At 39.8% G+C, this 72089-nt stretch overlaps 1 protein-coding gene and 1 long non-coding RNA gene across 4 annotated transcripts; both read right to left on the bottom strand.

The window, feature by feature from the left end:
* Positions 1-35343: 35343 nt before the first annotated feature.
* On the bottom strand, positions 35344-39240 carry LOC133874058 (uncharacterized). Its single transcript, XR_009901195.1, has 3 exons — positions 38705-39240; positions 37785-37951; positions 35344-35750 (listed from the first exon to the last, which is right to left on the bottom strand). It is a non-coding gene; the product is annotated as an uncharacterized LOC133874058 (long non-coding RNA).
* A 16737-nt stretch (positions 39241-55977) lies between these two features.
* Positions 55978-64656, bottom strand: LOC133872535 (uncharacterized). Of its 3 annotated transcripts, none has more exons than XM_062310064.1 (12): positions 64525-64656; positions 63314-63427; positions 62798-63224; positions 61817-61994; positions 61483-61711; positions 60835-60974; positions 60344-60633; positions 59899-60111; positions 59274-59765; positions 57815-58480; positions 56672-57202; positions 55978-56374 (listed from the first exon to the last, which is right to left on the bottom strand). In XM_062310064.1, the coding sequence occupies exons 3-12, from the start codon at positions 63071-63073 to the stop codon at positions 56150-56152; spliced, it is 3240 nt and encodes a 1079-aa protein (XP_062166048.1). In that variant the 5' UTR covers positions 63074-63224; positions 63314-63427; positions 64525-64656; the 3' UTR covers positions 55978-56149. The 3 variants fall into 3 exon arrangements, with proteins under 3 accessions (XP_062166048.1, XP_062166049.1, XP_062166047.1); XM_062310065.1 differs by having other exon boundaries at positions 64520-64643; XM_062310063.1 differs by having other exon boundaries at positions 62798-63427.
* Positions 64657-72089: the final 7433 nt, after the last annotated feature.

Raw genomic sequence — 72089 nt, 5'->3', positions numbered from 1 at the left:
TCATACTATACATGATATAGGGCTTGTCTCACTCAAATAATCAACAAATTACCTCTAAAGAATAAGTATAATCCATCGTCGGTTGGCACAGACCATCCACATAACCACTAAGATGCGGTACGACCCATCTTCCCTAGGTATGGATTAGCTACGTCTTTAATAGGATATACACAATCAATGGAATAGTATAACCTGAAAATAAATATTGACTTCTAATTTAAACCAAGTGTGTGTGTTTGTGTGCAAAAAAATATCTTAAATGCGGAATTTAAATGAGACAAGATATTTGTTACGAAGTGGAAACTCTATGAAGAGAAAAAACCACTCCTGGGCAGCCAAACCTAGGAAATCCACTATCCAAAAACAAAGCTAGTTACAAGACATTCGTACTCACATAACCCTATGCAGTAGTCATACCTTTAACTCTGACGTGTAACCCAACAAGAACGCTTCCCAACCAGATCTTCCACATGAAGGGGTTTTTTATGGATTCATTTACCTTAGGGCCGACCCCTAAGATAGACTTTACATGAACACTTGAGCACACACCGGCAACGGCTTGAGAGCTAACGGATCTTCGATTCTCCCTAAACACCCTCTAAAAGCACTATTGAATTCACCACCGAATTCTATATAAAACACTAGCCTAGAGCCCCATATTTATAGGCTTCAAGAGACCTCAAAAATTGCTGAGATTCGGACTCTGGCTGGCGAGCGTCCAAACGGAAGTTAGCCACGTCTGGACGGTTTTCTGCGATATCCTTTCAGAAACAGCGCCCTTCTATCTTTATCAGGTTCACGTTCGGACGGCTTGACCGAGTGTCCGAATGGTCTTCGTTAAATCCTTTCCATGTTCGAATGGAACTCTGGAATATTCTGAACTACTAGACATCGTCTGGACGTGTTACCATGTCGTCCGGACTGCTTGCAGAGACTTCCCAAACAGTGTCGACTTCTAAAAACAGACTCCTTGTTGAATACTGATTGACCTAGCGTCCGGACGGTGTTGCTCTGACGTCCGGACATCTTCAATGTTTATCTATGAGACACTGCGGGGGGTCCGGACGGAATGTCCACGTCGTCCGGACGGATGTTGCTAGCTAATGAGCGTCCGGACGGGAACACCACATCGTTCGGACGGTTGCTTGGGATCCAACTTCTCTGAGTTGGAATCTGCACAAAATCTCCCTTGATCTTTGAAATAGCCTTCATGAAACTTGTGACACTTGAAACTTGTCATAATACGGCTCTTTCCACATCAGAGAAATAAACTCTGAATATCTGAAGACTCTGAAATATACGGCATCCCTGTAAAAGCAGCAACATTACATAATAGTGATTTTGTCAACAGAATGCTACCAATCAAAAACTAACAAACTCCCCCTTTGGCCATTCTAGGAAAAAAATCACTAGATCGGTTAAAAATACATTCCCGGTCCAAAATCTAACATATACTCCCCCTTTTTGTCTCAAAAGGACAAAGGGTAAACAGAGTATAGAAATACCACAGTATTAAAATACTCCCCCTTGATGTCTCAATAGAACAAGGGTAAACAGAGTATATAAAATCCACAGACAAAAATGTTCTAAAATCCAAAACAATAGGAAACTAGAGAGGAGTCTGCAAGTGTCCCAAAAGAGAGGAACAAAATCCTCCCAAGTACCAAATCTTGTTGATCCACTGAAATCAAGTAACAGAGAGAAAACCATATAAAAAGTTGGATTTGAACTACTTCGGCTTCTAGCTCCTGAAGCCGGGAAACCATAGACTGAAAAGTTTCAGTCACTTGAGTCTTTTTGCCCGAAACTGATCATCCGCAGAAAGAAATCCTCTAGACAAATGGTCTTCATGATGATAAAGAAGATTCACCCCTGAATCTCTAACTGGTGCAGATCTAGAGGAAAAGGTTACGAAAGACTCTGTATGAGCGGAGGGAATGAGCTCATCTAAAATTTGAGATCTCTGGAACATATGATTTCAACACTGGTCTATTTTCCAAAGAGCCCTTTGTTTGAAACTATGCTGGAAACCACCGGATAACATATTCCTAAAAATATTTAAACAGAAATCTATCCAAAAATAACACCAGAAGGAAATATTAGATCCTGTTAGTTTCAAAAAGAATGTGGTATTATGATGGCTATCAATTGGATGCATAAAGAAATACAAAAGTAGATATAGCAATCCAAAAGGCACAGATTAGTAATATCCAGATAGAAAATACACACAACACAACATGATAGAATAGGCAAAAAGTAGTGTGTGTGTTTGGCAGAGAAAGCCAAAAGCTCTCGTCCGGACGTGGTACATACTCATCCGAACGGCAGGCTGTCAGAAAAGAGATCGACAAAGCCGAGCACATCCGGACGCAAGAAAATGTCCGTCCGGACGCTTCACACTAGAAGCTGAAAAACAGAGGGAAATATGCATAAATTTTTTTTTCCTAACGTTAGGTTCAAAACACGCATGTATAAATAACTGATAAAATAGTCAAATAGCATTTCAAAAATATACCAAGATACAATTGAGAGTTAATAGTCAATAAGCACAAAAATTTCCCTGCAGATAGAAATTTTTAAATAATAAACTTAACTCATGCAATGCGTGTGTGTGTGTGTGTGTGTGTGAAAGCTTTCTCAATAAGGTATGAAGTTTACTGATATGACTTAAAGCAACCGAATTTTCTAAATAAGAGAGAAAATCAATGTTAGATCAGTCAAAAGTCAAACCTTATTTTACTAGGGCATAGCCACCCTCATCTGATACACTCCCCCTAAGCTGCAGTACTTTTCTTTTAATTCGTCCTTTAGTGACCGTCTATTTCCGCAATGATTTGGTCACTGACTGTTTCTATAGGGAAAAGTTCAAGAACAGGTTTATAGCACAAAAGCAGTGGATCTTTTTATTTATCCATATTTATACAGTTTTGAAATTTTTTATCACTTGGTGCTGCAACCTAGAAAGAATGCCAGAATTTATGGATTCTAGGTTCAATTAGCGAGTTGGTCAATTTGACCATCTTAGCAAAAAAATAAATCTCTCTCATTAGAATTTCCAGAAGCTAAAAGTCAGAGAGAGAAAAATGTACCTTAGGGGAGTTTTGGATAGTGCACAATTTTTCATCGCATGAGAAAAGCAACTATCTAGTATTAAGATGCACAGGAAAACTTAACAGATATCAGACATAAACTCTCAATCATATATAAGAATACTCAATTAATGCACAATGAATTGAGATATCAGGTAAAAACACATACAATATCTGAAAATCAACTCTCAAAAAAATAAAAATTCTGCATCTTTCCCCTAATTTTTTTTTTGTTGAAAATAATAAAATAGAAAAACAATAAAAACATGCTTACACAGAGAAGAAGACAGTTTAGTCGAAGCATGTAAGATAAAAGCAAACCTGACCTCAGGGAGAGAGGTTTGACTATATCAAGACAGAAAAACAGTGACATGCTTTCTCTGTCATCCCTAGAATGTACCTGTAGAAAATTCTCAAAGCAACTAAGAGAAAATCTAGGGATAGAAAAGGTGGTCCCTCAAACAAAATGCAAGGCAAAAATAGGATATATAAGATACGACAATCAATGCAATGTAAACATACATGGTATGCACTAGGATTTAGGAACCAAAATCCTAGGCATGGTGAGATTGCACCTATACTAGGTGAGTTCACTCCCCCTCAAGGGGTGAATGGTCTCATCATTCCTGACCCATGCATGCTTGACCCGTGGTTGTGGTTTGCAGGTCTTGTTCATGTTGTCCATACATTGCATTAGGCTCAGCAACCCTTCATAGCCATGGTTGCTAATGGGCTTCTGCGGCTTTCTCTTGTTGCACCTTGATGTGTTCTTTGGAACAGACCACTGCTGTTGCCACTGATGCCATGGAACCTGATGTCCCGCTGAAGGCAGAGTACCTGATGTGGTCTTAGTAGGCAACTTCCTCTGTGCTTTCTTCTTCTGAGCTAGAAGCTGTGTACATTTTGGTTGGATGTGACCGGTGATGCCGCAGTGATAACAGGTGGGCAAGCTTCTTTTATTGGAATGCTGCTTGACTTTCTCTGCAGAAATATGGTTAGCATTCTAACAAACAATATTTCCCTTACCTTTTATATGTCTCCTATGTGGAGGGACATATTTTGATGAGGAAGAATCTTCAACTTCACTTCTCCTCAGAGCATCCTGCTTAATCCAAAGCTTGTGGGATTTCAACAAATAACAATTTGGCCTAATATGACCAATCTTCCCACAATTATGACACTTAGGAATAACCTTACCTTGTATTCTTAATTCCTTGGAGTTAGGCATCACATGATTAGTTAAGCAAGAATTATCTAAACAAGTTGTATCTTCTATCATAGGCTTAATATTAATTGAATCTAATTCAGAATCAGAAGCATGTGAAGTAGAAGTACTTCATTAACAATTAAATCAGGCTTGTTAGAAATATCTGTATGAATACAAAGCATGCTTTTAAAATTATTACTAGAGAATTTTTCCAAGAGATCCTCTGATTCTTTTAATTTATTCTCTAGTGCATCAACAATATCAAAAAGCATGGTATTCTCAGATTTCAAAGAGTCAATCAAAACATGTGATTCAAATAATTGTAAAATCAAAGACTCTTTTTATTGCTTAATCTTCTTGAGTTATTTTTTGGATTTCTTAAAGAGTTTACCTATCAAAAGGGTATCTTTAGAGAAATCATAAAAATCATCTTCAGATAACTCAGAAAGATTTATGTTAGAAAAAGTCATGAATCACACTCAAGAAATAAATCTAAAACACAAGTGTAACCTGCTCTGATACCAATTGAAAATAATTTATTGACTTCTAATTTAAACTAAGTGTGTGTGTGTTTGTGTGCAAACAAATATCTTAAATGAGGAATTTAAATGAGACAAGATATTTGTTACGAAGGAGAAACTCTATGAAGAGAAAAAACCACTCCTGGGCAGCCAAACCCAGGAAATTCACTATCCAAAAACAAAGTTAGTTACAAGACACTCGTACTCACATAACCCTATGCAGTAGTCATACCTTTAACTTTGACGTGTAACCCAACACGAACGTTTCCTAACCAGATCTTCCACGTGAAAGGGTTTATGATGGATTCCTTTACCTTAGGGCTGACCCCTAAGATAGACTTCACACGTACACTTGAGCACACACCTGCAACGGCTTGAGAGCTAACGGATCTTCGATTCTCCCTAAACACCCTCTCAAAGCACTATGGAATTCACCACCGAATTCTATATAAAACACTAGCTTAGAGCCCCCTATTTATAGGCTTCAAGAGACCTCAAAAATTGTTGAGATTTGGACTCTGGCTGGCGAGCGTCCAGACGGAAGTTAGCCACGTCCGGACGATTTTCTGCGATATCCTTTCAGAAATAGCGCCCTTCTATCTTTATTAGGTTCACGTCCGGACGGCTTGACTGAGCGTCTGGACGGTCTTCGCTAAATCATTTCCGCATTCGAACGGAACTCTGGAATATTCTGAACTACTGGACATCGTCCGGACAGCTTGCAGAGACTTCCCAAACAGTGTCGACTTCTGAAAACAGACTCCTTGTTGAATACTGATTGACCTAGCATCCGAACGGTGTTGCTCTGACGTCCGGACGTCTTCAATGTTTATCTGTGAGACACTGCGGGGCGTCCGGACAGAATGTTCACGTCGTCCGAACGGATGTTGCTAACTGATGAGCATCTGGACGGGAACACCACATTGCCCGGACGGTTGCTTGGGATCCGACTTCTCTGAGTTGGAATCTACACAGAATCTTCCTTGAACACTGAAATAGCCTTCATGAATCTTATGACACTCTCAACTTGTCATAATACGGCTCTTTCCACATCAGAGAAATAAACTCTGAATATCTGAAGACTCTGAAATATACGGCATCCCTATGAAAGCAGCAACATTACATAATAGTGATTTTGTCAACAGAATGCTGCCAATCAAAAACTAACATAACCCATCTTCGGTTGGTATGAACTGTCTACCTAAATTACACTAAAAAATATGAAGGATTGAGTTCAATCAATATAAAAGACTTTCTAAGACAAGATAAGAAATTTATAATGATTGAATATAAATATTAAGATCAATTCTCACAGTTATACAACCATCATGCATATAGAAACTACCAAATTAAAATACAATTAAACCATTGTTACTTGTAAAGGGCTACATCAACACCCTTGTAAGAATTTAGCTGCTCATCGTGGTACTGGGATGGCCTCCTGCCATGTTCTTCTCCTCTTCAACTTGTCAAGCTTCCAAGAAGATTTTTCTATCTAAAACTAAGCACAAGCACCAACACCCCTTCTCTTGAAGCTTAGGGGTTTATTTGTAGAGACTGGGAGAGGCCTAGAAGCTCTTAGAATTCTAGAAAAATCGTCTCTTGAGTCTTCTTGTCCAAGTAAGAGATTGAAACTTCAATCCAAGTAGGAAAATGATTCCAAATTCGTCTAGAATTGAGGTCTTTTATTGCGGGGCGATTTTGGCATAGTAAATTTCCGAATTGGAAAAAAGCTATTTCTGATATTTTTGTTTCATTTTTTATTATCATTCCAACGCCATAAATTTCATTATAATCTGAGATTTGAGACAAAAGTTATGATCAAAACACAGATACATGTGCAGAATCCGATTTTGACTTTTATTGGATAAATTCTAATTTAATCCTTCTCTTGATTTGATTAAACTTAACCACGTCATATAGGTCTTCTATTATGATTGGTTAAGCTTACCAATATCTTCTAGGTCTTCTCAAAGTGTGCTTTAAGCCCAAAATCAATGGAATTAATTGTATCTTTATTTAAAACCTGAAAAATATTAAAACAACACAAAATCAAACAAATAACAATGCTAAGGAATTAACATATGCAAGTTAAGGGGCTTGAATATACAACATTCGACGCTTATCAATGCCGAATCTTAGTGTTGTGCAAATATCTACCTAAATAAATAGGCAAATACTTGTACGTTTTACTCGCAAGTGCACAAGATCAAAACAATAGTATAGCAGGCAAATACGAGATCATTCCCAGGAGGATTGGTATAAATTGTCTTTAAAGAGAAATTCCTAAAAGCGATATGATGAATAAGACAGGATAAAAGATTGAATTAAAAATACTATGAAGAAAAGGTAGGGCTTCGATATCCACCGCTAATCATACTCAAATAAGATTCGCAATATGCACAATACTACAATCATAGCATGATGCTTAATGCTTACCAGCCACAAGGGAATGGTATCTTCTCCTAAAGCTATCGATTTCCCTAAACAACGAGTTAGGCATGGTATCTACTCTAACTCTTTTCTTCCTTAAAGGATTTAGCATGGTATCTACTAAGTTGTTCTTCAAGAAAGCATAAATCTATGGAAATCGGTAAACAGACTCAGATTGGAATATGGTATCTATTCCAGTTGTCTTTATGTTGATTAATCCAAGAACCTGTGTCGGGGTTCTTCCGTTACTCTATTATGCCCAGGACTCGGTCATCCAAATTGACATAAATAACAAATCCATACCACAAGAATATGCTAGCTAAACATAAACATGCGAGGAATTCAAGAAACTAGAATTAATCAAGTTAAGCATCAATATATAAATTGTAGCAAGGCAAATTGAAAAACTTAAAAAGACATGATTAGGGCTTCAATCGAGCCCTAACTAAAGTATTAGTTACACATAATTTGGATGGTAATTATCCTCATAAGAAATTAATAAAGGAAAAGAAAGAAAATAAAAACCATAAAAAACCTCCTTCTTAATGTAGCCTTTGATTCTTCCTCCAAGTTTGTGTGTCTTTCTTCAAAGGCTAGAGGCCTATTTATAGGGATTAGAGAAGCTTTAGAAGCTCTAGAATTCCTATTACAATTCTAAGTAGGTTTTCTAGTCCAAAAAAAATAATTACAAGTCTTCTCCTTTTTCTGAAATTTCTATCCAAGTAGGAAAAGGATTCCAAAATTCGTACAGATTTGCGGTCTTTTATTGCGGGGCAATTTTGGCATGGAAAACGTCCGAATTAGGAAAAACCTATTTCTGACATATTTGTTGCATTTGGTTCTAGGCTTTTTCAGATGTGCCTGCGAACAATCCACATGGGGTTTATCCTCAAGATGTCAAAGTTCCCCTGTCTCCTCCCGACCTTGAAGAGTCTTCGGAAGATGAAGCTGCTCCTGTGGCTTAAATTCTTGTGCTTTGTTGTTTTTCATTTTAGCTTTGATTTTAGTTGTTTTTGTTGTGTATTGGACTGGATTTGAATGATTCAATGTTTAAGTTTATTGTTTGGATTTTCAAAACATTAAGTTTATTGTTGGAATTTGAATAATGTTTTGAATTAGTTCATTTGGGTGTAGGGGGTAAGCCATTCGTACCTACCCCACCCCCCCCAACCACCCCCCCCCCCCCCCCCCCACCCCCCGATGGCCCTCCTTCGAGACTTGGGTTTTTGAGAAAAAAACATAAGTTTAATAGAGATCCAGACCGGGAGCCCTGTTGGAAAGGTGAAATCCCTGCCCTCCTTAACTTGGGTTTTTGAGAAAAAAACACAAGTTTAATAAAGATCCTGACCGAGAGCCCTGTTGAAAGGGTGAAATCCCGACCTTCCTTCAAGACTTGGGTTTTTGACATGATTCTCTCCAACCTATCTGAACATGCATTCGATAAGTTACCGTGTCTGATTTTTTAACAAGGTTTAACAGGGTTGTCTCCTTGTCCGGTTTTTTAACAAGGTTCTCTCCTTGTCCGATTTTTTTAACAAGGTTGTCTCCTTGTCCGGTTTTTTAACAAGGTTGTCTCCTTGTCCGGTTTGCCAAATTTTGATCTATGAAAGATGCCCGGTAGATTTATGGCAATAGTAACAAGCGTCCGGGAATAATACACAATTGCAAAACGTTTGAGAATAAGGCGTGATTTCAAAAGTTGGAATACATGGCTGAAAAACAACAAAAGCAAAAATCCCAATATTCACTTATAGTAGCGCTTTAAATGCTCAGCGTTCCAGGGTCGTGGCAGTGGTCTTCCGTTTGCGGTCCGGAGGTAGTAAGCACCCTGTCCCTGAGTTTTGACAACTTGATATGGGCCTTCCCATTTTGGCCCGAGCTTGCCATTCATTGGGTTCTAGGTGGCGAGAGTCACTTTCCGCAAGACCCAATCCCCTACCCCGAACCTCCGTTGCCATACCGTCTTATTGTAATAAAGTTCAGTTTTCCGCTGATAAGCTACCATTGCGAGTTCAGCCTGATCCTGTCGCTCTTCGAGGAGGTCCAAATGTAACTTTAAACCCTCACTATTGAGGCCGGGATTATAATGTGATACCCGATAACTCAATGAGCCAACTTCAACTGGAATCACGGCTTTGGCACCAAAGGTGAAGGAGAACGAAGTGGCCCCTGTGGGGGTCCGTGTTGTTGTTCGGTATGACCACAATACTTCCGGGAAGTAGTCGACCCAAGCATCCTTCTGGTCTTCCAGTTTTTTCTTTAAAATTGTGAGCAAGGTCTTGTTAGTTGCTTCAACCTGCCCATTCGCTTTGGGACAAAAGGGAGTAGAAAAGTTATGCCGGATCCTTAACTCAGCACACCACTTCAAAAGGAGTTGTAATCGAATTGCGTGCCGTTATCGGTAACAAAGGTGTGCGGGATGACATGTCGGCACACGATCGATTTCCACAAGAAACTCCAAACATTCCCTGCCGTTATTTTTGCTAAGGCCTCTGCCTCTTCCCACTTGGTGAAGTAATCTACGGCTACTACAATGAATTGGCATCCCCCCTTTCCTTTTGGTAAAGGTCCCACAAGATCGACTCCCCACTGAGCAAAAGGCCAGGGAGAGGATATGGAACTCAATTCCTGTGGAGGATTCTTCATTATCCGGGCGAACCGCTGACACTTGTCACAATTTCGAACAAGATTGGCTGAATCTTCATTCATGTGTGACCAGCAAAAGCCAGATTTGACTACCTTATGTGCTAGCATCCAGCTGCCCGAGTGGCTACCGCACACCCCTTCATGTATCTCTTGAAGTACGAAATCTGCATCAGCTCGCGAGATGCATTTGAGGAGCGGAGATGTGTGCCCCCTTCGATAGAGTGTGTTTCCGATCATTGTATAACGGGAAGCACGCATCCATACTTGTAGGGCCTGTTACTTATCCTTGGGAAGCTCCCCTTCCTTTAGGTATAATACTACTTCCGCCTCCCATTCAGGAAATTTCGAGGATTCAAAAATCTGCACCAACATTATATAATTGGGTGGAACGATAGAAGGGTGAAGCAAGGTGTGTACTTGTAAGTCCGAGGCTTCAATGTCATCATCAATGCTAGACCCAAGATGGGCAAGTGAGTCAGCTCGGGTGTTGTTTTCCCGAGGCACCCTCATAATCAGCATTCTTTCGAAGGATCCTTCCAACTCCCGTACCTTTGCTAAATACATTTTCATCTTTTTGCCCCTGGTCGCATATTCGCCATAGATGTGTCCAGAAACGACCTCGGAATCGCTCCTGAATTCTAAGACCTGCACGCCTAACTCCTGTGCTATTGCCATGCCAGCTACAACCACTTCATATTCAGCCTCGTTGTTTGTTGTGGGGAAGGCCAACTTTAATGCCAACTCCAATTGTTCTCCTTCCAGGCTGATGAGCATGACCCCAGCAACGCTTCTCTTCCGATTGGAGGACCCATCCACACATGCGACCCAAGTCTCTTCGGTCAGGAGCTTGGTATCCTCCAGGAAACTGTTGAATTTTGCTAGAAAGTTAGCCATAACTTGACCTTTGATTGCTGTTCTGGGGAGGAATTCTATGTCAAATTCTCCAATCTCTATCGCCCAATTCACCAGTCTTCACGAAACGTCCGGCCTATGGAGTATTTTCTTTAGCGTATGGTCAGTAAGAACTCGGATTGAGTGTGCTTGAAAGTTGGGTCTTAACCTCCTAGCCGAAACTATGAGTGCCAACGCCAATTTCTCGACTTTGGGATATCATTCTTTTGCCCCTTGGAGAGCTTTGCTTTTGAAATAAACTGGTCTCTGAGTCCCCCTATCCTCTCTTAGTCTAACCAAACTTACTGCCGAATAAGACATGGCCAGGTAAAGATAGAGTGGCTCCCCATCTTCCAGCCTGCTAAGCAGCGGAGGATTCCTGTTGTGAGTTTTAAATGTACTCACAAGTACACGAATCATTTGTAATAAAGGGTTTTGCATCTTTTACCTTCTCATTTAATTGTGTTCCAATCCTCGCGATCCTTCCCAAACTATCAAGGGGAATGTCTTCTAGTTCATCAACCGGTTCCCCAAACTGTAATTGCTATTTGCTAAAACGACATCCGACTCTTTGGTCCGCCTTCCCTGATATTTCCTTCAAGGTTATGTTATAGCGATTTCGGGCCGCCCACTGATCGCCTCTGACCTCACCGACTCCATCTTCAATAGGGAACTTCATCTTAAGGTGAGGTGTGGAAGTTATGGCTCCAAATGATTGAGAACAGTCCTTCCAATAATGGCGCTGTATGTTGATGCTCGGTCTACCAGTAGGAATTTCACCATTATAATTCAATGGTTCCTAATCAATCTGACTGTCAGGGGTATCTCAATCGATCCTACTGAATCCACATGTTCCCCAGCGAAACCCATTAGTGGAAAGTCGACCGGCCAATCTTTAATTTTTCAAATGCCGACCAATATAACAGATCTGTTGAGCTTCCTGTATCCACCAAGATCTGGTAAACCTTATGATTCGCTATTGTAAATGTCACCACTATGGCGTCACTGTGGGGCCAGATGATTCCTTCATAACCCTGTTTTGAGAAACCTATCGTTTGGGACCGCTTTCTCCGGATCTTTAGAGGCCGCTCTATATTGTATACTTCCGGAACCTTCATTTGACGGGCATAGGCCTTCCTTGATGTGTGGGATTCGCCTCCTCCCACAAATCCTCCAGCGATAATTCGGATTTCAGCGATCACTCCCTGGTTCTCTAGCTCCCACGGACGTTGGCTTCGGCTCCTAGGCCGTACATTCCTTGGCGGGAAATCCCAAGTTACATATCGCCGAGGATCTCGCTGCTGTTCTCTGGATTGTCCGCTTGTATACTGGGCTTTCTGTTCCCCCACAAAACGGACCACTTTTTCGTTTGCAATGAATTTTTCTATTAGTGTCCTCAGGGTGATACACCCTTCAGTAGTATGTCATGCTGCTACATGGTATTCACAATATTTATCTTGGTTATGGTGGGGGGGGGGAGTTCTTGTTATTTTTGGAGGCTGACGGAACTCCGGATCATTCTTTATTACAGCAAGAACCTCGGTCGCTCTGACATTGATGGGAGTGCAAGTTAAAATCTGAGAACTTCTTGACCGGTTTTGGCTCCGGCACTCCAATTTTCTTTAACTCCTTTTTCTTCACCAGGGTTGATTCTTGAGGCCTCTGTGTGCTAACCATAGCTTTAAGGGTTTCTTCTTAGTTGATAAATTCGTCCACTCTATTCATCAATCCTGCAGGGTATCGGGCTGCTTTCTGGCCAACTTCTTCATCAATGGCTCCTCGGGGAACAACCCTTAATAGAGCGCTGCATAAACCATGTCGTCAATTGGATCTTCTATGGTCATTTTTCTTGGTTGAAGCAAGCCACAAAATCTTTAAAGGTTTCCCCATTCCTTTGTTGTAACGTAAGTAAGTACCCCGAGGGCTTCTTGCGTGTCTGGCCCATCATAAACTGCCTCAAGAATTCTCTTCCCAACTCCTCGAACGAGTCGATCGATCCCGGGGGAAGCCTTCGAAACCAACCCCGAGCATTTCCTGCTAAAGTTAACAGAAAGGCCCGGCAAGCAACCTTCCCCAACCAGCACCCTATTTGAGTCTTCAAGGCCCCTCTTTCCATTGGCCCTGGAGTCTTATAATTCAGGGGGCCTGTTATTCTGGCGGCGATCATCGTGAAGGTTGGTGTTAGTATTTTGGCCTCATTCTGTGTTTTGGACAAAATCACTTGTATGTGAAAAGATGTTGTAAACAGGGATTTCACTATTCAGAGCTCTCTCAGAAGACTTTGCACTGCGAAGATTTCGGTTCCCTGTTAGCCATCCGGACGATCGAGCCATCCCGTCTGGACGCTCATCTGACCACTGTTCCATCCGTCCGGACGACGTGCCATAACATCCGAATGCCAGTCAAACCAAGCATCATCCGTCCGGACGACGTGTACTTCCGTCCGGACCCTCCACTGTGTCGAGAAGGTTCTATCCAGCTTGCATCCGTCTGGATGTTTCAGCAGGACGTTTGGACGCCTATCGGTACTCGAACAGTCTCAGATACTTTCCAAGTTTTGATAAAGAAAAGATCGTCCAACCATCCGGACGCGCGTCTCCTTAAGGCAAGAATCGCAATTCAAATATCCCAGCCCGGACGTCTGTCAGCCTTGGTCCGGACGCGCGTACAACTAATATGGAAATTGCCGATTCGACTTCAACCGTCCGGACGACTACCTCTCATGGTCCGGACGCGCGCATAGCAGATATGGAAATTGCGTGTTGAAGTTCAGCCGTTCGGACGCTCATTCCCCATGGTCCGGACGCGCGAAGCCTTACAAGGAAATTACTTGCAGCGGACGTGAGACCGTCCAGACGATGTACCATCCCGTCTGGACGCGGCTCTTAAATAGGAAAGATTTCTCAGCGAAATTTTTGTAAAATCCTGTCGCACAGTTGTCCGTCCAGACGGCCCATGTCCACCGTCCGGACGGCGCCCAGCTATATTTTGCCTGACGCTCATTTAAGCCCCCAGCCTATAAATAGAGGCCCCTGGGTATTGAGAATTGCAAGAATTCGATATTGAATTCCACAACTGCTCAGAGAAGTGATATTTCCTCTAAACCTATTTTAAGTGTGCTGTTGCTGCACTACATCTGAAGTCTATCTTAAGGGTTGGCCCTAAGGTAAAGGATTCCATTGAAGACCCCTTCAGGTAGGAGACCTGGTTGGGAAGCGTTCGTGTTGGGTTACATGTCAGAAAGCAAGGTACGACCACTGCATCGGGTATATGTGAGTGTTACTATCTTGTATCTAGCTATGTCTTCTGAATAGTGGAATTCCTGGGTATGGCTACCCCGGAGTGGTTTTTCTCTTGATTGAGTTTCCACTTCGTTAACAAAAATCTCTGTGTCATTTACTTTCCGCTGTGTTTATTTTTGTTGACACTTTGCACACACACTTGCGTTTTATTTAGAAGTCAAATTTCAATTTTCAATTGGTATTAGAGCTTGGTACACTCTGTGTAGATTTAAGTCTTGAGTGTTATTTCTCTTTGACTTTTATTTTATGTCTCAAACTCTTAATTATGTTCCTGCCTTTGATGGTACGAACTGTGGCTATTGGAAGGCATGTATGCGTTTCTTTTTGAAATCTATTGACTGTTGGGGTATTGTTGAAACTGGTTGGACTAAACCAGAGGATACAACACCTGAACTAGCCCCTCAAAAGAATGCACACCTTTCCAATGATAAAGCCCTCCATGCTCTGTGCCAAGCACTTTTACTATTTGAATTCGCAAAGATTTCAAACTGCGAATCAGCCAAAGAAGCATGGCTAATCTTGGAAACAACATATGAAGGCACGAAACTTGTTAAATCTGCCAAACTTCAAATGTTGATTTCGAGATTTGAAGAAATTAAGATGTTGGAAGAAGTGACTTTTGGAGAGTTTTACTCCAAGATGAGTGACCTGAGGAACTCCATGGTGAGTCTTGGGAAACCTATCTCGGATGCAAAACTCATCCGAAAAATTCTAAGATCTTTGCCTGAGCGTTTCAGGATCAAGGTGACCACCATTGAGGAAAGCAAGGATCTTGAGGAAATGAAGATTGAAGAGCTGATAGGATCTCTTCAAACATATGAGTTGTCTCTACCCCCAGTCAAGAAGTTGAAGACCATTGCCCTAAAGGCTTCCAAGAAGAAGGTAGAAGCTCCATCTGAAGATGACTCTGAGGATGAAGAAAAAGCTATGGCTATGTTAGCCAAGACTTTCAGAAGACTAATGAAAGATGATCTGTTTAAGAATAAGTTTTCTGAAAAAGTAAAGAAACCTCCCAGAGAAGTTGAACCTGAGGAAGAAGAGAAGAAAGACCCCAGAGGACCCCGATGTTTTGAATGCTTAGGCTTTGGGAATATCCGGGCTGATTGTGGGAATCTTAAGAAGGGCAAGGGGAAGGCATACAACGTGACTCTCAGTGATGAGTCAGAAGAAGACGCTCCAGAGTCTGAAAAATTTCTGGCCTTTGTAGCCCCACATGTTGAAGAAGAAGACTCGTATTACTCGAAGCATAGTGATAATGAGGAAGAGCTCAAGGAAGCCTACAAGACACTCTACCTAGAGTATGAGAAGCTGAGGGAAGGCCATAAGCATCACCTCTCTGATCTGAATAGCCTGCAAACTGAAAAGAGTTCAATGCTGCTTAGAATACAAGAGCTTGAGGAAAAACTACTAGAGACACAGCTCCAGCTAGAGAGAGTCACTGATGAGAAGCTGACTCGTATGCTATCCATCCAGAAGAGCCCAACTGACAAGACTGGTCTCGGGTATGTAGCTTCATCTTCTGATGCTCCTTCTTCCTCAAAGACTGTGTTTGTGAAGCCTACAGTCTCAGAGCCTCCTCCCACTGTTGAAGATAAAGGGAAGGACAAGGTTAACGATGATGTTCCAGGAACTCAGGAGCCTCATTCCATCAGAAGACCTCCTATATGCCACCACTGCGGTTTAAGTGGGCATGCTCGTCCTCAGTGCTCCCTCCTAAAAGCACAAAAGATCAAAGCAAAGAAAGAAGTGCCAAGACAAGCTCATCATGGCACTAGACCTGAGGCCCAGCATCAGACTCCATGGCATCAGGCACCTTATCAAGCACCATTGAGACAAGCACCAAGGTATCAAGCTCGACAATATCAAGTACCTAGGTCTCATGCTCCTTGGGTCCAGGCATCTCAGCATCAGTGGCCTCAGCAACAGTTTGCACCGGCCAAGCACCTTAGAAGGCCACAAAAGGTGGAAGCCAATCAACACCACAATGAGCCACCTATCTGGATGCAGAATATGATGGAGTGGATGATGACGTCTTACCAGCAACCACCCACAAGAAGGCAGGCTTGGATCAAGAAGGACCGTCACCCCATGAGGGGGAACAGACACACCTAGCAGGTTCGGGTGGTCATGCCTAGGATTTGGTTCCTAATCCTATGGCATCAAGTTTGATTGCTTATTTTGCTATTATATTTGCAATCTAGGAACAAGTGGTACTTTGTTTTTGCCCCCTATTTTGTTTGGAGAGCTTTGTAGGTGTTTATTGGGGAAGACAGAAAAAGTAGGTCGAGCGACTATTTTTCTGTACTGGCATCATCAGGTCTGATCTTGCCTTGCATATGATGTTTTTCCATTTGCATTTTTTTTGTAATTAAAAAAAAATGTGGGGAGAATTAGCAGGATAATTTTTTTTCCTTGGCATATCAGATTATTGCATGTATTTTCTCCTGATATCTCAATTCTTTGGGTATTAATTTACTTTGCTTAGATATAATTGAGAGTTTCTGACTATAATTTGCCAAGTGTTTTCCTGTTTATGCAAAAAATTGGATAGCTTCTTTTCTCATGCGATGAAAAATGTGCATTATCCACAGCTTCCCTATAAGGTACATCTTTCCTTCTCTGACATTTTGTTTCTAGAAATTTTGGATAAGAGAAGAAGTTTTTTTAAAAAAAAGATGACCAAATTGACCACATGCTAGTTGAACCTAGCACCTATAAACTCTGGCATTCCCTTTAGTTTGCAGCACCGTAAGAAACAAGCAGTTAATCATATGATTTATGTGTTTTTGAGTATATATTCACTGCTTATGTGCTACATTTGCTGTATGCCTTGCCCTCTACGTGCAAGTAAAACATTTACATTGTCCTTCATGGTACAAGTAAATCATTTAGGTGCTGCAACTCAGGGGGAGTGTATCAGATGAGGGTGGCTAGGCCCTAGTAAGTTATAAGGTCTTTTGGCTTATCTTCCAGTTATTTTCTCTCTTGTCTAGAAAATTCGGTTACTCTCTGTCATGTCATCAAAAGTCTTACCTTGACGGTTTGTGTCTTCACACACACACGCATTGCATGAGTTGAGTTGGCTAGTTGAATTTTGCATATGTAGGAACTTATTTGTGCTGATTAATTTCTCAACTCTCTCTTATATCTCTGCTTAGTATTGAGATGCTCTCTGATGTGTTATCAGTGGTTTATACATGCGTGTTCTGAAACTGACTTGGAAAAATTTGATTTCTGTGAATTTTCCTCAGTTTTCTGTTGTTTCAATGTAAAGCGTCCGAACGGTCTCTATTGGCATCCGGACGGATAAGTGGTCTGGACGGTACTCTCTTGGAGTCGAATGGGAATGGAGCCCAATCGTTCAGATGAGACCTGATTGCGTCCGGACGCGAGCAGCAACCACCGGGCAGACAGTTAGTAAAACCGTCCGGACACACGCGACCTGTCTGCTTGTTCCCAATGCAGCGCGCGTCCGGACGAAGTTATTGCACCATCCAGACGGAGGCCCCACAGACAGAGGCTATATATACCCCAAAATCGCCATTCACTCCCATACCCCACATAATCTACTCTTTGGCATTTTGTGAGTGATTGTTTTTGGTGTTTTTGGAGTAATTTCTTCCCTACTTGTCTTTTGTGCATTCTCACTTCATTCCAGGTATTTTTCAAGTCTCTTTCTCCTTCAGTTTATTTATTTTAAACTGTTAGAGTTTTAATTTTGGAATAAAGTTGAAATTATGTGATGCATATCTACTATATTGGGAGTATTTTTAATGATGTTTTTAGGACTCAATTGTGATAAATTCTGTTTTTATTTTAGCAAAAGTCCTTTTTACTGCTGTTATTCTACCCAATATTTTTCATGACCTAACAAGACTATCATTTTGGATTTTTCCTGCAAATCTTGTTGGTTTCTTGTGCAAAATCATGTCTGCAAGCAGTCCACCACGCAGGGTCCGTCAGAGGACTGTGGAAGATAGGGCTGCAATCTAGGCCAAGACTATGGACCGCACCGTCATTGCTGAGCGGAACGTCATCCGGTCCGATATCATGGTGCCACCTCTGGATAGCATCCATGCTATTATCCAGACATACAATTAGGGATATCTCCACAGCTATGCCTATGTGGTGTACACCAAACTGGTTAAGCTCTTCTACACCAACCTGGAAGTGGTGCAGAACGATGATTGTGGATTGGTGCTTCAGTCCACCGTTGCAGACCATATTATCATTGTTGATCCTCAAGTCATCAGTCACATCATCCGAGTCCCAATGCTCGAGATTTCTGCCAGCCTATACAATGAGGTGGTGCTTCCTCCTTCCCTGGATGATCTCAAGGAATTCTTTCATGCCATTCCCCAAGGCGAGGAGCGCTCTACCTCCATCAGGATTGGTGCCCTATCTCCCTCCCACCACATGCTAGCCAAGATCATTCAGTAGAACATCTGGCCCGTTGCTCGACGCAGTGATCTGATCCTGAAACGGGCCCAGTTTGTCTATGCATTTCACCTACGCTTGCCTTTCTACCTGTGCAATCATATTCTAGGTGTTATGTTGGAGGCCCGTGATGAGGGAAATGTTGGTCTCCCGTTTGGCTAGTTACTCACTCAGATTATCCTCCAGTCGGGAGTCAATGTTACTGGCGAACCGAAGATGAAGATCCAGCAGCCCATCAGCAAGCAACTTTGATGAAGTCCAATGCGCAGCTGCGGAGAGATGACTCCAATGATGAGGTGCCCTTAGCTACTACCATGCCTGTTGGTTTTCCGAATATGGCTTCATCTTCCCAGACCGTCCCGCAATCTGAGCCAGAGGTCAACTATTCCCAGATCATGGAGGCTCTTGCTACCATTCAGGGGGGATGAGCAGTATGCAGGTGACTATGTCCTCCATGCAGCAGGAGATACACTCCATCAACTTGTGTGTAGAGCAAAACCAGCTGGACCTTTCAGGAGTGCCTGAAGTTTCAACATCCTAGCAGCAGTGATGATGAGGATGATGCAGATATGACTATAACTCTGCCTGAGGATGTTTGATTCCCTCTTGTTTTGTTTTGTTATCTTTTTGTTTCAAACTTTTGTCTGTAAAACTATTTGACTTATATTACTCTGTTTCCCGGGTCCTTCTGAGACCGTTAGGGGGAGTAATTTTTATTACAGTTGGTTTTTATTACTCTATTTTACCCTTTGTCCCTTTGTGACAAAAATGGGGAGTAATTTTTTGTTTGGACCGGGAATGTATTTCCAAACCGGTCAAGTGATTTTTTGTCCCAGAATGGCCAAAGGAGGAGTTTGTTAGTATTTTGACCTCATTCTGTGTTTTGGACAAAATCACTTGTATGTGAAAAGATGCTGTAAACAGGGATTTTACTATTTAGAGCTATCTCAGAAAACTTTGCACTACGAAGATTTCGGTTCCTTGTCAGCCGTCCGGACGATCGAGCCATCCCGTCCGGACGCTCATCTGACCACTGTTCCATCTGTCCGGACGACGTGCCATACTGTCCGGACACCAATCAGACCAAGCATCATCCGTCCAGATGACGTGAACTTCCGTTCGGACCCTCCACTGTGTCGAGAAGGTTCTATCCGGCTTGCATCCGTCCGAACGTTTCAGCAGCACGTCCGGACGCCTATCGGTACTCGACCAGTCTCAGATACTTTCCGAGTTCCGATAAAGGAAAGATCGTCCAACCGTCCGGACGATGTGGTATCCCATCCGGACGCGCGTCTCCTTTAGGCAAGAATCGCAATTCAAATATCCCCGTCTAGATGTCTGTCAGCCTTGGTCCGAACGTGCATACAACTAATATGAAAATCGCTGATTCGACTTCAACCGTCCGGATGACTACCTCTCATGGTCCGGACGCGCACATAGCAGATATGGAAATTGCGTGTTGAAGTTCAGCCGTTCAGACGCTCATCCCCCATGGTCCGGACGCGTGAAACCTTATAAGGAAATTACTTGTAGCGAACGTGCGACCGTCCGGACAATGTGCCATCCCGTCCGGACGCTAGTCTTAAACAGGAAAGATTTCTCAGCGAAATTTTTGGAAAATCCTGTCGCACAGTTGTCCATCCAAACAGCCCATGTCCACCGTCCGGACGGCGCCTAGCTATATTTTGCCTGACACGCATTTGAGCCCCCAGCCTATAAATAGAGGCCCCTGGGCATTGAGAACTGCAAGAATTCTGTATTGAATTCCACAACTGCTCAGAGACGTGATATTTCCTCTGAAGCTATTTCAAGTGTGCTATTGCTGCGCTACATCTGAAGTCTATCTTAGGGGTTGGCCCTAAGGTAAAGGATTCCATTGAAGACCCCTTCAGGTAGGAGACCTGGTTGGGAAGCGTTCTTGTTGGGTTACACGTCAGAGAGCAAGGTACGACCACTGCATCAGGTATATGTAAGTGTTACTATCTTGTATCTAGCTATGTCTTCTGAATAGTGGAATTCCTGGGCTTGGCTGCCCCGAAGTGATTTTTCTCTTGATTGAGTTTCCACTTCGTCAACAAAAATCTTTGTGTCATTTACTTTCCGCTGTGTTTATTTTTGTTGACACTTTGCGTACACACTTGTCGTTTTATTTAGAAGTCAAATTTCAAACTCTGCTTGGAACTGTCCGGGAGCTTGGAGCAGCAATTCGGCATTTTGTTGTGTCAAGAAAGCTATTCGGGCCTCCAACGCCGTCATCTGGTTGTGTCCTGCATCGTCTTGGGGCGCAACATGTGGAGGTGGATTATTCTGACCGCGCAAATCATTTTGATTGCCCAGGAGTGGATTAAGTTAAGGTGGATCATTCTGGTCATTCACCATTGGGTCTGGTACTTGCCTTCTTTGCCCAGTGATTCGACCGTTGGAGTGAGTGGCCATCGTCATTCCAGATATTGTAAAAATAAGAACGAAAAACACATTCCCACAGAAGGCACCAAACTGTTGGGACAGTTTCCTGGATGGTGACACGTCAGCTCCTAGTTGGGCCCACCTCTGCTATTTAATTTCCTACATTACAATAAAGGCGCGCCGGGGATTATCCGGCGGAGCCTCCTCCGATGATTAAGTTAGTCTGAGTATATTTTCTGAGAGTATTCTCTATCTATGCTTCATACCTAGTCACTTAGTTGTATTTATAGATCCTTCGACTTGGCATCGTCTACCGTCTTCCTGGATACCTTCCTTCCTCCCTATGGAATGCATCTTTGTCCATCATCATTATTTTGCACATGCGTGAACATCTCAGCATCACTTGCCATCATTTCTCTGCGTATGCCCGGCGTCCCATCTGTACCAGGGCTATTTGTTATTGAGACCTCATAGGGGCGGTATTACGGTGCTCCTATTGCATAGGATTGACCAAACTGTGATCTAGTAGGGGCGGCACCTCCCATTTTCTGCTATTGTCCTTTCACTCTTTGTAAGTGTTAGTTTGTGATTGGCTACATTATGATTGGACAAAATCACTTATATGTAAAGATGCTTTTTAACAGGGATTTCACAATTCAGAAGTGCTTCAAAAGATTCTGCACTGTTTGCAAATCAGAGATTTCGGTTCCCTACCAGCCGTCCAGACGACGTATCATCCCGTCCGGGCACTCATCTGTTCATAGTTCCCAGCCGTCCAGACGACGTGTCATCCCGTTCGGACGCTCATCTGTTCATAGTTCCCAGTCATCCAGACGACATGTCATACCGTCCAGACGTCCTTCAGACTAAAGCATCTCCGTCCGAACGATGTGGTTTCCCGTCTGAACACTCCTCCATATCGAGAAGCTTCTGTTCAGGCTTGCATCCGTTCGGACGAATCAGCAGCCCGTCTAGTCGACTTTCAGTGTTCGATCAAGCTTCAGATTTTCTTTCCAAAAGCAAATATGCGAAGATTACTGCAACTGTCCGGACGACGTGGATTTCCGTCCAGACGCGCTACTCCTTAAGAAATTGGTTGGATTATTGTTGAAATTGGTTGGACTAAACCAGAGGATACAACGCTTGAACTAGTCCCTCAGAAAAACGCACGACTTTCCAATGACAAAGTCCTCCATGCTCTGTGTCAAGCACTTTCACAGTCTAAATTTGCAAAAATTTCAAACTGTGAATCTACTCAAGAAGCGTGGCAAATTTTGGAAACAACATATGAAGGCACTAAGCTTGTAAAATCTGCCAAACTTCAAATGTTGATTTCGAAATTTGAAGAAATTAAGATGTTGGAAGAAGAGACATTTGGAGAGTTTTACTCCAAGATGAGTGACCTAAGAAACTCCATGGTGAGTCTTGGGAAGCCTGTCTTGGATGTAAAACTCATCCGAAAGATTCTAAGATCTTTGCCTGAGCGTTTCAGGATCAAAGTGACCACCATTGAAGAAAGCAAAGATCTAGAAGAGATGAAAATTGAAGAGTTGGTGAGATCTCTTCAAACGTATGAGCTGTCTCTACCCCTGGTCAAGAAGCTGAAGACCATTGCCCTAAAGGCTTCCAAGAAGAAGGTAGAAGCTTCATCTGAAGATGACTCTGAGGAGGAAGAAAAAGTTGTGGCTATGTTAGCCAAGAATTTCAGAAGACTTATGAGAGACGACCAATTCAAAAAGAAGTTTTCTAAAAAAGTGAAGAAAGCTCCTAGAGAAGCTGAACCTGAGGAAGAAGAAAAGAAGGATCCCAGAGGGCCCAGATGTTTTGAATGCTCAGGTTTTGGGCATATCCGAGCCGATTGCGGGAATCTTAAGAAGGGCAAGGGGAAAGCTTACAATGTGACTCTAAGTGACGAGTCAGAAGAAGAAGCTCCAGAGTCCAAGAATTTTCTGGCCTTTGTTGCTCCACTAGTTGAGGAAGAAGACTCTTATTACTCCGAACATAGTGATAATGGGGAAGAGCTCAAGGAGGCTTACAAGACACTCTACATAGAGAATGAGAAGCTGAGGGAAGGTCGTAAGCAGCACCTTTATGATCTGAACAGTTTGTAGACTGAAAAGAGTTCATTGCTGCTCAGAATACAAAAGCTCGAGGAAAAGCTACTAGAGACGCAGGGATGAGTGCCAAATATTGTATATTTGGACCCCTTGATTTACATTAGTTAGACCTTTAGCCGTGCTGTTTTCTGATATTTTTGTTTGTTTTTGTGTTTTTGTGTTTTATAGGTCAATAAGAGAGGAATGGCATAATTTCATGTGGAAATACTTAGAAATTTGGAAGTCCTGAAAAATAGATCGATCGAACTTAAAAGTCGATCGATCGATCAAAATTTTGCCCGAAATCGATCGATCGAATAAAAGTTGATCGATCGAAATTTTCCAGAACTTACTTTTGCAGAAGCGAGCCAGAACACCCAATCAGGAGCTTCTCCATGACAAAAAGCAGTTCTCCCTATGATTTTCGCAGCAGAACACGCTGGTTTCATGACCTTGGTTGTCTCTAGCAAAAGAGGAACCCTAGAGGGGGTTAGAGGAGTCATTTTACATGGGTTTCTAGCCCTAATTTCCTTCTATAAAGCCATAGCCATGCCTCTTTGTTGAAGAAGGTGGAGAGAGGATAGAGAGGATTAATTTCGTCCATTTCATAGTGTATTCCAGTAGTTTTTGTTCTTAGACACTTTCTCTTTGTAAAGCTTTTCTTTTATTTCCATGTTTGTTCTTCATTTTCTTGTGGTGCTCTTAGTCATGGAAGTCTAGTAACCTCAACTAAGGTTGAGGATGAAACCTTTCCATTGATGACACTCACACTCTTGTTATACTACTTGCACATTTAATGCTATATCATATTTGTTGTTCAAGTTCCATTCATTTAATGCTTTATCTTTTGCAATGAATGTGGTTGGTGGTAGATATAGGACATTTAATGTGTTTCAACCGATGGATACATTGTTTTATCGGTTTGAATGATGATATCCATTGTGATTTATTTATTGAATGGATACATTGGATGATTTGATTTCAAATGGGTACTCTTTGTGATTTATCTTTGAGCTGGATTCATTTAATGGTTCTAGAGTTTGTGGTTAAGAAATTTGAATGACATCCAAAGCTTAATGTTCTTTGGGTGTTCAAGTGGGAACCAAGAGTGTGAGTTGTTGGATTTGGTTTGGTAGATTCCTTAGCCTTAGTTCCTTTTTATTTGCATATTTCACTTCATCTCTTTGCTAAGTGTTTTTTGTTCTTGTTCAACCCTCAAACCTTTGGAACTAGGTTAAAATGATGTTGATTAAACAAGACACTCATTTTTAACCATTTCCCTGTGGATTCGACCTCGCACTTGCACACACTATATTGCAAACGATTCGTGCGCTTGCGAGTACTCATTAAAACTCACAACACGCAGCTCCAGCTAGAAAAAGTCACTGATGAGAAATTGACTCATATATTATCTATTCAGAAGAGCCCAACTGACAAGACCGGTCTTGGGTATGTAGCTCCCTCTTCTGATGCTCCCTCTTCTGATGCTCCCTCTACTTCAAAGACTGTATTTGTGAAACCTGCAGTCCCAGAGCCTCCTCCCACTACTAAAGATAAAGGGAAGGACATGGTCAATGATGATGTTCCAGGCACTCAAAAGCCTCATTCCATCAGAAGATCTCCCATATGCCATCACTACGGTCTAAGTGGGCATGTTCATCCTCAGTGCTCCCTCCTGAAAGCTCGGAAAGCCAAGGCCAAGAAAGAAGTGCCCCTACAGGCTAATCATGGCGCTAGACCAGCGGCCCAGTATCAGACTCCATGGTATCAGGACCCTTATCATCCAGCACCAAGATATCGAGCTCCTTGGTCTCATGCACCACGATACCAGGCATCTCAGCATCAGAGGCCTCAGCAGCGATTTGTACCAGCCAATCATAGTGGCACCTCAAAGATCAAATCTAAGCAATTTAGAAGGCCTCAAAAGGTGGAAGAAGATCTATACCATAGTGAGCCACCTATCTGGATCCAGAGCATGATGGAGTGGATGATGAAGTCCTGCCAGCAACCACCCACAAGAAGGCAGGCTTAGAAGGCAGGCTTGGGTCAAGAAGGACAGCCACCCCATGAGGGGGGACAGACGCACCTAGCAGGTTCAGGTGTTCATGCCTAGGATTTGGTTCCTAATCCTACAGCATCAGGTTTAATTACTTGTCTTCTTGCTATATTTTGTATGCAATCTAGGAACCAGTTGTGTTTTTGCCCCTATTTCTCTTGAGAGAACTTTGCAGGTACTTGTTGGGGAAGACAGAAAAAGCAGGTCGAGCGACTGTTTTTCTGTATTGGCATCATCAGGTTTGATCTTGCCTTGCATATGATGTCATTTCCATATTGCATTATATTTTTATAAAAAAAATAAAAATAAAAAAAATTGGGAGAATTTGCAGTGTATTTTTTTCTTGGCATACCAGATATTGCATGTGTTTTCACCTGATATCTCAATTCTTTGTGCATTAATCTACTATGCTTAGATATAATTGAGAGTTTATGACTATATCTACCAAGTGTTTTCCTGTATATGCAAAAGTAGGATAGCTTCTTTCCTCATGCGATGAAAATGTGCACTATCCAAGACTCCCCTAAAGGTACATCTTTCCTTCTCTGAATTTTTGTTTCTAGAGAAGAGGTCTTTGATAAGATGGCCAAATTGACCACATGCTAGTTGAACCTAGAACCTAAAAAATCTGGCATTCTCTCTAGTTTGCAGCACCATAAGAATCAAGCAGTAAAACTTATGAATTCTGCATTTTAAATTGTTTATTCACTGCTTATGTGTTGAATTTGCAATATGCCTTGTCCTTCATGGTACAAGTAAAACAATTAGATAATGTATCTCAGGGGGAGTGTATCAGATGAGGGTGGTTAGGCCCTAGTAAGTTATAAGGTTTGACTTTTGACTAATCTGTCACTGATTTTCTCTCTTGTTTAAAAAATCTAGTTGCTATTTGTCATGTCATTGAAAGTCATACCTTGTGGGCTAAGTCTTCACACACACACGCATTGCATGAGTTGAGTTGTCTATTTGAATTTTCTATGTCCAGGAAAATATTTGTGCTGATTGTACTCTCAACTCTCTTTTATATCTCTGCCTAGTTTTGAGATGCTCTTTGATTGTGTTATCAGTAGATTATACATGCGTGTTCTGAAACTGACTTGAGAAAAATTAAATTCTGCAAATTTTTCTTCAGTTTTCTGTTTTTCAGTGTGAAGCGTCCGGACGGTCACTCTTGGCATCCGGACGAGTGGAGCTTAGTAGTCCGGGCGGTTCAGATTTCGTCCGGACGCGCACGGCGACCAATGGTCGGGTGGTGAGGTTACCCGTCCAGACGCACGAGACCTGTCCGCTTGGTTCCAATGCAACGCACATCCGGACAACGTTATTGCACCGTCCGGACGGGGACCCCACAGGCCCTATATATAGACTGGTCGCCGCATTCTCTCCCTACCCCACCAAAAAGTCTTCTTTTGGCATCTTGTGAGTAATTTCTTGCGAGCTTTTGGATTTATCTTGCTCATTCTTGTCTTTTTGCGCATTATTCTCACATTCCAGGTACTTCTTCAGTCTTTTTCTCTTCAGTTTTTTTTAAACTGTTAGAAGATTAATGTCTTTTAGGAATGTTTTTGAGATTGTGAGATGCATATATCTGCTAAGTTGGGATTATTTGTGGGGATATTTTTAGGGACTACATTGTGATAATTTCTGTCTATATTTGTGAGAAAATCCCATTTACTGCCGTTATAGTGCTCAAATTTATGTGACCTAACAAGAATATTTTTCGATTATTTGTCTTGGCAAATCTTGTTGGTCTCTTTTGCAGAACCATGTCAGCAGGCAGTCCACAGCGCAGAGTCCGCCAGAGGACAGAGGGAGACAGAATGGCTCTCAGATGGACCTTAATTTGCATTAGTTAGACCTTTAGCTTTGTTATTTTCTAATATTTTTGGTTAATTTTTGTATTTTGGTATTTTACAGATCATGGAGAGAAAACGGTAATTTTTAAGTGAAAATAAATGCAAAGTTTGGAAGTCAAAATCGGATTGGATCAAATTTCAGGTTCTGCACAAGTTATAGTATTTTGATCATAACTTTCAGCTCAAGTATCATATTGAAGTGAAATTAGCGGCGTTGGAAATCTAATTCAAAATGCTACAAATCATTATGAAATAGAATTTTCCTAATTCAAAAGTCTACTACGTCATAAATGCCCCGCAATATAAGAGCGCGAATTCCCCTGTTCCTGGCAGCTGCAGACACTCCAAACCCTAGCATTCTTTTCTCTTATTAGGGTTTTTGAGGGGTAGAGGTGTCATTTTGTAAAAATTGGGTTTAACTTAATCTTCTGCTATAAATAGCCCCTGCTAGGCACCACTTAGGACACATCCCAACATTGTACATAGCAGCAGCTGGGTTCTTTGGCTTCAATTCTTTGTAAGTTTTATTTTTATGTTCTTAATAAAATTTAGTATTTTCTTTTTAGTGATGAGTAGCTAATTTTTCAACTAGGGTTGAGGATGAAACCTCACATTTGATAATACTTTCATTCTTGTTATTTTATCTTATGCAACCCCGATATTTATCAAATTATTGTTCAAGTCCAATATTCAATTAATTGATTTATGTCTTTTGATTGAATGATTATTTATTAAAAAGTTGGATATTCAATGTGTTTCAACCGATGGATACATCAAATGATTTGGTTGAAAGAGGATATCCATTGTGATTTGTTTGTCAAAACGGATACATTTGATGATTTTATTTCAATTGGGTATTCGTTGCGATTCGTTATTAAGTTGGATTCATTGAATGATTTAACATAATTTTTACGGAACCTTGAACAATGAATATGTCTCAATTGTTTATCGGGTGTATGAATAAAATACAAGAATGTGATATTTGATATGGTGAGGTGGATTCTAAAACCTTAGTGCTCTTTTATTATTATTATTAATTGTTTTTAATTCAGTTTTTATTTAGTTTATTATTTTACATTATAAAATCCCAAAATTCGGAACTAGGTTAAAATAGAATTAGTTTAAATAGAGATTAATTTTTGCAACGCAATTCCCTATGGATTCGACCTCGCACTTGCACACACACTATATTGCAAACGATTCGTGTGCTTGCGAGTTATAAAATTTACACATCAAGTTTTTGGTGCCGTTGCCGGGAAATTGTTTGTTCGTGGAAATTGATTTTTGTTTGAATTGATTTTATTTTTCTACTAGTTTAGGTAGATTTTTGTTTTATTTGTCTTCTTGCAATTTTTGTTGCTTTTTATTTTTGCTTTATTGTCTAATAAAAAAAAAAGAAAAAAAAAAAAAGAGCAAGGGTTTCTATTCTATTGTTATTTCAGGTTGTGCGAAATTTTGCGAAGTCGATCGATCGAACCAACACTGGAGGTGTTACCTGGAAAAGTTCAGTAGCAGAAATTTTTTGCCAAAAAAAAAAATTATTTTTGGTCCAAACTTGTTAGTTTTAATTCTTACCTTTCTGGTGTCTTTGTTTGTTGTATGCATTTGTGTTAGTCTTCTTCTTTTTTTTTTTTGTATTTATTTTGTTTGTGCTATTTTTCTTTTAATCTTCAAAAAAAAAAAATTGCTAGTGTGGTCTTACAGCGCTATCCAAGTGTCTAGGCAAGTTCTGGCAAGGAAAGTCTTGGGATTTAAGTGTGTCCGATGTGACCCCCCTCACTTTCCTGGGAACGAACCTAGGCTCCTGGAGAATTCTGTCTACCCCACTTGCATTTTCTTTTACCCAAAAAAAAAAAAAAAAAAAAAAAGGTTTCATATTTTTGGTAGGATAATTGCATGCTAACAAGTGATTGAAAAACATGAATTATCACCCATATGGACCATGTTCACGTTGCTCTGATCCTCATCATTGTGCCAATAATTATCCATCTTGGGGACAATTCTATAATTTTCCATATGAGCAAATGAACACAAACTTCTCCAGCCCTAGGTATGATTCAAATTCCAATTTTTACAACCCGGACTGGAGCAACCATTCTGATTTCTCGTGGCAAGCTCAAGCCATGGGAAATTATGCTCCCCAATTTCAGGAACTGCATCATTCTGAATATCCGCAGTTCGATGACCAATCTTCCCATCCTTCATCCCATAACTATCCAGCTTCATCTTCACAGTCCACACTGGAGGATTTCTCAAGGCATTCATGCAATTTACAAGCCAAACCATTAATGAAATGAAGAATGCCACCTTGGAAAACACTCGGGCGATTGCCCGGATAGAAGGACAGCTTGAATATCTGGCTACTGAAGTCACTAGAATAAAGGAAAAAGAGCTCCAGGGTCAAGTGATGGCTGAAGGGCACTACATGATTGATGAGGATGATTTCAACAATCTTCATCAAGAGCATGTCCAAGCCACCGCAACATTTGAGAGTGAGGAAATTGTGGATGGCAATGAAGAGGAAGAAAAAGAGGAGCACCTGGAGCACACAACGCCACTGCCAAATCCAAATATGTCCACTGACAAGGAAATGAGTACTGAAGCTCATTCCTTCATCACAATCCCTCTTGAGACATTTCATGAGCCCCGAGTTTCAGTTCTTTAATGTCTCCAAATGCCATCTTCTATTAAAAGCCTCAAGGATCGATGCACACAAGAACAAAAATCTAGGAACCATCGTCTTACGAAGATCCTTCAAAGCACGCAAGTTGGCCACCTAAGAAGGCGACACATTTTTTCAGAGGGGTATCAAATTCTAAAGAAGAAAGGATGGAAGGGATTGGTTGGACATCCACATGATCGAGGAAGGCGCTGTAAATTTTCTTTTCCCTTTTACTTTCTGTACATTTAATTTCTTTCATTTTCCATTTGATTTCTTGTTATTTTGTTTTTGTTTCTGACAGCAATTAACCTTTTGATGTGTGATTCTATGAGAAAATGTTGCTGTTAATTTTGTTGACAGGTGTTTGGTGTTTAAGTTTGGAGGACTCTCTGGCCTTTTTCACACCTCGAATATTCCTTCCCTTCGAGTAACGTTTCTACACTACACATTGAAGACAATGTGTAATTCAAGTTTGGGGGTATGAAAAAACACCTTGTCTGTTTGTTTGTTTATTTTTGTATGTCTTTTTGTTCTTAAAATTTTGCAAAAAAAAAAAAAAAAAAATTGTCTGTTTGTTTGTTTATTTTTGTATGTCTTTTTGTTCTTAAAATTTGCAAAAAAAAAAAATTGTTGTTGTCGAGTTTGAGTTAAACCGTAGCTGTGGTTTGCATTTCATTGACTTGCTTAAAGTGTTGAACATTTCATCATGTCATTAGGAATCTATGTCTTTTGACTTATTTTTGGGCTGGTAAGACTTCATTTGTTTGAGTTAAATTATCACGAGCACATTAGCATGCAATCTGTGGGGTATGAATTTGTGCTTAATCATTGTGTATTTTGAGAATTGTTGGATGACCTATTAATAAATACCCTTGGCTTACAAGATGTATTTACATTTATTAAAAAAAATAAAAAAGAAGAGATCATTTTGACTTTTTCACTGAGTAACCGGGCCTCTTGCCTCACTAAGCATTGAGTGTTCGCGTCAAAAAGGTAAGAATTTCAATTTGGTTGATTGAATGACTAGTGTGGCTTCGTAGCCTTTTTGACTTGAGTAATTAAGCCCTTAGGGATGTTTTTACACTAGTGCCCTAAGACCATCTGGTTTGGGAGTCACTGGCCCAACACTTGTTACATGGGTCAATTAGAAAGCTTAAGGGAGTCAGACATTGCACAGCCTACAAAAAAATAAATAAAATAAAATAATATCTTGCCTTGGTTATTTCATTTGATAGGGATTCCAATGATTTTTGAGGTACTTATCTTGAGATTAAAATGAAACCTCATGATTGTATGTTAACTTCACTCTAGACTTTTGAAAACAGGTGATGTCTTATTTGTCCTTTTATGAGTGATTCGATGTTGAATTTCCTATTGATGTTGATGATGGTGCTTGTCTTTTTAAGCATGCTAATAACGTATGAACCATGGTTTGTGTGAAAATTCTTTCTTGTTGACAACATAGTGTTTCAATGTTTGTGGGTATCATTTCTGGCAAACCCTCACGAGACTTCACTCGTCCTCTAGGGAGTCCTAGGGGTTTAAAAGGCTTGTTGCATACGCTAAATGCAATCGTCTCTCCCACAAAAGCGGATTTATGTTTCTTGCTTTGATTTTATTTTTCATTTTGTTTTGCTAAGGGACTAGCAAAATGTAAATTTGGGGGTATTTGATGAGTGCCAAATATTGTATATTTGGACCCCTTAATTTGCATTAGTTGGACCTTTAGCTTTGTTATTTTTTAATGTTTTTGGTTAGTTTTTGTATTTTGGTATTTTACAGATCATGGAGAGAAAACGGTAATTTTTAAGTGAAAAAAATGCAAAGTTTGGAAGTCAAAATCGGATTGGATCAAATTTCAGGTTCTGCACAAGTTATAGTATTTTGATCATAACTTTCAGCTCAAGTATCATATTGAAGTGAAATTAGTGGCGTTGGAAAGCTAATTCAAAATGCTACAAATCATTGTGAAATATAATTTTCCTAATTCAAAAGTCTGCTACGTCATAAATGCCCCGCAATATAAGAGCGCGAATTTCCTTGTTCCTGGCAGCTGCAGACACTCCAAACCCTAGCATTCTTTTCTCTTATTAGGGTTTTTGAGGGGTAGAGGTGTCATTTTGTAAAAGTTGGGTTTAACCTAATCTTCTGCTATAAATACCCCCTGCTAGGCGCCACTTAGGACACATCCCAACATTGTACATAGCAGCAGCTGGGTTCTTTGGCTTCAATTCTTTGTAAGTTTTATTTTTATGTTCTTAATAAAATTTAGTATTTTCTTTTTAGTGATGAGTAGCTAATTTTTCAACTAGGGTTGAGGATGAAACCTCACCTTTGATAATACTTTCATTCTTGTTATTTTATCTTATGCAACTCCGATATTTATCAAATTATTGTTCAAGTCCAATATTCAATTAATTGATTTATGTCTTTTGATTGAATTATTATTTATTAAAAAGTTGGATATTCAATGTGTTTCAACCGATGGATACATCGAATGATTTGGTTGAAAGAGAATATCCATTGTGATTTGTTTGTCAAAACAGATACATTGGATGATTTTATTTCAATTGGGTATTCGTTGTGATTCGTTATTAAGTTGGATTCATTGAATGATTTAACATAATTTTTACGGAACCTTGAACAATGAATATGTCTCAATTGTTTATCGGGTGTATGAATAAAATACAAGAATGTGATATTTGATATGGTGAGGTGGATTCTAAAACCTTAGTGCTCTTTTTTTATTATTATTAATTGTTTTTAATTCAGTTTTTATTTAGTTTATTATTTTACATTATAAAATCCCAGAATTCGGAACTAGGTTAAAATAGAATTAGTTTAAATAGAAATTAATTTTTGCAACGCAATTCCCTGTGGATTCGACCTCGCACTTGCACACACACTATATTGCAAACGATTCGTGCGCTTGCGAGTTATAAAATTTGCACATCATAGGTTCTATTTGTACCTCCCTAAGATGGGCCGACCCAAACGCTTTTTGGGCCAGTACCAATGGGAATATTCCCAATAGAAGGTCAGTTCAAGATCCAAAACTGAAGGGACCAGAGGGAGAGGGCACTCACGAGAAGGGCAGCCAGGTCGATGCTCGCCTCAATGATCTCCAGGGCAAGCTCTACGCCATGGGGAATACATTCAATGACGTCTGAGCCCCAACATTCGAGTGGAATGCCCTAAAAACAAAACATTTTCTTTTTTAACATAAGCGACTTTTAAAAATAAATGGAGGGTATTAATTTCATAAGAAAATAGTGTTTTGTTATTTTTTTTACTAAATAAAATAGTGTTTTAAAATGGGTAAAATAAGCAATTGACCCCCCCCCCCCCCCCCCCTTCCTTTATTGATTTGTGTGATTAAGGGCTGAAAACCCTAAATTTTGGAAGGGATGATCGATCACCACCCGAGGGGTGATCAATGAGTGCCATGTTATAGGTGTTAGGGATAGATGCCCTAAAGTTTAATTTCCTTGAATGATATTTTAGTTTTTATTAAATAAAGTTGTTTATTTATTGATTTATTTAATGAACATGGGGCATATAACCATTTACATGCATGTATGCATCACATGATTATTATTTATCATATATATGTAAGGTTCATACTTATAAACTATTATTCATAGTCGATAATGGAATTGGGCATTCTATTTCATAATACTATAACCCATCAATCATGATGATTTATCTTAATCATGAGAAGTGAAAACTTCATATTGATGTGTTGGTGCGAATACAATGCACTAAACAGACCACATGAGTTGTCATTTTTTTTATAATACTGTCAAAAGAATGATATGAAACTCTCGACTATTTATGGCATTGGGTCTAAATCTTGAGAGGATTGTGAAGCGAATGTTACTTTTATAATCTTAAAAGTGATTCAATGATCAAAATCTTGATGTGTTGGGTAATCACATGTAGTATTGTGGGAACACAACTCCTCAAGAATAAATCAAAATCCTTTGATTTAATCAAAAGGATAAAAAAAAAAAACTCATTGAGATAGATTTAATGACATTAATTACTCTTAAACTCTAACCAAAATATTTTAGTAAGAGTTACTAAAATAATTATGTACATGTCACAAGTACAAGAATACTTAAGAAATTAAATTAGGTACTCAAAGATAAGATGTATTGAATTAACGTAACATTCATTTTGTAACTTTAATTCTGCTACGGAATATTTCATGGAGGAGTCAAATATAAAATATAAGTATAGTCGATGAAATTAATTGAATAATAAAAAATAAATAACTAGAATGCAATTATAATTGTTTAGTGGACTAAATTGTAATTAATAATAACTTATGACAAGTCATGATCCCTCTTCAAGATGATGTAATTTGACATGATGCTACAAGCTTCCAAAAACACACTTGGCCATATATCACTTAATAGGAGGCTAGGGTTTGATCCTTAACTTGTGGCCTTGTAGTGTGTTTGGAGGCTAGGTAATTCTAGTATCTTCCATGAAGCCTACATGTTCTTATAGGAGTGCTTATGTATGCGTTAGATGTACATAATATTCTCAAGAGTTGAGAGATACCATTAAAAGCTCTCTCTTGGTCATATTCAAATGTTGAGGAGAAGATCTATATGTTCTAAAATCCCCTCTCCAGCCGTGTTCCGTAGAGAGAATAAGAGAAATCAAATTCAGCCCCAAATTCCTTTAAGAGGCTGAATACCCCTTGTTGGTGTTCTCTTTGTAATTTATTTTCATGCATGATCTAGCCATGTATTTTAGTTTACTACTAAAATAAACTATGAATTGCTTTTTTTTACTTCTTAAACTCAATTTTAAAAAGACAACTTATATTTTTATTAGAGTAATTCTACATATTACACCCACATCCCACCTGCATATCAATGGTCTAATGTGGTAGTGCCTATTTTAAATTTTTTATTTGATTGATCCAAAGATTAATAGGCACTATCACATCGGTCCAATAAAATTATGGTGGGATGGGGTGTATCATGTAGCATTACTCTTTTTATTATGTTTGTGCAGGACAAGATACAGGAAATAATGTTGCACGCAATCCATATGTAATGAAACCCCACAGAGGAGGGGTAGAATTACTAAGAGGCTTGGGGGGACTGATATAATTCTTTGAAAATAAACATTTTTACCCCCTTTTTTTTCCCCTAAATTTCGTACACCCAGATCTAAAATCCCTGTTTCACCTTTGCCGCATAGTAATTAATGTGAAGGCCTTCAATCAGTCTCTAATTTGGTGAAGATCGATCAAGCTATTTGAGGCGGTTATGGAATAGAATTTTCTTCGTTTCAAATTAAATATATACTATCCATTTCATGATTAGAATTTAAAGTTTGTGCATCAAACAGTGTAGATGGTTCTATATTATTTAAATTTAACATTGTAGATGATTCTATATTATTTAAATTTTTTAAAAAATATGCTAAGATTGATTTCATATAGACTATTAGACGCACTAACTTTAAATCATGAGGTGAAATTTGAGATGCGGTATTTCGTTAGTGATTATTTCAAGGCCATGGCTTATCACATGAGTCTGAATTGAAAAGGCTAGCAAAAGAGCAGGCCCAGAGGAGATATCATTTTAATTCGAGGTAGATCCATTTTTGGTTTGCCTTTACGTGATGCAATTGCAACTTATCCTCAAAAAAGAATCAATTTAGATGATCCTTTGCGGCTCTAGTGGCAACTAAATCAATAATAAAATGAATACCATCAATTTCATGTTAGACAGAGAGGATCCTTGTCTAGCGGTTATTAACATTGTGTGAAGTCTACCACATCCTTATTTACATCATCATCCACCAAAGTGAGCGAGCTCAGCCCAAGTTGGAGTGGCAATACAGAAATACAAGGAGGCTGAGAGCAAGATGGAGGCCAGGAGATGGATTCTAGCTAGGAGACAATTGGAGAAAGAAATCTAATCCAATAAGAGATAGTGCAATCACAGATGGAAGCTGAATAGCAATTTAAGTAACAGCAAATGAAGGAGCAGATCGTGCATCTGATCATGGCACAACTGTAGCCTTATAGGAAAATATATCCTAAACTTCTTCATTTGACTCTTCGCCACCTTCTTCCTCCGAAAGTCCCCTTCTTTCGATATCCTTGTTATCCCTCACGGTACTGTTCAATATCCGAAAATTACAAAACTGGTTGCACTAATAAACAGGGATCGGATCTAGCTGACGGAGTCCCATATCATCGATCCCTTCCGGCTACTTTAGAGAGTGACACAGGACAAAAGAAGTGTCGAAAATTATTTCATGAAAACTTAAAGTTTCTCTTCGATTTCAATATTTCAACTTTCTACTTATTTTTTCAATTATACCTTGTTCCACATTGAAAAGTTATTAGTTTCTTGTGTGCTTTATAAGCATTTATCTTACTCTTATATTAGATTGAATTTTAAGTACACACAGCTAGTTGTGTCACCCAGTGCAAAGCATTGGCCACCGCACGCACGCGTATTGCACAGTCGCTTTAGACGTACTTAGCACTTGTGCATCATCACACACGAGTCACGAGCGTATTATTTACGTGTACATTTTCTGATGTGTACAACTGTTATTCTAACAGTTATATTTTTTAAATATTTAACTGCATTTTCAACAGTCACAAACTGTAATAAACTATATCTGTAATTTATAAAATATATTTTTCATTATATTTTTTTTTTTTCTTCTCTTCTTTTCTGCTGTTACATAATTTCTTATTCAAAGTAGTGTTTCAATCTGCACACTACATTCGGACAATATTATATCCTGAGGACATAATTGTTGTATTCCTTATTGTAAAACTCATTATATAAGTGGGAGGCAATATTTGTCTAAGAAACAGATTAATATTTGCTTTTATTTTGTTTCCAATAATTTCTGTAATTCCTACATCTTTATTTCTAATAAGAAAATTAAAAAAAAAAAAAAAAAAAAAAAAAAAAAAAAAAGGTAAAAAGATTAAATCTTACGTTAATTCAAAACGATACGAATCAAGTTGAGCTAGAGTTTCACGGGTCAACAATAAAATTTAGCAGAGTCTCACCACTAAAGAGAGGAGAAAAACAATGAACAATAAATAGACACAATCACGACAAAAATAAGGAAACAATTAAACAGATGAAGAGAAAAACAAGGAACAATATATAGATAAGTGCCAACTACTCCCATCAGCTAACAAACAAATATTAAATGTTCAAAAAAAAAAAAAAAAACAAACAAATATTAAAAATAAACGATGTCAACTCACAAAATTAATGACACTTGTTTAAAAATACCCAAAATAAAAAATATTTTTTCGCAGTGTTCAGACTCTTAACACCAATCTGATTAATTAGCTTGAGACTTGAGTACTCTGCTTCTAAACAAATTAATGTTCTACTTGTTAACAGTTGACAGTTGATAGTTGGACAATTAATACGTATAGGTAGTTGATCATGGACATGCATCGGACTCCGTCTCGTCCTGCATTGACGAGTGAGATAAATCTATTAATACCCACTCGTTAGTTCTTCAATTTTTCATGATTTCTTTGTTTTGTAATTATCTTTTAATTTTGGAACATTATATCCGTGCTATAGTTTTTGTTGTAAGAGATTGGTACAAGAGTAGATCTAGCCATGTAGGATTACTCCGAATGGAATCTCCTTTCGGAGTTTTAGGCCTAGGTTGAACTTACCAGTGCTTGGATTTGTTGTTCTTGACTTAACTACTGGTTGTACGTTGATGGTGATGATACTATATATTGATTTGAAATTATAATTGGTCAATATTGTTAATGAAGTTGACAGAATCCATTAACGTGCCACATCGACACGAATTAAATAGCCTGAGGAGGTGGCTAAACTACCCCATGACCATAGAGGTGGTTCAGCCACCCCAAATATGCTTGATCAGAACGGGTGATTTGGCCACCCATATTTAGCACATTAACAAATTCTATCAACTTTTCTGACGACACAGACTAATTTGTTCTTTTTTACTTATCTCATTATGTGATTAGTCCTTTTTCGAAACCCAAATAGTTATTCGTCAAAACTCCAAATCATATGAACTTAAAATGCATTTATCCCCCAAAAAGAAACTAGAAGCTAATTAATGATTTAGAGCCGAGCCGCTCCCTACGTGTATTGCACGTGCAAGATTACAGTAGGATGATCCATACCTGGTTATAAGAAATATGAGCAGTACGTGACCCTCCAATATATATAGTACCTGCCTCCCTGTGTAACTTGAGCCGCAATTACCAACTCCTTTTGTCCTTTCTCGTTAAGAAGCATGAGCATTGTGGTACCAATGTTTCATGACATATATATTAGGGATGTGTTATTCCTACATCACATTATCTTACATCAATTTTACATCAAGATATATTGGGTGTGCGATTTATGTATACAGGACTCACATATATGAAACTCACATGCATGGATCTCACACCCTATGTGTCTTAGTGTAAGATTGATGTAGGGTAATATGATGTAGAAAAATCACTTCCCTATATATTATAGGTACTAGAAACCAAGAAACACAGAAAAGTGCATGCGAGTATATATATATATATATAAGCAAAATCACAACATTTACTACACAATTAGTCGATGCTAGGGTTTATCAGAACAGCCTCAAAGAGAGAGAGAGAGAGAGAGAGAGAGAGAGAGAGAAGGCTTGGTTTGCTTTAGCTATTCGTAAGCAGGCTTTTATCTTATGCCTAGCTTGCTATTCGAAATGGTTTGACTACAGGTGAGAGAAGCTGTTGTGTTGAGATGGGGCTATTGGAGTGAGAGAGAAGGCTTGGTTTGCTTTAGCTATTCGTAAGCAGGCTTTTATCTTATGCCTAGCTTGCTATTCGAAATGGTTTGACTACAGGTGAGAGAAGCTGTTGTGTTGACATGGGGCTATTGCCTCCCTGTGGATATAACTAGGCAGAAGATTGTGGCGATCGAGAACTTATGAGGAATAACAAGATGTCATAAATCTTGTTCACTTGGGTCTCTCCACACACAGAAACAAAAAAGATGTAAAATAAAGAATAGGATAATATATCCAACGATGTACATGTTAGTTAAAACCTGGATGAGGACTTACCTTGAGCTTCTTCTTACATATTCTACGAGGAAAAGCTTGGTGTGAGGAATGAAGCCTGGTCCGAGATCAGCCCATGAACATGAAATTAATTGGTATATCAAATATGAAAAGGGCTTTCCAAAATAAATTAGAATTTCCTTCTTCAACAACTCTCTCTCTCTCTCTCTCTCTCTCTCTCTCTCTCCTCATTCAACAATCAGACCAAGAAAGCTGCAAGTTCTCAAGTGTTCATACTGATCTCTCTTGCATCTAGTATATATTAATTATTCAATGGAGGGAAAATGATTTCGGATCAAACTTCATTCCAAACACCTACCTTTCCTCCTTCGGAAACTCTCTCTGTGTCTCAAGAAGGCTGCAAGCACTTAAGTGCTCTTTATACACACTCTCCCTCTCTCCCCCCACCAGACAAATATGATTTACCAAATGTAAAAAATTGAAAAGCAAGTATATTTTATCTTGGATCAAACTTCATTCCACACACCCCTTTTCTGTGGCCTTCGTTCATAAAACTCTCTCTCTCTCTCTCTCTCTCTCTCTCTCTCTCTCTCTCTCTCTCTCTCTCTCTCTCTCTCTCTCTCTCTCTCTCTCATCATTTAACAATCAATGCACCACCAAAGGATCAAATATCAAAAATAGAGGAGAAAAGAGAGAGAGAATTAAAGAGGTAAATGAGGAAAAGCACGTGATAGACACTAGACAGGTCATTATATACATAAAATAATGTAAAGGCTGATGGGTGTTTGGAGGAATGGACGTTGTCTTGGTGAGAGATGAGGCTTTTGCAGGCTAAAACTGAGAAAAGAAGCACTGAAAATAACGAGGACTAATGGAAAGCATGGGAGGAGGACATGGGCCTCACTCTTTAGAAGTGCAATTTATTATTGTATATTGGAGTTGGGCTCACATTCGCAAGAAAAGCAATAACGACAACTCCATCGTGAAGGAAAAAAGGCACCGCCCAGATCAATGCATGATTTTAGCACTAGTTCCCCATCTCTATCTCGGAGAGCATTAATTAGCTATATCCAAGAACACCAAACTTAAGTAAGAATCAGTACAATAGAATACGATCCAAACTAGAGGTGATCAAATACCCGCGGACCCGCCCTAACCCGCATGCCCTGCCCCGCCCTCCCCTAAAATCCTAGGTTTTAGTTGATTTTTTGCGCGTACGGGTCTAAAAATGATATACCTGTGCGGGGCGGGTTGCGGGTTCGGGTTTTTAAAAACCTCGGGAACCCACCCCGCTAACCATCTAAATACCTAAAATTCTAAAAACCCTACCTATCATTTCTATTTTCTTAGCCAACAGACCCTTGCGCCGCTGTCGTTCGTCTTCTTCCTTTTCTCCTTCACCTTCCGCCCTTCGTCTTCTTCCTTCCATTTCCGAGGAAGGAACCACCATGGAAGCCTTCGCTTGCTTTGCCTTTAGCCTTTTGATGAGAATCTCCAAGTCGTTGACGATCTCCCACGTGTTGTCAAAGACGATCCCGTGGTTGGGCTAGACCTCCCACGCAGCGATCCTCTGCTTCTTATGGGCGAGACCACCCACGCAATGGTCCCATAGTTCACATCAAATTGCTGAAAAAATCCTCTTCACCTTCTCCGATTAGCTACTTCTCGTCACCATTTTTTCCCCTTTCAAGCGACGAAACCAAACATTCTCAGATCATCTTTTCGTTTGTGGATTTTGCTATCATTTCTCTATGAATATGACTTGAATCTAGGTATTGAATCTTTGCTAGCTTTCTAGGTATTGAATCTGGCTTTGGTTTGATTTTTCTCATGTTTTAGCCTGAATTGGGGATACCCACACAATCCGCCCTGCACCACCCCTCCCCGCACCACCCCCGCCCCGCACGGATGCAGGGGGATTTTAGCGGAGGGAACCCGCACCCCTGGGGGCGAGGCCAAAAAATGGACATCCCCGCCTCCCCTCGCCCCATGCTCAGTCCCAATCCAAACCATTTAAAATAAGGGAAAATTACAGTAGTTTAGCTTCCTAAACGATCAGTCATTTTGCAAGTAGTCCAACAAACTATCAATGCTTAGGCTTTAGCCCCCAAACTATCAAAACATTTCAAAATTGTCCATTTTATCGAAATATGCATATAATTCTCCTGCCATGTGTCATTTTTCATTTAAAAAATAATAAAAATAATAATTTTTAAAAAAAAAAAAAACGAAAAAACTCTTAAACCCCTCCCCCCTAACACCCATTTTCATTTTTTTTAAAAAAAAAAATAAAAGAAACAAAAATAATTTTTTTAATTTTTTTAAATTTTTTTTATTTTTTTTATTTTTTAATTGAAAAATGACATGTGACAAGGGTATTATAGGCATATATTGACAAAACGGCTGGCAGTTTGGGGGGCTAAATTGTAATTTTCCTTTCAAATAAAATTGATAGTATACATTTTATAGTCAATGTTAGGGATAAAATCAACCCTAGAGACACGTGGATCCAATGACATCTCGGAGTTATGTCTCGGCTACTTGTTCCGCATGGTTCTATCCAGTAAAGGGAAGGACGTTTAGGTCCGAAGACATCTCGGAGATATGACGATGTCTCGGTCTTAAAATTCCAGGTTACGGTGTGTAAAATATCCCGAGATCTCCCAGCTAAGATGGAGTAAACATATCTCGGATATTTGTGCCTCGGAGTAATAACACCTCGGTATGATATCGAGTCGGTGCGGTATCTCCTCGGGATGATATTCATTGGATGAGTCAACATCTCGGAGTATAAACATCTCGGACTTACACAACCCTGTTATGATGCGGATATATCCCGAGATCTCCAGGTAAGAGTAGAAACGTCTCGGATGTCATCACCTCGGAGGTCAGCTGAAATGTGCTACAGTCTCCTAGGAAGGTGCCATGCGCCACACCCGTCTCAGAATTCGATAAGGATAGAATCCCAGGAGATCAGGGATAAACTACAGATCCATGATTTATGGGATAAGATGATTATTGACATGGAATCGAATTTAAAGAAGTACAAACGCAATCAACTGCGGATTCAACACTCCTACTCAAATTCCCAGAAGATATGATTAAAATTCAAACCGGGCTAGGACTCCTCAAACTCCTAATCCAACTCAATGTCAAGAAGGTCCGGCCTATAAATAAAGATCGTCACACCAGGTATAAGATACGAATTCTCTAAGCTCTTGAGATTAAGATTAAGGATTCTATACAGAAAACCTTTTAGACTGACTTAGGCATCGGAGTGGGCGTGGTCGGCACCCCCGACGAGTTGTTTGTTCCTTTTTGCAGGGTTGAAGTGTTCGGTAAAAAGTCAGGCAGCGAATCCTTAGGCGACACGTCACCATACCGGAAACTGTACCAACAGTTTGGCGCCGTCTGTGGGAACGATCAATTGTTCTTACGAAAAACAAATCCGCAATGGTGACGACGAGACGTTCCAAATCGATCTTAAACGAAGTGCCGCCAACCAGCCGAGACGATGCTCGTGGAGAAGCAGAATCTGCGGATCCAGAGGCTCGAATAACCCAACTGAGTCAACAGTTAGCCCAGGCGCAGAAGAATGTGGAGGATTTGTTGGCTCAGAACGCTGTGCTCCTAGCCGCACGAACTCCGCCGCCCAATCATGATGTAGCCGATGGGACAAACCACGAAGGTTCAGGAGAGAGAAACGGGCGGAACGAGAATCATGACGGGCAGAACGAGAACCATGAAGAGAGAGCCGGGCGGAACGAGAATCGTGGAGAGCCCATCAATCCGGTTCCACCCACGGAGGCAGAAAGGAGGTTGCAGAAGATGGTCCAGGATCTGGGCGCGAAATATGATATGCTGTCAAAGACGATTGACCAGAGGCGTGATGGGAAGGAGTCCCTTGTTGACAACCTCTTCCAGCACAAGGAATCCATATTCACCGAAGAAGTGTCCAACTGCGACTTACCCGGAAGATTCAAGGTACCTGACATTCCTGTCTTCTCTGGCAGCGAAGATCCAGTGGAGCATCTGGACAATTTCAGGTCCCATGTCTCCCTGCACAAGACACCAGATGCTGTGGCATGCCGAGCTTTTCCTCTCACCCTGTCAGGAAAAGCCCGAGACTGGCTCAGGAATCTCGCACCAAGGTCGATTGATTGCTTCGACACCCTTGGACGAAAATTCCTGGCCCAGTTCGTATCCGGGAGAGCTAGAAGGAAACCCCGAGGGTACTTACTCTCTGTGCAGCAGGGACCAAATGAGTCTCTAAAAGACTATCTGTGGAGGTTCAACCAGGAGAAGCTGAACACAGAGAGTGCACCAGACGACTTCATTTACGGTGCAATTTTTCAAGGCTTGAAAAAAGATGGACCTCTGATGGCGGAATTGGCGTTGAAACCGCCGAAAGATCTTCAAACCTTTATGGTGAAGATGGACAGGTACATCAACCAGGAAGAAACGCTCCGAGCTCTCCTCAGTAATTCCCAGCAACAACAGCAGCCGTCCACTGAGAAGCCTAAGAAAAAGAAGAATCCTGAGCCAGTACAGGATGCTGGTCCCGCAGAATATAAGAAGGTGAAGAAAAATTTCGGAGATTATAAGTGGACACCGTTGAACACCTCCATCACCGAGGTGCTCATGGAACTCAAGAAAGATCCGAATTACCAGAAACCGAGACCCATTCAAGGAAATCCCCCTCCATACTTGGCTCACAAGTACTGCGCCTTCCACGATTCACACGGTCATCTGACCGAGCAGTGTGTTTCATTGAGGCAGTTGATCGAGAAATTCATTGAGAATGGGAAGCTAGTCCGATTCCTCGCCAATGAGAGGAATCAACAGGAGCGAGATCACTATCCGAGGCCTAGGAGGGAAGAAGATCGGGATAATAGAAGAAACTATCAACCGAGACAAGATGAAAGAAGAGAAAGAAGCCGAGAGCCAGCACCTCGGCCTCGGAGGGATGAAAGAAGGGAGAGAAGTAGAAGCAGGCCTCGGGGGGCACAGCAGGGCAATATCCCTATCATCCACACCATCTCGGGAGGATTCGGAGGAGGAGGCGAGTCCAACTCAGCTCGGAAAGCATACGCCAGGCAGCTCGATGATTTCGAAGTTTACTCGGTCCAGAGGCCCCCAAAATCTCGGAAGTATAACCCTCTGGTTATAGGGTTTTCTGATGATGATTATGCTGGAGTCTCGCTTCCGCACACAGACGCCCTCGTGGTCACCTTGACCATAGCAAACTATCAGACCCGGCGGATCCTCATTGACACTGGGAGCTCGGCTGATATTCTGTTTAAATCAGCTTTCGATCACATGGGTGTTCCATTGGAAAAGTTGGTTCCGGTCTCGTGCCAGCTACAGGGTTTTGCCGGAGAGAAGGTGTTGCCTCTCGGTTCTATCGATTTACCTGTGACAGCCGGGACTTATCCAAGGCAAAAAGTCATTATGGTGAAATTCCTAATAGTTGATAAGGTCTCGGCCTACAATGCAATTATAGGACGTACGGCTCTCAACGATTTCAAAGCGGTGACTTCAACACCACATCTCAGCATGAAGTTTCCAACAGAAGAAGGAGTTGGAGAGGTAAAAGGAGACCAGAAGGAGGCTAGGAGATGCTACAATCTGTCCTTGAAAGATACCCCGAGGCAGCACGGTCGGGGGGAGAGAACTAAGGAGGATGGAAAATAGCAATCACCGTTGGGGGAGCCTGTGGAAGCCTTGGAGGAGTTCGAGATAGGCGACTCGGGAAACAAAATTCATATAGGCTCACAACTCCCTCAACCCCTGAAGGAAGATCTGGTGGCGTTCTTGAGGCGCAACAAAGATGTATTTGCCTGGAGCCATGAAGACATGCCGGGGATTGATCCCTCGGTTATAGTCCATAAGCTGAATGTGGACCCAAATTATCGCCCTGTGAAGCAGAGAAGAAGAGCTTTTGCCGCCGAACGAAACACGGCAGTTGCTGAAGAAGTAGAGAAGTTGCTGAAAGCTGGATTCATCCGAGAGGTAGATTATCCCGAATGGCTGGCCAATGTAGTGCTGGTAAAGAAGTCCAACGGGAAGTGGAGGATGTGTGTAGACTTCACCGACCTGAATAAAGCATGTCCGAAGGATAGCTTTCCCCTGCCTCGGATTGATTTATTGGTGGATTCGACGGCCGGGCATGAGCTCTTGAGCTTCATGGATGCCTTCTCGGGGTACAATCAGATCTGCATGGAAGAAACAGACCAGGAGAAAACTGCTTTCATCACAGACCGAGGACTTTACTGCTATAAGATGATGCCCTTCGGATTGAAGAATGCTGGAGCCACATATCAACGACTGGTGAACCGGATGTTTCAAAGTCAAATTGGCCGAAACGTTGAGGCATACGTAGATGACATACTGGTTAAGAGTGTTCGGGCAAACAAACACATAGAAGACCTCCGAGAAACTTTTCGGACTCTAAGAAAATACAACATGAAGCTCAACCCTGCAAAGTGCGCTTTCGGAGTTTCTTCAGGCAAGTTCCTGGGGTTTATGGTATCACAAAGGGGCATTGAAGCTAATCCAGAGAAGGTCAGAGCTGTCCTCGAGATGGAGGCCCCGAGAACAACAAAACAACTTCAACGACTGACAGGGAGAATTGCGGCCTTGAACCGTTTCATATCACGGTCGACAGATAAGTGCCTTCCCTTCTTTAAAATTTTACGAAAAGCATTTATATGGAGTGAGGATTGTGAAGAAGCTTTCGAAAAATTGAAGGAATATCTGGCCAATCCACCACTGTTGAGCTGCCTAACCGAAGGGGAGATTCTTTATCTCTATCTGGCAGTCTCTCCCTCAGCAGTAAGCTCGGTGTTAGTCCGAGAAGATTCAGGGGTTCAGAAACCGGTCTACTTTACAAGCAAAGCACTTCATGGTGCGGAGGGGAGATACCCTCGGATCGAGAAGTTGGCGTTCGCTTTAATCATTTCAGCCAGAAGATTGAGGCCATATTTTCAAGCTCACGCTATCCGAGTTTTAACCGAGTATCCAATGAAGAAAGTGTTGCAAAAGCCTGACCTCTCGGGAAGATTAGTCAACTGGGCGGTGGAACTCGGACAATTTGATATCGAGTTTCATCCTCGGACGGCTATTAAAGGACAGGCTCTAGCAGATTTCCTGGTAGAATTCTGTAACATTCCTGAAGCAGAAGAACTTCCTAGGGAGTCAACCTGGGTTGTGTTTGTAGATGGCTCCTCTACACAGAGCAGAAGCGGAGTAGGAGTCCTCCTCAGGAATCCCGAAGGGCAAGAGTTCGGTTTTGCTGTGAAACTGGACTTCGTTACAACAAACAATGAAGCTGAGTACGAAGCGGTGATAGCAGGTTTGGCATTATCCCGAGAGATGGGGGCAACCAATGTCGAAATCCGGAGTGACTCTCAGGTGGTCGTGGGCCAAGTCCAAGGGCAATTCGAAGCACAAGAAGATAGAATGGCCAGGTATTTGGAAGAAGTACGGAGATTCCATTCCTATTTTGAAAGGTTTGTCATCACAAAAATACCTCGGGAGGAAAACATTCGAGCTGATGAATTCTCAAAAATCGCGTCGGGAACAGAGGAAGAGATGGAAGCATCAAGAAGGCAAATTATTGTTCTGACCGAGCCTTCAATAGGTCCGAGGACCAAGGTTATGGAAGTAGACTCAGCACCGGAGGAGCCAGAGTGGGCTAGGGACATTATCCAGTTCCTTAGACATGGGTTGTTGCCTGAAGATAAGGTTGCAGCTCGGAGGGTGAAGATACAAGCAGCACGATTTTGCCTTCTCGGGGAGACACTGTACAAAAGGGGATATTCCGAACCCCTTCTCAAATGCCTCTCCAAGGCCGAGTCGAATTATGTCCTCAGGGAAATTCATGAAGGAGTGTGCGGAGACCACTCAGGAGGAAGGATGCTGGCGCAAAAAACCATCCGAGCGGGTTACTATTGGCCCACGATCAAAAAAGACTCCGCTCTTCTTGTCAAAGCCTGTGATAAATGCCAGAGATTCGCAAGAATCATGAAAGCAAGTCCCGAGAAGCTCATCCCCCTCACTTCTCCATGGCCATTTGCAAAATGGGGGGTGGATATAGTTGGTCCGATGCCGGTAGGAAAAGGCGGACGGAAGTTCTTGATTGTAGCTGTAGACTACTTTACTAAATGGGCGGAAGCAGAGGCATTAGCAGCTATAACCACTGCGAATGCCATAACCTTCCTCTGGAAGTCAGTGGTGTGCCGGTTCGGGATTCCACATGCTTTCGTCACAGATAATGGGAAGCAGTTTGACTGTGAACCGTTTCGGAAGTGGTGTTCGGAGCTCCGTATCCGAAACCATTATGCTTCGGTACAATACCCAAAGGCGAATGGTCAAGTAGAGGCGACAAACAAGACCTTGGTAAAGATCCTGAAGAAAAAGCTTGATAAAAAGAAAGGAGCATGGGTTGATTACGTTCCAGAAGTGCTGTGGTCGTACCGAACCACCAGAAGAACTCCAACGGGCGAGACACCATTCTCACTTACATATGGAACCGAGGCGGTGATTCCTGTGGAAGTAGGATCTCCAAGCTTCCGGGTGGCTCACTACAATCCAGGACTCAACGACGAGAATGCTAAGATACACCTGGACCTGTTGCAGGAGAAAAGAGACGACGCTCATGTCACATGGGCGGCATATCAGAATCGAACGGCTCGGTACTTTAACAAACAGGTGGTGCCCAGAAAGTTCCAAATCGGAGATTGGGTACTCAGGAAGGTGAGCTTGATGACGAAAGATCCAACGGAAGGCAAAATGGGACCCGGATGGGAAGGCCCCTACAAGGTAATAGGATGCCATCAGAAGGGAGCTTATCGCTTGATGACCGAGACCGGAAAGATACTTCCAAGATCATGGAATGCCGAGCACCTAAAAAAATATTTCATGTAGTTAATTGTTCTCTCTTTTCAGTTTTTTACAAACAATTTCATATTCAATAAAGAATGTCTATCTCCAGTATCTACTGACAATCACAGAAATCCAAGAATCAATCCGATCTATATACTTAGGAAAAGTCTCTCGGTCACTCAGCACCGAGAGCAAGAAAAGTCTCTCGGTCACTCAAAACCGAGAGCAGGAAAAGCCTCTCGGTTTGTCCAAAACCGAGAGCAAGAAAAGTCTCTCGGTCACTCAGCACCGAGAGCAAGAAAAGTCTCTCGGTCACTCAAAACCGAGAGCAGGAAAAGCCTCTCGGTTTGTCCAAAACCGAGAGCAAGAAAAGTCTCTTGGTCATTCAACACCAAGAGCAGGAAAAGTCTCTCGGTCACTCAAAACCAAGAGCAGGAAAAGTCTCTCGGTCACTCAGCACCGAGAGCAAGAAAAGTCTCTTGGTCATTCAACACCAAGAGCAGGAAAAGTCTCTCGGTCACTCAGCACCGAGAGCAAGAAAAGTCTCTTGGTCATTCAACACCAAGAGCAGGAAAAGTCTCTCGGTCACTCAAAACCGAGAGCAGGAAAAGTCTCTCGGTCACTCAAAACCGAGAGCAGGAAAAGCCTCTCGGTTTGTCAAAACCGAGAGCAGGAAAAGTCTCTCGGTTTGTCCAAAACCGAGAGCAGAAAAAGTCTCTCGGTTTGTCCAAAATTGAGAGCAAGAAAAGTCTCTTGGTCATTCAACACTAAGAGCAGGACAAGTCTCTCAGTTTGTTCGAGACCAAGAACAGGAAAAGTCTCTCGGTCTTTCCAAAACCGAGAGCAAGAAAAACCTAAAGGTCAGTCCAATAAAGGCTATCAATGCCAGTCCAATAAAGGCTATCAATGCAGGATTGCAGGTTTTCGGAAGGACAAGAGCATCCAGGAAAGAATCTGCCCACGTCCTTTCCTTAGACAACCCGAAGTGGTCATGAAAAGAACACTAAGACAAGAAAACCTCTCGGTTAGAGGTCTCCAAATGTTGAAAGATTGAAGCCTTCAAAGATAAAGAAATTAAAAGAAAGGTAAAGCTCAACAATCTAACTACCCACCTCAAACGACTTAGCCTGCGGTCGCAGACTAAGGTTGTGGGGGGTAACTCATTAAGGTAAGCAGGAAAGTCTGTCAAACACCGAGAGCAGAAAAGGTTTTTCGGTTTATCCGACACCGAAAACAGAAAAGAAAATGCCTAAGCAGAAGGTAGAAATTTCATTCAAAAGATATCATATTCTAAGTTTTATACAAAGAAAAATGTACAGGTAAAGAAAAGAGAAGATAAAAATTCAAGAAAACAGCTTCTAGCTAGCAGGATCGTCAAGAGGGTCTTCTTCGGGAACTGGCGCGTCAAGACCCCAATTCGGAACGTCGGGCATGAAGTCCTTACCAAACTCCTCCATCTCATCAATGGCTTCTTCTGGAAAACCCACCAACATCGGATCAACCGTCTCGGGATCAAATTTATATTGAGGATTTGTCACCAAAGTTCGAAAATTTTCGAAACCCCAATGACAACCCCGACCCCAACTCTGATCCCGAAGATAAGGCGCATAGCTCAACTGCTTCTGATAACGTTTAAGCTTTGCCCGATCGGCGTCATATCTAGCCCTGAGACGAATCAAGAGACTCTCCGAGTGATCCTGCGCCTTGAGAGCTTTATCCCTCTCGGCTGTAAGTCTTTCAACCTCATCTTTGAGTTTGTCCTTTTCAGCCTCGGCACTCAACGCATTCTTGCACGCCTCGGAGCATTCATTCTGCACAGCCGACAAACGGATAGACAATTGGTCCGCACGATCCAGCTCGGAAGAAAGACTTTCAATAGAGCGAGCGTATCGACCGTTGGCCTCCGCCACTTCGTTACTCAAACGAGCGTTAGCAGAACGCATCTCGGATATAATTGATTCCCGGGACGCGAGTTCCTCGTCCTTGGACTGAAGAAGAGACTTCAGCGCCGCAACTTCATCCTCTAAACCCGAGATGCGGGCTTGAACTTCGGGGGAAGGAGTGGGCGGAGACGCAGGACAATTTTCGCACTTCTGCCAGAGGGCAGTCATCTTCACAAGAAGCTGTCAAGAAAAAAGTAAGCAAAGTCAGAATCGGGATGCAAACAGAATAAAAAGTCCTAGCTCCAGAAACTTACCTGATAATGAGAGATGAGAATGCCTTGGGCGATCTTCTCGGGAGAAGACGCCCCTGCATTCCCCAGATATCCCTCGGGGATTAAGTTCTTTATGGCCTCCATCGGATGACCCAGAAGACCCCTGCCCAAAATCTCGAAGCCGGCCGAGACCCTGGAGGAAGAGCTAGGACCCACTTGAGGTACAGCCCCGGTGCTTGGGCTGGCCTCAGCACGAGACTCGCTCCTAGTAGAAGTCTCGGGGAGCACGCCAGCTTCAGGAGTAACGTTCTCGGATTCGATCCGAGACTCCTCAGCCACTCCAACATGGGGAGTTGTTTCGGGTTGATCGGGACTTTGAGTTCCAGGAGCAGATCCCGGCACCCCCTGATCAATCACTTCCCGAGAGGGGCAAGGCTCTTCAACGTCCTCAGCCTCGGACAGTCCAGTAGGAGTCTCGGTTTGTATAGGCGCAGAACATGAAACTCGGGGGGTGGAGTACCCCGTTTCACGATTTTCTTCAGGGGGTGGTGGTGTTTCTGGACGTTCCGAAGAAGGAGTTCGGGGAGTACCTTCTACTTCAGACTCTTCAGCCAAAGGCTCGTCTAGGGGGGTGCCGACTTCTTCATCCATCTCTTCGAGAAAGTCACCACTTGAAGCGACAGGCTCTTGACGCACTTCCTCTTTGTCGGAAGGTATTATAACCGCTTTACCCCACAATCGCCTGGCGTCCGCAAGTCTTTGAGCCATTCGGTCCTGGCCTGTAAGCTTCCGTTTCCTGGCCGGATGCTTTACCCTACGCGCAACTGGGACATCTCGGGCCTCAGGTACATTTCCTTCTCCTTCTCCAGACCTCTCAGGTACCGCACATTGTTCACCATGGAACGAAGCCTCGGAGCCAGACTCATCCCGTGAAACAAAGGAAGGAGCAGGACTAGCCTCGGGAATGAAACCCCGAAAGCTGGCAGACCCCTCTTCAACGCTTACCCTAGGTGATGGAGCCGAAGGAGGAGTTCTCCTCGCACCCGAGGCGGCCAAAGGAATCTTCTGTTTCTTTTGTGCAGGAACATCCCCGAGAACTTCCTCAGGTGACCTCTTCTTAGTCATAGGTCTCGGGGATGGAGGGGCTTCATTCCTCTTCTTGACAGCTCCCCTCTTGGTGATTAACTGTTTGTCTCTCGGAATGTCATATCCGAGAAACTGCCTCATATTCTCCTCGGTGACGAGATTGTCAAAATCGACTTCTTCAAACTTGTCGGCCTTGACTCTGGCAGCGGACCACCCACTTATCTCCTTAACATCCTCCAGTTCGGATACAGTGAGCGAAGGGGGGTCACTTCGGTCAGGTCGCAACAACTGCCAAGTCCGAGGCATCATACGATCTTCAGGAAGGAGAGTACCTTCGGGGCATTCCCACTCCCCGGAAACTCTGAAAAACTGCATCTCCCAGAACTTGTTGTTCGTCAGCCCACTCTTGAGCTTGATGAAAACAGGCGGGTGACGGCTGCAGAGTTCAATCATTCCCTCTGCAGTCTGCCTCGGCCTATAGATGTGGAAGAATTGCAGGATGTTCATCTCCTTCTTCAACACAAGCCTCCATAGGATGTAAGAGGCGAACAGGTACCGCCAAGCATTTGGCATTATCTGACTGGGCGCGATCATCAGGAAAAGAACGAAGTCTCGAGCAATCTCCGGAAACGGTAATCGAAGCCCAGCAAGAAACATCCTCTCATAAAGGGTAATATCGCCGCCATTAATGAACCGAGCTCCAGGCGCCTGATAGAACATCTTCACAGTTGGAGAAATTTCATAGTTCGAGCGAAGGACACCCTCATGCTTCGCGAAGATGATGGAATCGACCCTGCTCTCCAAAGGAGAAAGATCCACAGAGCCGTCGGGTCTCTTTGTCCGAACCCGAGACGAGGCTGAGACAGCTTTCTTGGGAGCCATGGAAGAAAGAAGAAAGGCAGAAACAGAAAAATACAGAGAAAGGAAAAGTTTGGGGAGGAAGACGACAATGGAGTATCGAGAAAAAGAAATATCAGTGAGTGAACAGTACAATATCCCAACTTTAAACGCCTCCACTACCACGTGTCCGAAATGCCAAAGGGCGCTGTCGATTCAAAATTTCCGAAGAGGAAAAGGCGCGCCTTCCGTAAATTCAGCATTAAATACGCTGCCTCGACGATACCATTTAATGATGACAAAAAGGCGGCTGTGCAGAGATGACGTCGACGTTGGGAAAAGAAGCGGTCAAATTCAAAATTTGAACTGTTGAAAAGACGCGCCCTGCGCAAACATCAGATACAGACTGGCAGCTGGAAAGTAATTCTCTTATTTCCGTTTATTTCTGAAATTAGAGAATTAGGGGGGTAACTGTTAGGGATAAAATCAACCCTAGAGACACGTGGATCCAATGACATCTCGGAGTTATGTCTCGGCTACTTGTTCCGCATGGTTCTATCCAGTAAAGGGAAGGACGTTTAGGTCCGAAGACATCTCGGAGATATGACGATGTCTCGGTCTTAAAATTCCAGGTTACGGTGTGTAAAATATCCCGAGATCTCCCAGCTAAGATGGAGTAAACATATCTCGGATATTTGTGCCTCGGAGTAATAACACCTCGGTATGATATCGAGTCGGTGCGGTATCTCCTCGGGATGATATTCATTGGATGAGTCAACATCTCGGAGTATAAACATCTCGGACTTACACAACCCTGTTATGATGCGGATATATCCCGAGATCTCCAGGTAAGAGTAGAAACGTCTCGGATGTCATCACCTCGGAGGTCAGCTGAAATGTGCTACAGTCTCCTAGGAAGGTGCCATGCGCCACACCCGTCTCAGAATTCGATAAGGATAGAATCCCAGGAGATCAGGGATAAACTACAGATCCATGATTTATGGGATAAGATGATTATTGACATGGAATCGAATTTAAAGAAGTACAAACGCAATCAACTGCGGATTCAACACTCCTACTCAAATTCCCAGAAGATATGATTAAAATTCAAACCGGGCTAGGACTCCTCAAACTCCTAATCCAACTCAATGTCAAGAAGGTCCGGCCTATAAATAAAGATCGTCACACCAGGTATAAGATACGAATTCTCTAAGCTCTTGAGATTAAGATTAAGGATTCTATACAGAAAACCTTTTAGACTGACTTAGGCATCGGAGTGGGCGTGGTCGGCACCCCCGACGAGTTGTTTGTTCCTTTTTGCAGGGTTGAAGTGTTCGGTAAAAAGTCAGGCAGCGAATCCTTAGGCGACACGTCACCATACCGGAAACTGTACCAACAGTCAATATTTAAAATTTGTGCATATATAAAGTCAATGTGAGCACATCTTTTAAAAAATTTAAATAATATGAAATTATGTATACAATCAGATGCACCAACATTAAATCATGACTATAAAATGAATACTACTAATTTCATTTAAAATTGAGAGAATAATGCACCTGAGAAATCCCAATCGGAGTTATTTAATTTCACTTTCTCTTCTTTCTCATGGAACACTTCAAATTAAATCTAAACCCTTAAAAAACTACAACATAAGTACTGTTATAGTTTTTTTTAACCGCATCTAATTAATTAAGCCAAATTTGATGCGAAAGTGAGGAAAAGTAATGATGTTTAATAGTGAAAAAGAATGTTATATGAACTAGTAAAATCTGTTTACAAGTCCAAGAAGTAACCGCTTATGAATGCAAAAGACTAGGGCATGATTTACTTGGTATATACGACAACTCGAGTTGTTTCCCACATTGCTTAGTATGAGTGGTGTCAAGACCAATTTCTCAGTTGTGTCAACTTAAAATTAATATGTGATAAACAGTGACAACACTGAATTTGGTGCCTAAAATTTGAGCACAACTTCTCTTTCTATTTTTTATTTGGTACTTTAAAGTCAAAACGAGGCCAACAGTAAATGAACCATGAGAATCCTACTATATTCATGCTTCATGCTGAAGATCGATGTCTGTTGGTCGTACGTCAAGTTTCGGATCGATGATCCATGCAAGATGAAGAACAGAGAGAGGTCAAAGTAATTCGCTAATGGTCCAAAGAAGATTCACTTCGATGCTTAAGTTAGTAATGAGCTTTGAGAATAAAAGTAAGCTAAAAAAGCAAGAGTATTTGGCCAGAATAAAGTGAGCGTACCTCTCAACGATTGTGAATTGGACTGTTAAACCACTGAATCAAAATACATCTGCCAATTTTCTATAGATATCACCATATTAAGTTTTCATTGATTAACATAATTAATTATCATTTCAGTCACTTTTTTCGAGTACAAGGAGAGAAGCCAAAAGAAAAACAGGTTTAAGTTGGTGGTCATGCACAAACTTTAAGGGAAGAGCATATGTTTGCAGGTGGAGACAGATTTAGTTACAAATGTGTAATACCCTGTTCTAAATTAGGATTAAGAATGCTTTAAAAAATATTTAAGAGACAACGGTTAGGGTGGAAATTAAGAAAATGGGCTTGGAAAACACTTAGTAAAATCTATCCCAAGACCATTCTAATGGCGGAGAGAAACCACTCAAACGATATTCTATGTAAGAGTGTTACAGTGACACTCTGCGAGTTATTTGCCATTAATAAACCCCAGGGGTCGTTACGGTTGCCATGTGTCGATCGATTGGGCCTGACCCTCGATCAACCAAGCCATCATAACTCGCACTCAATACGGGTCAAATCAGTCTCATCTAAGTCAAATCAATTTGACACAGCCGCAACGTGCAGACTTGGTTGGTTAGCCACATGGGTCAATCAACCTGACTTCCATATTTCCAACAAAAATTCTTGATTGCAATACATGTCAACCATCAGTCGATCGAGCTAGTTGCAGGAACTTCTTAACTTTGTGTTTTGTTTTTCTATCTATTTCATCCTATCTCTCTCTCTCGTTCTTCCATACTTAATCGATTTGGGCAATAACACACATTGTAATGATTTAGACGTAACTTGGGCTACAAGTGTTAGAATCGCGAATAAGACCTCTATTAAAAAATCTCTTTTCGGCGCAAGCACCATGTTCACGGGGAGCTCAATGAGTGTATTTTCAAGCTCAAAATCCATTATTTTCACCTCCAAAACCTCATTTTAAGTAATTCTCCACCGTTTTTTGGAAAATACTTATTTCTTTTGGGGGCATCTATGATTTCTTCTTCCCCTATTCACGGTTCCTTTTTCTCTTCTCCTAAGTCTCTTTTCATCCAAGCTTCTAGATCTTGGCATGTTATCGCATGCGTTCGGTCTCTGAAATTGGCCCATACGACGATCAAAACTTGGGTTGTAATACTTTTCAACACATAAGTCTTTCGGTATAAAAAGTCTTTTAAGTCTTTTTGAGTAATTTACAATTCTATCGCCAGACCATGCTTACGAATGTTGTATTGAAGAAAGAAGATCAACCAGAATGGAACGTCACCTTTGGCGTCACCTAGACGTGCTGACGTGTGGACTCTAGAGAGTTTCGTTACTAGCACCGTCACCTTGACGTGACGTGCTAAAAAAAATTTAGCAGAGTTTCGTCACCTAAATGTTCTAACGATGATTCTCCAGGGACACCCAATAAGTTCCCTCACCATAGAGGTCACTTGGACTGAATCTTAATTTGAAGATATAAATACAATTGAAATAGCAATTTAAGGGAAAGTAAAGTATAACATACCCTTACAAAATATTTCACATTTTTCCTTTATTTGGTGCTGTTAAAAAATATTTACCATAGGAAAATATTTTTCTACTTTAGCTGAAAGTTGCAATGGAAGTGAGTAAAAAAAAAAAAAAAATGACTAATGCTTAAGCAAACAAAACCATAAGAGAAATACATTGTGATGAGACGCCACTTGAATTATGAGTTTACCGTTTCCTGGGTCAAACTTTTTTTTTTCTTTTTGGTCAATAACTAAGCAGCCAAAAATCCAAATAATTCAACTGGAGAGTACATGTTTATTTTATTAAAGATTCTAACGACTACTACTACAAAAAACAAATACAAGATTTCCAAACTACTTTCAGCAATGTATTGCCAAGAACGATCAAAAGACTAAGAAAAAAAAAAACAAATTGTGACCCTCTAAGAGATTATGTGAAGAGTACAGCATTATTAGTACATATATCTACAAGAGAAGCAGTCATCTCCGGTAGAATTTACAATTTGCATCAAACAAGAACTTACCAAAAATCTAAGATTTACCAGACTTTGAGAAAGGAAAGGTGACAAAAGTGAAAGAAAAAGAGGTGAGAAGAAGATTGAGAACTACTCTATAAATCAAAAGAGTTGAATGTACAGGTCGATCAGCTGTACAGTCAATTTTACAGCAGAGAATTAAATGAACGGAATAAAAAACAAAAACAACAAATTAAGAAGAGCCCGGACTGCTACCTGCTAAAGCAAATACAACATGGCCCTCTCAAGACTGGTTCTTGACAATCTTAACGCTGCTGTAAAAACGCTTTAGGTCTTTCATAGCCTTTTCCTCGATCTGAATCGAACGAATGGATGAGGGTGTATCAACCTCCGGTTTGAACCAGCGGTTCATTCCAGGGGAATCTGATGGTGAGCCCTGACCAGAAGCAACTGAAAATCCAGTCATTCTTGTTTTGGGGCTGTGGGAGAGAATCTGCTGTTGCTTCCCCTGGTTTGAGACAAAGCAAAACAAAATCAAACTTTCCTGGGAAAAAATAAAAGATAACACAGACACACACACATGAAATTCCAGGACACTACATGGGCAGCCTATGGCAGTCATTGGGCAAACAGTAGGCAGAAAGGAATGTTTCTGACAAGGCATTTCTAAGATAAAAATGTAATACACACCCATTTTCAAAATCATGTCCAGATCAACTCTATAAATTCCCAATATTTAAAAAAAAAAAAAAAATTGAGTAAGAGGGAGAGATTGTGGAGTGGGGGAGGGTTTAAATTCACAAACCTCCTGCTGCTTCTGAATGTCCCTAAGCGATGGCCGAGAAAGGTGGGGAGGTGTCCCAGAAGCAACCCAAGGAGGCGTGCTTCTCTCTCCATCGGATGCTTGCGAAGTGCAAGCCGAGACCACAACAGGTATTGGCTTGGAATTCAAAAATGAACTCAAAAGGATTTTCCCATCACTTCTACCATCAGACAGATCTTCCACCTGATCTTTGCATCTGGTTGGTTGGTTCACCTTGATTTTGCTCTGCTCATCCTGTATTTCACGAAGAGAAGTGCGTCCCTTTGAAATTATAGCCCCGCCCCATGCAGGACCCTCAGTTTTGGGTGTTGGAGGAGGGGGAGCGACGTCTTTATGGGTATCATCAAGAGCACCACTCAAGAACATAGAAAGGCCTCCCTTCTTGTTCTTCTTCTTGGATGACGTTGGTAATAATTTCTTATCTTTTGGCAAGACTAAACTGTCCTCAACACGAAAAGTGGACTCTTTAGCAGCTTGGCCCGCCACAATTTCTTCACACACGACACCTCCCTCCTATCAAAAGTTACAAATCAAACAGTTCAATAGTTGTACTTAAATATTCAAGCAATATCTATTTTATTTTTCTGACTCCTCAGTAGTTTGTAGAAAATATAACTAAGAACTTCTCTTTAGTATAAGAGGACATAAAAATCATTTAGGCTACAATCAAATAGGAACCATAATGGTGACACTTTAAAAATACTAATTGCAGACTTTCAAGGGTTGATTTGAAATGTTCTATCAATTAGATGCCAGGGCTAAGCAACAGAATGAATTTCAGAAGAAGATTTTCTGAACAGTCTGAACAGAAGCATCACTAGAATCTATTTCAAACCACTACACAAATATAAAAATTAAAATTCTTTCAAACAATCATTGTCTATAGGATGAAGCATGCATAAGCATGCGTACCCATAAGCAACCAAACCTACCACTTAAGCCCACAAACACAGTAATATTAACTTTCAGCTGCATAAAAAATGCTCCCAATGACTCCTTACAAGATATTTTGTGAATCCATAATTACCTAGCACCAAGTCTTTCATCAGTCAAAAATTGGGAGAATGGTGCAATCAATTAGCTATATTCAAAGCAAAGAAGTGTAATGATGGTTAAAAAGCTAACCTTATTCTTGGAAACCTGAGAAATTCCAACACCCAAGAAATCCTTTGTTGCGTTTGGAATGACTTTGGTGCAAGAAAAACCAGATGCAGTCTCCACTTGTGATGCCCTCTGTGTGCTCTTTCTCCGCTGTTTTCTCGCCTCAGTCTTTTTGTTGCCTTTTCCATCTGGTGAAACTGAACATGATGCTTTAACCAGTGGTGTAACTGGAACACCAAGCTCGGCAAGCGAGCTCTCAAGAGCAGACTTGGTTTGAAGCTTTGCAGTTTGTTGATCATCAAGATGATGCCCACTAGACTGCTTTGCTTCAAGCATCTCAATCTGCTGCAACTTTTTCCTCAAAGCTCGAACTTCTTTACAGACACCTTCATTGGGATTATCTTTGGGTTGTAGAAAAGAGTCTAATCTTTGGTCATTTTTGCTTTTCAAGGTGGTTTTCTTTGTGTGATAGTTACGAGTCCTTATAATCTCATTCTCAGTATCATCCTCTTCACTATTAATAATTGCAGGAAAAGTGGCCGTCGGAGTTGGGAGCCGACGGTAACTCCATGGTTCAGATGATCTCCGGTCCAACACGTTTTCAAGGTTAGCGAGAATGTCTGGTGTGGCAGTTGCAATAGCATGTGATGAGACCATAAAAATGTAGTCAAGGTTGCGAATAGCAATCTCCTGCAAACAAGTAAACAGCTTGGATAAGTAAGTTACAACCATTAATCTGGATAAAGAATTATTTCCCCAAATAAAGTCTATAGAAAGTGCTTAATCTGTACACCATATAAAAAGGCACCAAGTGCCAATCTTTAAAACGATCTTTAAGATACATCTTTTTCCATGTATTAAACGATCTTCTGAGAAAAGAAGTATGGCAGGTGGTGCCTTAGAAAACTAAATAAAATACAACTCCAGCAGTCCTAATAGTCCGATTATCAGTTCCCAACAATCAATTCAGCAAATAGCATCGATGAAGAGGCTGTCCCCCAAATGCCTTTCCTAGCCCTACCGCCTACAATGTACATTTAGATCCTCCTATGTGGGTGCGCCGTGTATCTAGGTGACATTTTTTTTTTTTTTTAGTGGGGGTTAGTCAGGTGTCCAATTGATACCAACAAAACAAAGCTGCAGATGCCAGCCGAGCTGTCTAATTTTTTGCTTATGAAGATTCTTGTGTCATAAAAGTACAACAAATGAAAGATCGAAAACAAACAAAACATTTGATTGAGGCTTCCCATAAATGGTGACCATGAGGTCCAAAATGGCAGTAGGGAAATGAAATTAAAAAACCTGCAGACCAATACTTCAGACGTTAGGGAAGGGGAGGCTGTTTGCTGTGTATGGGCATAGTAGGAAAAAAATCATAATTGACTTGTCCACAACAAACACCTAGGAACACAAGTTAGGTGCATTTGAAGCTTTAAAATTAGGAAAAATTCTCCCAAATTAAGCAGGTCATGTGTGAGCATACCTCACAGTGCTTTCTCAGATCATCTGCTCCAAGTGAATCTGCAATTTCAAGCAGTTGTATAGCATTGCGTGGCTCCACTATACACTCTGCTGCCACTTTCTCACAGAGGCCTTTTAAGCTTGGAATGGGTCTTCGCCCAAAATCATCTTTTTGTATGGTGGATAACAGATTGTTGGACTCCATATCATCAAAAATAAAATCCTCGTCAAACTCCTCTGACTCATCCCTGACATTAGGCTTTAGCTTCTGAGGACTCTTAGCCACATTGGGTGGATAGACGGGATGATACAGAGAACCAACAATCAATAGATGTGTTTCACCAACTGAAACTGAGGTAGCCCTCTTTACACCATGTAACTGGGTTGCAATAGGTGGCTTATCCTTACCTTTCTTCCCATCCCACATGTAAACATCACCTGTTGCTGTAACTGCAGCAGTCCAATACTTTCCTGCAGAAATGCTTGCTATATTTCTTCCAGACAGCGAAAATAGCTACACAATGGAAAAAAAAAAAAAAAAAAAAAAAAAAAAAAAAAAAAAAAAAAAAAAATTAGAGATGAAAAGTAAGTAACATGTTTCACTTGCAAGGGTAGGAAAAATTCAACAGAGGCTGAGCAAATAAAACCTGCTGGCATCTAAGATCAGGATCAGAGGAGACCCAATAAAATAGTGAACCATCCTCTGTAAGAGTCACGCTATGTACCATCCCTGCAGCAACAGCAACCACATGAAGCCGTTCCATGCGATGGAACTTCAAAGTGGTGCTCCCACTTTTCTTTAAGTTTCTAGCAATAACTACACGTCGAGGCGTAACAAGTCGATGACCCCAAGTGTATACCTGCCCAGATATAAATGTATGATTTGGCCAAAGTTAGAGCAAACAGCAGGAAAGTATTTGCACAACCAAACATAAACAATAACAACACAACAACAATGTAGGACACTAATATGGGTAAAGCTGAATGGAATAGAATTATTTATGATCAAGCTGAAGTAGTTGAGGCAAAGCATCTGTTGAGTTAGGTTGAGTAGTCTAGTTCTTATAACAATATAAATCTGCTATCAGTTACCTCTCCATCAGCTCCTAAGACAATTGTGTGATATTTAGCAGCCGCAACCCCTGTGAAAACCTTTCCCTTCAAGTATTCGACCACTCTTGGTGTGTAGTTTGACGCTGAGTTAGATGTGCCATAACCAAGCTGACCCTCCCTATTGCAACCCCATGTGAAAACTTCACCAGTCTCTGAAATTGCAGCAGTGTGTTTGTTTGCTGCAGCTACAGCAACAATTTTTGACCTAAGAGAACTCACTCTGCGAGGTGTGGATTGTGTATCCACAGAAGTGTAGCCAAGCTGACCCTCTGCATAAATCATATGAAAAAAGTAAATACTTCAAGAATCAATAATGTCGGGGAAACAAGTCAACAAGAAGAAGAAACATCTTTATCATTTGTTTAGCCAGTTCTAATCAGAAGTGATAGGCAAGTCTCACATAGACAATGATTATCATTTGTTTAGCCAGTTCTATATTCATATGTACCCAACTTCCCCATATAATTTACCTCTATTGGATCCCCAGGTGAACACTTCCCCGCCCTCTGTAGCAACAACAGTGTGATGTTTAGCTGCTGCAACTGCCCTCACCCGTCGGGACCCTAAACCAGAAGTCACCTGACGGGGTGTGATAACTGCAGCTTGACCGCTGTAAAGAATACACTAATATCATAATATACATCTGATTGATTTTTCAAAAAAACCTTAATAGCTAAGAGAAAAAACTTTGCAAGTGAAAACTTTCCATTCTCACAAGTGAAATATACAGAAATTAAATTTCTAGTTTATATAGTGCATTAAACCTCAGCGTAAAGGTGGCCTTTCATTCTGTTTGTACCTAAACAATTTGTAACTGTGTCTTGAAAGCGAAACTACGCAAGCACACAAAACCAATTCTCATTTATTTCGCTTTGTGTATACAAACATGCAAATGTGAATCAGTGATCATATAAATATATACCATTATGTCAGAATTCAGTTTTTGACAATATGATGAAATAATTTAAAACAAAAGTTATAGCCAATCGTTCAAAGTTCAGTAGAAGTGCGTATACCAAAATTATCATATGGCTGAAATTTGGAGAATTGACTTCAGAATTATTATCAAACTTAAAACAACTGTTTGAATGCAAATGAAGTATAACTAGTAATTATACCTGTGAATATCAAAATCAGGTTGCCCAAGGCGGCCACCCCTTCCAAATCCCCATGTATAGACCTCTCCTCGAGCACTGACTGCTACACTATGGAACTTTGCAGCAGAAATCAACACGATTAAAGAACCATGAAGTGCGTCAACTTTGCGTGGTAATTTTTGTATGTGTTCATTCCCAGTTCCAAGTTGATAGTTTGCACCACTTCCCCAACTATACACCTCTGTAGCAACTAAAGGCATGGATAACATCTCAGTTATTTCCAAGCATTATTACGTTCATTTTTAGAATAACAAAAAGATCTCCAGTGAACATATCATAATAAAGTAGTGGATACCTGAATTATGTTCATTGCAAACCGCCTGCAACACAGGCCCAGATATGAGATCAACTGGAGTTCGACCTTTGGAGTCCTCCAACGTAATAGAGGCACCAGATTGAAGAAGGATACTAGCCACCACAAGATGACCAAAATGTAGAGCCCTGTGAAGGCTACTCCATCCTGATTCTCCATCCTAAAATGAATAATCCGAGAGTTCATGCAAAGAGGGAACACAGGTTTCAGAATTATTCAAATCAAATACTCTCCAGTATGACTCAGAATCTAGAATCTAGAAGGATATAGACACAGAAATATATGAAACAATGATCTCAAAATGAAAGCAAATACAACATCAGCTAATTGTCGGTTCCAACTTCCATGAGAAACATATAGACACTATGAAAGATTCCACTATCGCTACTAATTTATAATTCAATGCCAAGTAAAATAATTTGATAGACTCATAATACCACATAGTTTCTCATCAAGCTAATCTCTAAGATTGTCATATTTTTATGTCTTCTAATTCCACCAAAGGCCTATATGTACAGGAAATCATTGACGTAAATTCATTACAAGCATGACTGCCTAAACAAGAGGCAGGACAAAATTGATGTGGAATAAAAGGGCAATCAGCATACTGTTTCCATCCAGATAAAATTGAACAACTGAAATAGGAAGCAAAACTCAAACTAATATAAAGGAAATTGACATCAATCCGTTACAAGCATGGCTGCCTAAACAAGAGTAAGGACAAAATTGATAGGGAATAAAAGGGCAATCAGCATACCGTTTCCATCCAGGTATAATTCGGTAACTGAAATAGGAGACAAAACTCAAACTAATGCAATCCGATTTACAGCAGAAACAACTCATCAGAAATATGAGCACAGCATCTCAAAACTAGATCACAAACATTCTGAAAGCAACAACTTGAAAGGAACCATTTATAAGATAAAAACATTCGAATAAATCAAGGGACATAAACTAACACACCCTAGCATCTGGGTCTGCACCAGCTGCAAGAAGCCTTCTAACAGTGGGAATGTGGTTTCTCCAAGTTGCAATATGAAGAGGAGTCAGACCAAATACATTTCTCGCATTGATATTACCTCCATTCTTCTTAAGTAGTGCCAAAGCCAAATCTACATCGGCAAACAACCCTTCTTGCACAACAAGCCACAGATCTTTTTGGGATCCACTTGACAAAGATTTGCGACCAGGAGTCTGCAAATTCTGCTTTTGTCCTTGAGGTGAGACTGACACCTCCATAAATTAAATCTTCAAGCCTTAATGCCACAACTAAAAAACAAATATGCTGTCACCAGAAACTGTCAAGAACAAGATAACTTTGTACTTCACGCCAAGTCACTATTGTGGTCCTTGAAGAAGCTCATTCCGTTCAGTCCATGACATAATTGATCTTCCTACCCGGAAAATCGTGAAAGCAATGAAAACATTGAAAAGATGTCCATGTAAATGAATAATTGAATTAACAAGCTCCTAACCCACCATCTTCATCACCATCCTCATTGGAAACACAAACCAATTGCAACAGCCATTCACAAACCCCCATCACAGTTCATGATTGCATAGGAATCTCCATTAAACATGTTAAGCAATAAACTGCATTTGGAATTCTTCCATCAGTATACCTCTTGGATAATAACTTGATAACAAGGATAAACATTATAGTCCACAATAAGCAAGAAATACATATAAATGGCCTGTAAAAGATGACTCAGTTTTAGCTCTCAATCCAATCTCATAAATGTTAGATATGTAAGAACAGCAGAACATGGATAGCAATATACACAAATTGGTAAACAGGTTATATTTAGCAAAAGAAACAATTTATAGAAGCATTACGAAAAGAAGTATGTAGCACAATACTAACATAACTCTATCTGATGTATATATTTAGACCAGTGACATCACTTACTTTTATTTTTACAAGAAAAGACAACCTACAGAACATTTTGGCATTATATTATCTGAATCCAAATGAATCTCCATTTAAACTAATGCAAATTGTCCAAAAACTTGAGCTTCCATATAAACCTTAAGCTATACAACAACGATTCATCAGGCTTTACCAAAAAAAAAAAACCCAAAATTGCAAATGCGCCTCAAATCTAATCAATGTGGGAGTAAAACTTACTCTCAATGAGTTCTATTATTCTCTTTGTCACAGCAAACAATAAATTTTAGACACTAATACTAGTTCCACCCCATAAATTCCAAATGCAAACTTTAACATCCCTCTGGAAAAGCAGAGTATTCCGATTGTAGGAAATTTCCACCCTTCCTGTTTCACCAAAACTGATAGCATTTACCACCTAAACACACGGATCAAGCAATAATTCTCAAAATCCAGATCGAGAATCACATAAAATTTGATCAGTGCCCACCAAAATAAATCATACCCACTAGTCAAAACGGAAAATTTCAACTAAAACAATAGCCAAAGGAAAAAAACTAAAGTCATAAAGCTAACAACTTGAACTATTTAACCACCTAAAAACGGTAGCTTCAAAACACCGCAACAAATATCAGAAACAAAACCCATCCATAAATAGCCAAAGTTATTCACAGAAGCTGTGAAAATCACCCTAGAAACGAAAGCACGAAATACAAGAATTTGAATTTTTATTACATAAAAATTTCACAAATGAAAAGAAAAAAGAAAGAACACCCAACAAAAAACGGATTGAATACCTAACCTGGGACTTGTTAGAGAGAAATTCAAAGTAATGAAACCGAGAAGAATCTCGACAGATATAGGTGCTGGTTTCTGTTACGTAGAGTATCGAACCGGAGAATATACCCCAAACAGAAAGGCATAAAAGAGAAAGATTTGAAGAAACCGTGCTATTTCAACTCCAAGGGCAGTTTCGAGATTTAGAAACTTTCGTTGGACTACAATGCCCTTGTCCTTTCTTTCTACGAATGGAATAAGCGTGAGTGTGAGTTGGGTCCGAAGTTTGAACTGTCCGTCGGCCAAGTAAACAGAGTGTCTCTGAAGTTAACACGTGGCGAGATGATTGGCATACATGTTGCTGGGACACAATCACACAATCTAAAATAGCAGCAAAACTTTGTTAACCGTTTATAAGACTTTAAGGAAGGTTTCCTTTCTTATTGGCAGTTGCAAACTGTCCAACCCTAAAAAGTGTAGGACAACCCTAATGGAATGAGGTGAATAGTGTCATTTTTAGTACGACTCTCTTTTAAATGGTGGCAGAATCACAATTTTGATTTATAGAGGACAAGATTTAAATACAGGAACAAAAGTTATTGAAAAATAGGGTTAAATATATTATTTGGTCTTTTAAACTAACAACCGTTTGTGATGTAGCACCATGCATCGACAACTAACATAATATGGTCCTCTAAACTACAAATTTGATAAAATGTAGACACTCCGTTAAGAGATTCCGTCTTCTTAGAGGGAAGAGTCGGAAGACTCGTCATGTGCATGGCACATGGCCAATTTGATCTAATTTTATCCATTTTACCCTTGTTGGAATTTTAAAAAATATATATATTTTCTAAAAAAAAATAAAAGAAAAATAAATTTTGAAATAGCAAGTGGCAGCCACCCCCTTTGTGGGAGAGGGTGGCCTGCGAGCCGAGGTGGCCTCGGCCACCTCTGGGTGGCTCGTCGCCACCCTAGGCACATGAGGATGGCACACGGTCACCGCCAGCCCCATTTGGGGTGGCTTGCGGACCACCCTTGATCAAGTTAGGGTTGGCCCAAAAGCCACCACCAGCCATTGGGATGGTCGTGCAGCCACCCCATGAGCCAAGGGTGGCTCGCACGCCAGCCCCACCTTTGGGGTGGCCCACGAGCCGACCCAAATGGGGCCGAGTGACCACCCCTAAGCGTCTGGGGTGGCTCGTAGGCCACCCCCCTTCCCAAAGGAGGTGGCAATCGCCTCCTTAATTTTTCAAAAAAATAATAATAATAACGATAATAATTTTTAATTTTTAAGTTTTAAGTTTTATATATTATATTTTTTTTTTTTATTAAGGCTAACATATGTCATCATTCTATTAGTAATTATGTGGCACATTAACAGAATTCGTCAATTGTTTTAACAGAATTTAATTACATGGACTAAATTATTATTCTAGACTACATCAAAGACATCTAAATTATATTTTATACCGCAAGAAATGATTTGTAATTTAGACCAATTATAAATATTAATTTTTCATTTATCCCAAGAATTAATTTGTTATATTTTTAATTTATTCATTTTTTTATTAAAAAAAAAAGTGACATATGTCATCATTCTATTGGTGATGACACGTGGTATACTTATGGAATCCGTAAGTGTTTTGACGAAATTTAACTAAATAGACTAAATTATTATTGAGTAAATGTATAATAAATTCCTAAGTCGACTCGCAATTTAAAAATGATCCATCACTTTTTAATTTTAAATATATACTCCTTAACTTTTTCACGTTTTTGAATTGGATCATTCCGTCCATTTTCTATCCAATTTTGTTAACTCCATTTGGTTGAGTCACCGTTTGGCCATGTTAGCATCGACAACTAAGCTTAAAAACGACGCCGTTTCAAAATTTCATTATTTTTTAATAATTTTATTTAAAAAATAATAAAATTATATAAAATATATAAAAAAAAAAAATTGAAAAAAAGGGGGTGGCCCCACCTCAATTTTGGCCAATGGGGTGGCTCAGCAACCCCCTTGGATAGGTGGTTCGGCCACCCCATGGCAAAAAAATAAAAAAGTTGATGGGTTTTGGCTATAAAACCACCCCCATGGGTAAACCCTCTATATTTTTAGGGTTTACCCATGGGAGTGGCCGAACCACCCCCGTGGCCCTTGGGGGTATTTCAGCTACCTCCAAAGGCCAAAACCCATCAATTTTATTTTTTTTTTCCTGCCATGGAATGGCCGAACCATCCCATGGTGGTTCGGCCACCCCAGACCAGCCAAAAGGGTTGCTAAGCCACTCACTTCTCTCTTTTTTCCCCCCACTTTTCAATTTTTTTTTTTAAATAAAATTATAAAATATATATATATATATATATTAAAACGGAGTCGTTTTTAGACTTAGTTGTCGATGTTGACATGGCCAAACGGTTACTCAACCAATCGGAGTTAGTAAAATTGGATGGAAAATGGACGAAAGGACCCAATTTAAAAACACGAAAAAGTTCATGAATAAATGTTTAAAATTTAAAAGTGAATGACTATTTTCAAATCCCACGTCAACTCAGGGATTTATTATACATTTACCCATTGTTATTTTCACCTATTCCGAGGACTTCTGAATTATTTTTTATTCCATCACGAGCGATTTGTAATTTCAATCAACCACAAAAACAATGATTTTGCATTTATCCTTAGATTTTTTTTTTTAAAAAAAAAATCTTTATTTCTTTCTTTTTTAAAAAGAAAATAGTATTTTTATACTAATTAATAAATACAAGGATAATTCTAATTTTTCAATGATCAAAGTAAGAGTATTTTTGAAACATTTTGGTCAAATCTGATTTTTCATTCAAAATAACAGTCAAGACTGACGGGGTTAAATCATATCAAATTGGTAATTTAGAAGACCATATCATGTGAGTTGTCAGTTCATGGTGCTACATCACAAACTGATGTTAGTTCAGGGGCTAAATAATATTTAACCCTAAAAAAAAAAAAATTAAAAAGAAAAGAAGAGAAAGTAATTACTCTCAAACTTAGGGGTAAAGACGTGAACGGATAATAATCGCCTGCATCCGCTATTTGTGTATGTGGATGCGGATGCGGTTAACAAAAACAAATATCCGCATATATGGATGCGGATAGCGTTTTTAGGGAACGCGGATGCGGTTATATATATATTAACTAAAATGACGTCGTTTTGGTAAGTGTAAAACCTTTAGGTTATGTTAGGTTTTTTTCACTATCATCTCAAAATCATACCTCACTGCATTTACTTTTTTTTTTTTTTTTGGGTAATCAAAATCCATATTATTCTATAAGACAATGACCCTCTATAACTGATAATCGTGAATTGGGTAACAAGTGAAATATGAATTTATTTAAGTTTGTATATAGTAATAACCGCATTATTTAATATTGCATATGGATTTAGATTGTAATCTAAAATGTCGATTACCTCATACGTGGATAGCGGATAATAATCACATTTAATAACCGCGCGGATGCGGATAGCAATCACATAATGCGGACGCGAATATCTAAAAGTAATAGCCGCATTTTACGGATGTAGATATTGGTAATAACCGCATTCGCATCCACATTTTTATCCCTACTCGAACTGCCATGCAATTTGCAATGCCTTCTCAAACTTTAAATTAAAGTAATATCACCCTAAACTACTAAAAATTCTCAAAAAGACATCCTTATAAATTTTAAATAAATAAAACTGATGAACCATTGTGGCCATCGGTAGGTTTGGTGAAGACGTGCCCAAGGCCACTGTCCTTGGTCAACGGTTTAAAATATATATATATATATATATATATATTTCTAATTTTTTAAACGAGTATTTTTGTCAATTTTGGTACAGATCGGATACATTGGAATTTTCTAGTAGTTTGACGGGACATTACAAATTGTCTCATAGTTTAAAAGGGCATGTAACAAAATAAATAAATAATTCAAGAATTCACTTACACCCTCCAATATGTGATTGGTTTTGCAATGTTGACTTCTAATTATCAAAAGTTGCACTTAAAAAAAAAAAAAATTATCAAAAGTTGCAATATAAGTATTCTATTTTTCAGCCGTTTTTAATTTCACCATTCCATTAAGATTTTCTGTCAAATCCAAATGGATGATGCAAAAATGACCAAAATACTTTTATTTTTTAAAATTTAAAAAGAAAAAGAGAGTTATTTTGGTCATTTTAACATCATTATTAAAATTGTTCAAAAAATTCTAATAGAATGGTGAAATTAAAAGAGATGGAAAGATATGGGATATCTACGTTTTAACTTTTTATACTACAATTATCTTATAATGTTATGAATAACGATAGAAACATCATTTTATTCCACATTGCTAATGTGGCAGGTCTAATCAAATCTTAATTGTTGTTGTTATTGGTTTTTTTTTTAACAATGATCGATCAAATGGTTAGTTGAGACTACCGCGTCACAATTTGAGGTAGATGTAGGATAAAAATATAGTTTTTACTAAGAAAAAAAAAGTTACAAACCAATATAATAAATTGTCAAGAATCCCTTAGCATTTGATATACATATGTTATTTTAATAGTATTAATAAGAAAACATGTGAGAATCACATGCTTTAAAAATATACTTAATTTGTAAGAATTAATGAGTGCAATGTTAAAAAAATAACATCATTGTCACGTCTTGGGGCTAATTAGAGGGATGGATAACGTGGAGAATGCATTCTATTCTTATATCACGTGTTAAAAAATGAGAATAATAGTCTCTAAGTGGTAGTTCAATCGGTTGTGAACCACGTCTCATGAAGCGGAAGTCACTAGTTCGAATCCCCCTTCTCTCCTCCCTCTTGTGTGGACATGTCAAAAAAAAAAAATGAGAATAATAAAATTTACGCAAAGTCATATTCGTCTTCTTGTGATTGTGAATACTTTCCAAATATTTTAAGCTCAATTTGGAAATTGATTTGAGAAGAAGCTATTTGAACATGAGAAATGCTAGAACATCTCCTGGTGTTCTCCTGCAATGGCATAGATGTAATTAAAAAATTACATCAAAAAATTACATCTATACAATTTCAGGAGAACACAAGAAGATGCTCTAGTACATCTATGCAATTTCAGGAGAACATAAAAAGATGCTCTAGCATTCCTCATTTGAACGTTGAGTCATGGGTATAAACAATTTGACTTCAAATAATTTATTACTTGGTTCAACTTTTTTGTAATACTTTAAAGCCACGCTATTCCAGCTCATTTACTGATTTTATACTTTGTTTGCCTTAAAAAATAAAAAAATAAATAAAAAGAAGAAGAAGAAGATTAAGACGTGATTAGTAGGCCTCGTTTGGTTTATGGAATAAGTTCTTGGAATAGAATGACTATTCCATTGGAATAACTATTCCTTTATTTGGTAGAGATCTATTCTTTGGAATAGCTATTTTATGAGAATAACTATTCCCTTACGAAAATGAATAGTTATTCATATCATTTTTTTAGAGGAATAGTTATTCATGAGGGAATAGACAACATTTTAAAAAACAAAAAGACATTTTTTTCTTTAATTTTTCCAAACTAAACTTTAAAAAAAAATTAAAAATTAAAAATTTTAAAATTTTAAAAAAATTTAAAAAAAAAACAATGAATTTAGATCAGATCTGTCACCTAAAGATTTAAGGTCCAATATATATATATTTTTTTCTTAAGATTTGAGTTTTTTATTTTATTTTTTTGAAAAATAAGAAATTATGAGTCTTTTTAGTAATTTTGGGTCAATTCCAATTATGATATATGTGTTGTCACAAAACTAAAAAATTGGAATAATTATTCCACTCCACTCTTCATCATTTTCAGTAATAATTATTTTTTTTTTTAATGAAACGCTCATTCCGCGAACCAAACGATGCCGTAGTTTTTACTTTCAATTGTTTTATATTAATAGAATATTCTAAAAAAATATACTCCACTACACTTCTTTTTATTAAGCTATTAACAGGGTCAAAATAGCTTTGCAAATTAGATGTGTTTGTTATTATTTTTTTTGTCTATTTTTTTCACATATCTTTTATAAATTTATTATTCAATTAATGAGAGTCACACGTGAGTTTCATAGATTCAATAATAGATTTGCATATCTCAAAATATTTAGAGCCACATGAATATTTCTTCTATCATTCCATCATATTTAAAATTATGTTCTCTATGCCCTTCCTATTTGACATATATTTAGGAACGGCATAGAGAACATATATTTTATGTCAAAAAAAAATAAAATAAATAAATATATATATATTTTCACTATTTGGGTCCCGTGCAATATCTTTTTAGCTGGAGCAATACTTTTTGGTGGATCGTTCATTTAAAATGAACGGTCCATATCAATACATCAATGCAAAAGAAAAGAAAAAAAAAATATTCAAGGTGATTTTTGAATGTTTGTTGGAGTCACTCCAAAAAGTGCTTCGAGGTGGTTGCTGATAGGCCACTGGGGCGGGAAGAATTTAGTGTCCAAATACGTCCCAAAATGCAAATGGAAATGATCATTTTTATTTTAAATGAAATCGATATTATCTATTTCATGATTATGATTTAAAATTAGTGCATCTAATGGTATATATAAAATTAAATTGACATGCCTTTTAAAAAATTTAAATAATATGAATTATATATACTATTAAATATATCAACTTTAAATATTGACCATAAAATAGATTAATGAAATGAAAATGATCCTTTGTCCCTGCAAATGGTATTGATTTATGTTATTATTATCGATCCCTGGAATTTTCTAAAGAGAACCAACCCATTTGACAACCACACTTAATCTTGAATTGAGATTTATTTTTATTTATTTTTGAATTAAATTACAAACCTAATTTTCAACCGCTACAAAAACAGCTGACACAGATGAATATAAAAAGGGTCGGTAGCGTCCTAAAATCAATCGCCAACCGAAAAGCCCAATCACAAATTTGTCTCGGTTGCCTTCACGTGCACATCACGTGCTTCCACATTCTCATTTTTGGCTTCTTTCACAATCAAGGACTAAAAATAAAAAACTAATATAACTTTTTGAATAGTTTTTAATTAATTATCAACAAAATCAGCATATTCAAAGGAATATAATCCAGTACAATTCATCAAAATACACACAAATATACACGGGGCGGACCTATTAAGGGGCCAGGGGAGGCCTAGCCCCCAAGCCTCAGATTTTTCCCCCCAAAAAAAAAAAAAATTTCTACAATATATATATTTAAAAAATTTTCCCTAATTTTTTTTTTTTTTTTTTTACTTTTTTAGTTTTAGCCCCCCTAATTTTTTTTATTTTTTATTTTTAATTTAGCTTCCCCCAATTTGTCAATTTTGGGTCCGCCACTGCATATGCTGTTCATCAAAATATTCCCCCTATTTTCACTTATTCCATAAAAACTAAAATTTAAAACATTTTAATTTTTTTTTTTTTTTTTTTACTTTTTATATCACATCAATCATTATAATGGCTATTCAAATAAAAAAACAAATAATAAAAAAAACAAAGTGAGTTTTTTTTCTTTTACTTTTTCATACAAATTATTTTTACTTTATATTACATTAATCA

The sequence above is a fragment of the Alnus glutinosa genome, chromosome 7 (genome assembly GCF_958979055.1).
Source record: "Alnus glutinosa chromosome 7, dhAlnGlut1.1, whole genome shotgun sequence".
In the NCBI taxonomy this organism is placed as follows: domain Eukaryota; kingdom Viridiplantae; phylum Streptophyta; class Magnoliopsida; order Fagales; family Betulaceae; genus Alnus; species Alnus glutinosa.
Note: the sequence above shows the minus strand (reverse complement) of the source record. Positions and strands in the feature narration are given on the sequence as shown.

Coding starts and splice junctions, on each gene's coding strand:
- LOC133872535 (XM_062310063.1), bottom strand. CDS start 63,073: ATGGAGGTGTCAGTCTCACCTCAAGGACAAAAGCAGAATTTGCAGACT. Junction 61,712..61,816: donor TTGCAATGAACATAATTCAG/GTATCCACTACT, acceptor CCATGCCTTTAG/TTGCTACAGAGGTGTATAGT. Junction 60,112..60,343: donor TCTTAGGAGCTGATGGAGAG/GTAACTGATAGC, acceptor ATATCTGGGCAG/GTATACACTTGGGGTCATCG.